General features: G+C 42.6%; 6 protein-coding genes and 1 non-coding gene across 7 annotated transcripts; 3 read left to right on the forward strand and 4 right to left on the reverse strand.

Moving 5' to 3' along the window:
• The first annotated feature begins 5712 nt into the window (after positions 1 to 5712).
• MYCTH_60350 (uncharacterized protein) lies at positions 5713 to 6263 on the forward strand. Its single transcript, XM_003666164.1, has 2 exons — positions 5713 to 5924; positions 5979 to 6263. Exons 1-2 carry the CDS (start codon positions 5797 to 5799, stop codon positions 6034 to 6036), a joined length of 186 nt encoding a protein of 61 aa, XP_003666212.1. The 5' UTR covers positions 5713 to 5796; the 3' UTR covers positions 6037 to 6263.
• A 19804-nt stretch (positions 6264 to 26067) lies between these two features.
• On the forward strand, positions 26068 to 27462 carry MYCTH_109790 (uncharacterized protein). The gene is made up of 2 exons (XM_003666165.1): positions 26068 to 26870; positions 27042 to 27462. Exon 1 carries the CDS (start codon positions 26187 to 26189, stop codon positions 26823 to 26825), a length of 639 nt encoding a protein of 212 aa, XP_003666213.1. The 5' UTR covers positions 26068 to 26186; the 3' UTR covers positions 26826 to 26870; positions 27042 to 27462.
• Positions 27463 to 27854: 392 nt separating this feature from the next.
• MYCTH_105128 (carbohydrate esterase family 3 protein) lies at positions 27855 to 29972 on the reverse strand. Its single transcript, XM_003666166.1, has 2 exons — positions 29386 to 29972; positions 27855 to 29264 (listed from the first exon to the last, which is right to left on the reverse strand). The coding sequence occupies exons 1-2, from the start codon at positions 29417 to 29419 to the stop codon at positions 28396 to 28398; spliced, it is 903 nt and encodes a 300-aa protein (XP_003666214.1). The 5' UTR covers positions 29420 to 29972; the 3' UTR covers positions 27855 to 28395.
• A 1918-nt stretch (positions 29973 to 31890) lies between these two features.
• On the reverse strand, positions 31891 to 31981 carry MYCTH_t175. Its single transcript has one exon. It is a non-coding gene; the product is annotated as a tRNA-Glu (tRNA).
• A 535-nt stretch (positions 31982 to 32516) lies between these two features.
• MYCTH_2083946 (uncharacterized protein) lies at positions 32517 to 37372 on the reverse strand. Its single transcript, XM_003666167.1, has 2 exons — positions 33690 to 37372; positions 32517 to 33196 (listed from the first exon to the last, which is right to left on the reverse strand). The coding sequence occupies exons 1-2, from the start codon at positions 37337 to 37339 to the stop codon at positions 32692 to 32694; spliced, it is 4155 nt and encodes a 1384-aa protein (XP_003666215.1). The 5' UTR covers positions 37340 to 37372; the 3' UTR covers positions 32517 to 32691.
• A 1430-nt stretch (positions 37373 to 38802) lies between these two features.
• On the forward strand, positions 38803 to 42015 carry MYCTH_2310754 (uncharacterized protein). Its single transcript, XM_003666168.1, has 4 exons — positions 38803 to 39114; positions 39257 to 41477; positions 41574 to 41720; positions 41784 to 42015. The coding sequence occupies exons 1-4, from the start codon at positions 38981 to 38983 to the stop codon at positions 41946 to 41948; spliced, it is 2667 nt and encodes an 888-aa protein (XP_003666216.1). The 5' UTR covers positions 38803 to 38980; the 3' UTR covers positions 41949 to 42015.
• Positions 42016 to 42747: 732 nt separating this feature from the next.
• Positions 42748 to 45652, reverse strand: MYCTH_97974 (uncharacterized protein; the record flags this gene model as incomplete). Its single annotated transcript, XM_003666169.1, has 2 exons — positions 42748 to 42930; positions 43067 to 45652. 2 exons carry the CDS (start codon positions 45650 to 45652, stop codon positions 42748 to 42750), a joined length of 2769 nt encoding a protein of 922 aa, XP_003666217.1.
• Positions 45653 to 71434: the final 25782 nt, after the last annotated feature.

Below are 71434 nucleotides of genomic sequence, written 5' to 3' on the forward strand. Positions count from 1 at the left end.
TATAGTTAAGGCTAATAATAAGAAAAAGCAAGTATACGTTAGTACCTTATATAGGACGTACCCCAGAGCTATAGATATAGATATAATATAAAAGCAAGACCGGAAGAAGACAACTAAAGACAAGTCTAATATTACCTACTATAACTATGGAAAGAAAGGGCACTATAAACAAGAATATCAAAGCCTAAAGAAAGAGTAGAAGATAGTCCCTAGAAAGGAAATTACGGTTATCGACAAAACTATTAAGGATATTATTAAAGTAGTAGCTATAAGCTATAAAGATAGGGGTAATGACATAGATAGTCTCGGATACGACAGCAATAGTAAAGACGAACAAGTACCGTATTCTAAACTAGTTACTATAGACCTAGAGACAGGTCTTGCTAAATAGGACACGGTAGGAGAGTACGTACCACTAATTTCGATTCTCCTAGCCTTAAGGTAGTAGGGTTTCATGGTTATATAGAGGTAGGATAGATTATAGATAACCGATACCTAAGGAAATGAAAGACCTAAACCTAATGTTCTATTCCTCTAGGAACAAATCGAATAGTACCGTAATGAAGTTTTCTAACTTAATACGGAGCTACGTAAATGGGATAGACGCTTAACTTGACTTGCCTAGTAAAGCGATAAAATAAGGGACAGGATAAGGGAACTCTAATATATTGTAGAAACCTTTAAAGGAGAATAGCCTGTAATATATAATAGGCCTAATAGCTATACAACTTAGTAACGACGTATAGAACCTGGAATACTAGTTTATATACGCGAGCTATAGAAAAGATAAGTATATATAGGAAAGCTACTAGAAAAAATACTCCTATCTTAGCATTAGAGTACCTATAGTCTATATATAGTAGGAAGGATTTAGGAAAGGATTCTAATACCTCTTAGGCAACGCTATATAACTATACCCTTGATATAAGGTATATATATAAGTGCCCTAGTTTTAGTATATAATATATAAATGCTAATACTACTTCTATAATAAATTTAAAAATAATTACTAGCCGACCCAATAGGAAAACGGGGACAGAAGCTTATACCCTATAGAATAGGTCTATAACGTAGGGAATAGAGCGGCCGAGTTACTCTAGAAAATCAAAGCTCAGAGTCTGGAAGGCATTATAGTAGTTCTAAAACGAGCCTAGCCTAGGTATTATAGAACAGGACGAGATATATAGGACTCGTGTTAGAGTAACAATTACCTCTATCACGTAGACGAAAAAAAGTTACGAATTCAGGAGCTTTAGATGAAGCTATAGCACATACGATAGAAAGCAGAACAGACCTAATAGTAGGAAGCTATAAGCACCTAATAGCTTACAGAAATAAGCACGATCGACGAAGCCGCTATTAGCCAAATAACTAAAGAGGTTAGCACTGACCTAGGAAACGGGTCAGGGCCCTTTGAGGGGCCTAGGAACTATTAACGCCTATATAGCGGCAAGTAGTAACGTAGTATAAGAAGAACTAGTGTAAGAGACTACTATATTAAGACCTCCTAGTAGAAACATAGGAAATCGCTATAATCTTTAGATAACGGCGGCAAGATAAGCGACTATAGATAATAGTACAATGGAAACAGTACGAAATGCTTGTACTAATAGATAATAGAGCAGAGATAAACCTGATTTTGCTAATACTTGTAAATTAGCTACGACTACCCTGGAGAATAAAGCGGAAGCATAGTATAATTAAAGGGCTATTTCTGATATAATAGGTATATAAGGAGACTAAACTAATCGATATTACTATAATAGGGAAGACTATAGTAGTTATATTTAGTATTATAGATATAGATAATGATAAAGATATAATATTAGGGTTACTATAGTATAAAGATTACGACCTAGATATTAGCTAGAAGAATGGTAGCTACCTACGACCCCGAACGGAGTCGTATTCGACTAGCAAGATAGAGAGCGTACAAGGATTACGAGCAGACAATGCTCAAAGGAAGGTATATTCCACAGATCTACCGTAAGAGACGGATAGTGATAGGCAGACCACTATAGACTCTAGAAGAAGCAATATAACGATACTAACGTTACGACAGGAGGAACAAGCTAAACCGCCGATAGCTGTTCTCTCCGTTAACGAATACGGAGCACTATAACTAGAGTAATAGGTTGAGATAGGGGAAATCGCTAGCATTGCTATAGATGGAACCAAGTTTATATACTATTAGAAAACTAAGAGACGAGACAAGACTAGGGAAGTACCGAAGGAATACGAAGGATACCTAGCATTTAAACCGAAATATCTGGAAGGATTGCTAGAATATGGCCTATAGGATTACGAGATCAAGCTTAAGGAAGGAGTATAATTAAAGTTCTTTAAGATTTACTATACGAGCTAGATATAGAACGAAGAACTTAAGTAATATTTAGAGAAAAACCTTTAAAGAAGATATATCTGCCTATTAATATCGCTAGTAGGCTACCTAATTCTATTTATACGTAAGAAAGATGGAAAGCTATAGTTATATATTAACTATTGGTAACTTAACAAATAGACTATGAAAAATTAATACCTATTACTACTAATCTTATAGCTCCGAGATTAGTTAGTAGGAGCCTAATATTTTACACATCTTGACTTGCTATTAGCCTATAACTATATATAGATTAAAGAAGGCGACAAGTGGAAAATGGCCTTTAGGATACCCTATAGCTATTACAAGTACCTCGTTATGCCATTCGGACTTACGAACGCGCTGGTAACGTTATAAGCCCTAATTAATCAAGCTATCTGACCCTTCCTTGACAAATTTATGGTATATTATCTCGATAATATACTTATCTTCTCTAAGACGATAGACAAATACTAGAAGTACGTAAAAGTAGTACTGGACGCGTTATATATATGTAAACTATTAGTTAGTAAGGAAAAGAGCAAATTCTATATTAGGAAAATGGTATTTCTAGGATACGAAATATCCCTAGGATAAATCCGGATAGAACCTTTAAAGGTTAAAGCTATTAAGGAATAGCAATAACTAACGTTAATAATGGAAATACGAAGCTTTATCGGATTTGTAAACTTCTATTAAATGTTTATTAGAAACTTTAGAGCGATCGTACGACCTTTATATAAACTTACTAGGAAGAACGCTAAATTCTAATAGGAAGAATAATACAAGTAAGCATTTACGTAGATCTGCGACGCTATTACTAAAGATCTAGTACTAGTATTACTAGATCCTAAGAAGCCATTTGAGGTAGAAATAGACGCTTTAGACTATACTATTAGAGGATAATTAGAATAACAAGATAAACAAGGAAAGCTATATCCTATAGCCTTCTTTTTAAAGAAGCTTAATAGACTATGTCTTAATTATCTAATCTACAATAAGGAACTACTTGCAATTATCGAAGCTTTTAAGGAATAGCGACTATACCTTAGCGGCACAATTAAACTAATATAAGTATATATAGATTATAAGAATTTACGATACTTTACGACGACGAAGGAGCTTAATAGACAACAAATACGATAGGTAGAATTCCTTGCGAAATTTAACTTTAAGATCCGCTATAAGAAGGGCAAAGAGAACATACAAGCGGATATCTTAAGCCGACGAACGGATTATACGGAAGGACGAACGGAAACAATACTACTATTATTCAAGGAACGAATAGATAGAACACTATATTATAAAACGTAAATACCCGTAAAAGATAATCTACTTGACTCGTTCCTAGAATGCTATATAATCTTTTGAGAAGAAAGGATTAACGAGGTATAATATTAAGCAGCACCTAGACTACTAGTACCTAACAGAGTAGAAGAAAAAGATAGGAAACTCTGGTACCGAGGCAAAGTATATATCTATAACTAGGATTAATAGCTATAGATAATTCGAGAACTCTACGAGTCGAAACTCGAAGGACATAAAGGAGTTACGAAGACTATTATACAAGTCAAGAAATACTACGACTTTCTATAGTTAACGGTACGAGTTAAGGAAGTTGTACGGAACTACGATATTTGCAATCGAAGCAAAACGGCATAATATAAGCTATATAGGCTACTTTAGCTACTACTAATAGCTGACAAACTATAGAGCTCGGTTACGATAGACTTCATTACAAAGCTGCTAAAATCTAAGGATATAGCTATAGGAGTAATCTATAATAGCATTCTTACTATAGTAGATTGCCTAACTAAATAGGTATACTTCTTTCCCTATAAGGAATCCTAGATAGCTAAATAGCTAGTAGACGTAATCTATCGGCAAGTTACATTAGTATATGCTTAGCCATAAGAATAGATTACTAATAGAGATACTAAGTTCGTGTCGAAGTTCTAGTAAGCGTTAATGTAACGATTAGGCGTTAATAGTAAGCTATTAATAGCATATTACCTTTAGACTAACGGACAAACGGAGTAACTAAACCAAGTTATTAAGTAATATCTCCATTCTTATATTAACTACTAGTAAGATAACTAGATTATACTATTACTAATAATATAACTTGCTTATAATATAATACTAACGGAAACGACTAAAGTTATACCGTTTTTTACGAATTATAGATATAAAGTAGACCTTAGGCAAAGACTAGAGGTTATAGTGCTAAGAGTAGTAATTAAAGTAGAACAAATATACGTACTATATAAGAAGCTTAAAAAGGAACTCGAGTTTATTAAGACTAGAATAAAGAACTACTACAATAAATATAGGCTTAAGGGACCTTGCCTAGAGAGGGGAGACAAAGTCTACCTAATTATACGAAACCTACGAACCAAACGACTAAGCACAAAGCTAGACTTTAAAAAGATTAGACCTTTTGTTATCAAAGAACGAATTTCGACATCTAACTACCGACTATCGTTACTGTCATCTATGTGACTACAGATAGATGTTTTTCATATTTCACTTCTTAAACCAGTACTAAAAAACGCTAAAGTTGCTATATATATCGAAGCAAAAGACAAAGAAGAGGAATAGGACGTCGGAGAAATTCTAGATTTACGTATTATCAATAGGGAACTGTAGTATCTAGTCAAATGGCTCGATTTTAGACTAGAAGATAACTTATAGGAACTAGTTAAGAATCTAAACTACCTTAAGAAACTAGAATAGTTCTACCGGTAGAACCCAGATCGACTAAAGGAAAACTGTGACGAACCCAACTCAGACTTCTTCTAAAAGGGTTCAGACGGAGGTAAATTAAGCGGGACAAACGTACAGGTCGTCTAAGGGATTCGGTAAAGCCAAAGGGTTTATAACAACACTAGAGTTGTCTCCCACAATAGTCAGTGATGCTTAGTATAAGTACTTGTGATTGTAGGTTAGGTTGCTATCACTGGTAAACTCTTAGAGTCTACTATAACGAGTGACTGGCTAGCTATATATATATAATTATCTGTCCCTCTTCAATAGTTATCACTAGTACCATTTCTCCTTTTACTCCGTGATTCCGCGTTATCGACGGTAATATGTTATTATCACTAGTAAAGACCTTAGTCTTGGCAGTAATAATCTTCTAATTGGTCTATCAAGTGATTAGCTGTTAGAATATCCTACGTCTTAGCTATAGCCTGCCAGGCTATCTATATACTTATCCGTAATATAATGCCCCTCCTTTAAGGCTTTCGACTCGAAAGCCCTCTTAGGCCGTTTCAAATAGTGCTAACAACCCTTTGCTTGTGAGTACTGCATTCTTCCTATTTCTACGTTATAGTCACTATATTGATAAAATGCCGATAGAGAAGCGGAAGTCGTATTCTATACGTTACTATGCTTCCCTTGCTTAGAATATTGCTAAGAACGGTTTTGTCGTTATGCCTTGCTCTTGGTGCGTGTCGCAAGGCCTTGTCTGCAAAATGATCGCGCGTACAAAGCGTTACGAAGCCTACATTCGTCGAGGTTGTTCTTGCGATAGCTCTAGTATACCGCTTTCTTCCTATAAGCATGTCTCCTTTTTTTTTGAATGTAATTCCTAATGTTCGTTCTAGTAGATCATATTCTCTAGGAGCAGCGTCGTATCAAGGATGCTAAACGTTATACCGAACTTGAGCTAGATAAATCTTAATGCTGTCTAGAAGAAGCCTAGCACAAGTTGTCCGAAAGGCTTATACGGCTCCGGCGTCTTCGTCAGTAGAAGGAGTTTTTAGTAGAGAAAGGTACCGATATAGTAGCACGTAGTCTATTAATCTTAGACGAGTTAGAGGAGGTTAAGTAGCAAGAGCGGTAAGAGGTACCTACTATACCCTCGTCATAGATTAATAATACCGTCGATGCTATCGACTAGGGCACCGTCTTTAGTTCTATCCTAGGTTTTCCTTTAATCGATCTAGGTTCTGCCGGTAGAACTGTTCCAGTTTCTTAGGGCAGTTCAAATTCTTAACTAGTTCCTATAAGTTATCTTCTAGTCTAAAATCAAGCTATTTGACTAGATACTATAGTTCTCTGTTGATAATACGTAAATCTAGAATTTCTTTGACGTCCTATTCTTCTTCTTTGTCCTCTACTTTAATGTACGTAGCAATCTTAGCGTTCTTTGGTACTAGTTCGAGAAATAAAATATAAAAAACATCCATCCGTAGTTATATAGATGACGGTAACGATAGTCGATAGTTAGATATCAAAATTTGTTCTTTGATAACGAAGGGTCTGATCTTCTTAAAGTCTAGCTTCGCGCTTGGTCGTTTGGTTCGCAAGTTTCGTATGATTAGGTAGACTTTGTCTCCCCTCTCTAGGCAAGGTCCCTCGAGCCTATGTTTATTATAGTAGTTCTTTATTCTGGTTCTGACAAACTTAAGTTCCTTTTTGAGCTTCTCGTATAATGTATACATTTGTTCTGCTTTGACTGCTGCTCTTGGCACCGTAACCTCTGGCCCTTGCCTAAGGTCTGCTTTATATTTGTAGTTTGTAAAGAACGGTATAACTTTAGTCGTTTCCGTTAGCGTTATATTATAAGCGAGTTATGCTATTAGCAATAGTATGACTTAGTTGTCTTGCTAGTAGTTGACGTAAAAACGAAGGCATTACTTGATAACTTAGTTTAGTCGCTCCGTTTGTCCATTAGTCTGTAGGTAATATGCCGTTGACAGCTTGCTATTAATGCCTAATCGTTGTATTAACGCTTGCTAGAACTTCGATACGAACTTGGTGTCTCTATTGGTGATCTATTCTTATAGCTAAGTATATACTGATGCGACTTGCCGATAGATCACGTCTACTAACTGTTCAGCTATCTAGGACTCCTTATAGGGAAAGAAGTATACCTATTTAGTTAGGCGGTCTACTATAGTAAGAATACTATCGTAGATTACCCCTATAGCCGTATCTTTAGATTCTAGCAGCTTTATAATAAAGTCTATCGTAACTAAACTCTATAGTTTGTCGGCTATTGGTAGTGGCTAAAGTAGCCTATATAGCTTATATCGTGCCGTTTTGCTTCGGTTGTAGATGTTGTAGTTCCGTATGACTTCCTTAACTCGTGTCGTTAGCTATAGAAAGTTATAATGTTTCTTGACTTATACGACAGTCTTCGTAACTCCTTTATATCCTCCAAGCTTCGACTCGTAGAGCTTTCGAATCATTTGTAGCTATTGGTCTTTATCGTAAATATATACTTTGCCTCAGTACCAGAGTTTCCTATCTTTTTCTTCTACTTCGTTAGGTACCGCTAGTCTAGGTGTTGCTTAATACTATGCTTTGTCGATCCTTTCTTCTCGAAAGATTACGTAACATTCTAGGAACGAGTCGAGTAGGTCATCTTCTACAGGTATCTACATTTCGTAATATAGCGTTCCGTCTATTCGTTCCTTGAATAACGGTGGCGTTGTTTCCGTTTGTCCTTCCGTATAATCCGTTCGTCGGCTTAAGGCGTCTGCTCGTATATTCTCTTTGCCCTTCTTATAGCGGATCTCAAAATTAAATTCCGTAAGGAATTCTACCTATCGTATTTGTCGTCTATTAAGCTCCTTTGTCGTTGTAAAGTATCGCAAGTTCTTATAATCTATATATACTTATACTGGTTCGATCGTGCTACTAAGGTATGGTCGCCATTCCTTAAAAGCTTTAACAATTATAAGTAGTTCCTTATCGTAGATCAGATAATTAAGACATAGTCTATCAAGCTTCTTTAAAAAGAAGGCTATAGGATATAGCTTCCCTTATTTGTCTTATTGTCCTAATTGTCCTCCGATAGCGTAGTCTAAAGCGTCTGTTTCTACTTTAAATAGTTTCTTAGGATCTAGTAGTACTAGTACTAGATCTTTAGTAATGGCGTTGCGGATCTACGTAAATGCTTACTTATATTACTCTTCCTATTAGAATTTAGCGTTCTTCTTTATAAGTTTGTATAAAGGTTATATAATCGCTCTAAAGTTCCTAATGAACATCCGGTAGAAGTTTGTAAACCTAATGAAACTTTGTACTTCTGTGACTAACGTTAGTTATAGCTAATCCTTGATAGCTTTAATCTTTAAAGGTTCTATCCAGATTTGTCCTAGGGATATCTCGTATCCTAAAAACACTGTCTTCCTAACGTGGAATTCGCTCTTTTCCTTGTTAACTAATAGCTTATATATATATAACGCATCTAGTACTGCTCTTACATGCTTCCGGTGTTTGTCTATCGTTTTAGAGAAGATAAGTATATCGTCGAGATAATATACTGTAAATTTGTTAAGAAAGGATTAGATAGCTTGATTAATTAGGGCTTAGAACGTTGCTAGCGTGTTTGTAAGTCTAAATGGCATGACGAGGTACTTATAGTGGCTATAAGGTATCCTAAAGGCCGTTTTCTACTCGTCGCTTTCTTTGATCCGTATATAGTTATAGGCCGATAGCAAGTTAAGACACGTGAAATATTAGGCTCCTGCTAACTAATCTTAGAGCTATAAGATTAGCGGTAACGGGTATCGGTTTTTTATAGTCCATTCGTTAAGTTACCAATAGTTAATGTATAACTATAGCTTTCTATCTTTCTTAGGCATAAATAGGATTAGGTAGCCTGTTAGCGATGTCAATAGGCAGATATATCCTTTTTAAAGATTTTCCTCTAAGTATCGCTTAAGTTCTTCGTTTTATATCTAGCTCGTATAGTAAATCTTAAAGAACTTTAGTTATACTCCTTCCTTAAGCTTAATCTCGTAATCCTATGGGCCGTGTTCTAGTAATCCTTCTAGATGCTTCGGTTCGAATGCTAGGTGTCCTTCGTATTCCTTTAGTACTTCCCTAGTCTTGTCTTGTCTCTCGGCTTTCTAATAGTATACGAACTTAGTTCTGTCTATGGCGATATTAGCGATTTCTCCTATTTTAACCTACTACTCTAGTTATAGTACTCTGTATTCGTTAATGGAGAGAATAGCTATCGGCGGTTTAGCTCGTTTCTCCTATTATAATGTTGGTATCGTTATACCGCTTCTTCTAGAGTCCGTAATGGTCTGCCTGCTACTGTCCGTCTCTTACGGTAGATCCGTAGGATATGCCTTCCCCTAAGCATCGTCCGCTCGCGATCCTTATATACTCCCTATCTCGCTAGTCAAATATAACTCCGTTCGGGGTCGTAGGTAGCTACTATTCTTCTAGCTAATGTCTAGGTCGTAATCTTCATGCTATAGTAACCCTAGTATTATATCTTTGTCGTCGCCTATATCTACGATACTAAATATAACTGCTATAGTCTTTCCTACTATAGTAATGTCGATTAGTTTAGTCTCCCTATATACCTATTATATTAGAAATAGTCCTTTGACTATACTATACTTCTGCTTCATTCTCTAGGGTATCTATAGCTAATTTACAAGCGTCGGCGAAATCAGGTTCATCTCTACTCTACTATCTACTAGTACAAGCATTTCGTGCTATTTCCATTGTGCTATTATCTATAGTCGCTTGTCATACCGTCATCGTCTAAAGATTACAGCGATTTCCTATATTTCTACTAGGAGGTCTCGATATAGTGGTCTCTTACGCCAGTTCCTCCTGTACTACACTACTACTCGCCGCTATACGGGTATTAATGGTTTTCGGGCCCTTTAAAGGGCCCTGACCCGTTTCCCAGGTCAGTGCTAACCTCTTTGGTTGTTCGGCTAGTAGCGGCTTCGTTAATTATGCTCATTTTTGTAAGCCATTAAGTGCTTGCGGCTTCCTACCATTAGGTCCGTTCTGCTTTTTGTCATACATACTATAGCTTTATCTAAAGCTCCTAGATCCGCGATTTCTTTTCGTCCGTGCGGTAGAGGCAGTCGTTACTCTGGCACGAGTCCTATATGTCTCGTCCTGTTCCGTAGTGCCTAGGCTAGGCTCGTTTTGGTACTACTATAATGCCTTTTGGATCACGGGCTTTGATCTTCTAGAGCAATTCGGCCGCTTTGTTTCCTATATTATAGACCCATTCTATAGGGTAGAGGCTTCTGTCCTTATTTCCTTGTCAGGTCGGCTAGTGATTATTTTCGAATTAATCGTGAAAGTGGTATCGGCATTTGTATGCCATATACTAGAACTAGGGCACTTGTATATGTGCCTTGTATCGCGGGTATAGTCGCGTAGCATTGCCTGGAAGGTATTAGAATTCTTTTCTAAATCCTTCCTACTATATATAGACTGTAGATACTCTAATGCTAAGGTAGGAGTATTTCTTCCAATAGCTTTCCTATATATACTCATCTTTTCCACGGTTTATATATATAAACTAGTACTCAGGGTTCCATACATCGTAGCTAAGTTGCTAATCGTCAGAATACTCGGTATAGCTGTCAGGCCCATCGTATATCATAGGCTATTCCCCTTTAATAGTTTCTATAATATATCAGAGTTTCCTTATCTTGTCCCTCATCTTATCGCTTTGCTAGGCAAGTCAAATCAAGCGTCTATCCCGTTTACGTAGTTCTATGTTAAGCCGGAAAACTTCGTTACGATACCATTCGATTCGTTCCTAGAGGAATAGAACATTAGGTCCGGGTCTTTCGATTCCTTAGGTGTCGGTTGTCTACGATCTATCCTACCTCTGTATAACCGTAAAACCTTACTATCTCAAGGCTAGGAGAATCGAAATTAGTAGTATATACTCTCCTACTATGTCCTATTTGGCGAGACCTATCTCTGGGTCCATAGTAACCAGTTTAGAGTACGATGCTTGTTTGTCTTTACTATTGTCATTATATCTGAGACTATCTATATCACTGCCCCTATCTTTATAGCTTGTAGCTACTACTTTAATAATATCCTTGGTGTTTTTGTCGATAGCCGTAATTTCCTTTTTAGGGACTAGTTTCTAGTCTTTCTTTAGGCTTTGACATTCTCGTTTATAGTGTCCTTTCTTTCTATAGTCATAGTAGGTGACGTTAGACTTGTCTTTAGCCGTCTTCTTCTTGTCCTACTTCTATGTTACGTCTATATTTATAGCTCTAGGGTACGTCCCATACAAAGTACTAACGTACGTTTGCTTTTTCTTATTATTAGCCTTAACTATGGTTCTATTCGTTTGACCTCATTTCTGCTACTCTTGTATATAGAGCCAATTATCGATTCTAATAGCCTATACGATATATTTATCTAGGGTCTTAGGCTAATTATACTTATATAGCTTGTCTTTAACCTTTTCCTTTAAGCTATTATAGAATAGTTATATTAATGCCTTATCGTTAAGCTAAGACTTAAATATATCTTATCTAAACTATATGGCATAGGAGGTTACTAACTTAGTCTGTCGGAGATTAGCAAGTCTTTCTTACGTATAAATCTTCTTGTCTTTGTCGCCAAAAACCTTCCAAAGCTCTTCTTCGAAACGGTCATAAGATCGGAAGACTGCCTATGTAAACGCGTCTCGGTCGTCTTTGTCTTCCTTAGTGAGATAGTCGTTCTATATAGGCTCGAACCATCTAAGTGCCTTGCCCTCTAATCTTGTGGCTATATAGAGAACTTTAGCTTTGTCGTCTGGAAACTTGTCGTTATTAAGCCGGAAGTAAGATCAGAGGTTTGTCAGGAATCTTACAAGATCCTCCTTGGTTCCTCCGTATTTACTAGGTAGTTCGATCTTAATACGGCTCGCTTTAGCAGTCTCGAGCGCTTCGATTTTGGCATAGGCCTTGTTAACTAGTTTCTACAAGTACTTTTTGCCGTTCTCGAGTTCCTTAATTCGGGCTTAAGTAACCTTATCTCTCTGGTCTAACTCCTAGATCTACTACTAGAGTTGACTAATCTAGGTAAGCAGCTATTTGGCTATGACATTGGTAGCTATGTCGATGTCGAGGTCAAGGTTACCTCCGTTCTAAACTATAATAGAACAAAGGGAGTGATAGCAACGTATGACGAACCTAACTTAGACTTCTTCTAAAAGGGTTTAGACGGAGGTAAATTAAGCGGGACAAATGTACAGGTCGTCTAAGGGATTTGATAAAGCTAAAGGGTTTATAACAATACTAGAGTTATCTCTTATAATAGTTAGTAATGCTTGGTATAAGTACTTGTAATTGTAGGTTAGGTTGCTATTACTGGTGAACTCCTAGAGTCTACTATAACGAGTGACTAGCTAGCTATATATATATAATTATCTGTCCCTCTTTAATAGTTATCACTAGTACTATTTCTCTTTTTACTCCGTGATTCCGCGTTATCGATGGTAATATGTTATTATCACTAGTGAAGACCTTAGTCTTGGCAGTGATAATCTTCTGATTGGTCTGTCAAGTGATTAGCTGTCGGAATGTCCTACATCCTAGCTGTAGCCTGCCGGGCCGTCTATATGCTTATCCGTGATAAAAACCTAGGATAGAACTAAAGATAACGCCTTAGTTAATAGTATTAATGGCATTATTAATCTCTAATAAGGGTATAGTAGGCGCCTCTTACTGCTCTTACTGCTTAACTGCTTCTAACTTGTCTAAGGTCGACAAACTACGCGTTACTATATTGGCACCTTTCTTTACTAAAAACTCCTTCTGTTAACGAAGACGCTGGAGCTGTGTAAGCTTTTTGGATAACTCGTACTAGGCTTCTTCTAGACGGCATTGAGATTTATCTAGCTTAAGTTTGGTATGATGTTTAGTATCCTTGATATAACGCTACTTCTAAAGAATACGATCTACTAGAACGAATATTAGGAATTATAGTACTAAAAAAAAAAAAAAAAAGGGAGACGAGCTTATAGGAAGAAAGCGGGATGCTAGAGCTATTATAAGAATGACCTCAACAAATATAAGCCTTGTAACACTTTGTACGTGCGATCATTTTGCAGATAAGGCCTTATAATATACACTAAGAGTAAGGCATAACGATAAAACCGTTCTTAGCAATGTTCTAAGCAAGGGAAGTATAGTAACGTGTAGAATATAACTTTCGTTTCTCTATTAGCATTTTGTTAATATAGCGACTATAATATAGAAATAGGAAGAATATAGTACTTATAAGCAAAGGGTATTAGTACTATTTAAAACGGCCTAAGAGGGCTTTTAGGTCGAAAGCCTTAAAGGAGGGGCATTGTGTTACGGATAAGTATATAGACGGCCTAGTAGGCTATAGCTAGGATATAGGACATTCCGACAGCTAATCACTTGACGGACTAATTAGAAGATTATCACCGCCAAGACTAAGGTCTTCACTGGTAATAATAACATGTCACCGTCGATAACGCGGAATCATAGGGTAAAAGGAGAAATAGTACTAGTAATAACTATTAAAGAAGGACAGACAATTGTATATATATAGCTAGCTAGTCACTCGTTAGGTAGACTCCAAGAGTTTACTAGTGGTAATAATTATAATCACAGTACTTATACCAAGCATTGCTAATTACTATAAGAGATAACTCTAGTGTTGTTGTAAACCCTTTGGCTTTACCGAATCCCTTAGACGACCTGCTTGCTTGTCCCGCTTAATCTACCTTCGTCTGAACCCTTTTAGAAGAAGTCTGAGCCGGGTTTGTCACATCTATATGGCTTAAGAGACTTGCTACTCTTATAGTATAAGGAGTTCTATAAAATGCTATTAGATTTAGGTATAGAACTATTAGGCGAAGAGAAGTGCCTCTTCTTAAGCTATGATAAACAAGTTATCCTAATCTTTTATATTGACGACTTCTTGGTCTTCTTCTATAAAAGTAACGTTATAGTGGCTAAGTAGGTAATAGAAGGAATCAAAGCTTAATATAATATCTATAAGTAAGGTAATATTAGTTAGTTTCTTAGTATTAGGGTAATTCGAGACCGACCTATATATAAGATATAGTTAGTCTATAATTAATATATTAGAAAGGTAGTAGGAAGATATAAGCTAGATATACCTAGCGTATATAAGCTAACTCCCTTAAGCTATGAAGAACTTAAGAAGTTCGAAGGAAATGTTACTAATATATAAATTAAAGAGTATTAGGAGCTTATCGGATCGATCCTATATTATATAGTTATATTATATCTAGATATTGTATATACCAATTTAGTACTCTCTTAATACCTAACTAACCTAAGATTAGACTATTTGTTAGAGATATAGCAAATAGTAAGATATCTATTTAGGAGCTCTTACCTATTAATCTAATATAAAGGTAAGCGAGCGCTAGATAGTTCGACGCTTATAATTACTAAGGACGCTTTATATATAGATGATCTAGATATACGGTATTTGTTATAGAGATATATCTTTTTTCTATTTAAAGGTCCTATTATATAGAAGGCGTTATACTAGGATATTATTATAATATTAAGCATTAAAGTAAAACTTCTAACGCTCTCCCTTATAGTAAGAGAGGCTATAGCACTTAAAAGACTATTTATAGATATTAATCTTAAGCTTAGAGAACCTTAGAACATCTATTATAATAATTAGTAAATAATGGGACTAGTAATAGCTAAGAACGAACGTATTAATACTTGCCTATAGTATATAGATATCTATAATATATAGTTATACTGGAAAGTAGTAAAAGGAACGTTTAAAGTAATATATCCACTAACTAGTTAGATACTAGTAGATAAGCTTATTAAATAACTTAGCTAATAAGCCTTTAAGCGCTAGAAGGCTCTCCTTAATCTTTGAGATATTAGTTATAGGCTTATATAACTAAAGGGTAGAAAATAAGTTAAATTCGCCAAAATACCGCCTAATATTCCCTATCTACTATTAGTAACTATCGCTAGGATTAATAGCCTTGCCCTTGTCTTTATCTTAGCTAGGTAACGATATAACGCCATATGTATTATTAGATATACTAGTATAAGCATTATAAGCTTCCTTAATTTTACCTAACTAATAGAAGTGTAACGAACCTAACTTAGACTTCTTCTAAAAGGGTTTAGACGAAGGTAGTTAAAGCGGGACAAGCGTATAGGTCGTCTAAGGGATTCGGTAAAGCCAAAGGGTTCATAACAACACTAGAGTTATCTCTTATAGTAGTTAGCGATACTTAGTATAAGTACTGTGATTATAAGTTGCTATCACTAGTAAACTCTTAAAGTCCACCTAACAAGTGACTATCTATATATATATATAATCTTAGTGATCACTCCTAATCACGGTAATCGTAAGTGATCGTATAGTAGTAATTACCCTGATCGCTAGTAAGTGTAGTAATCATTATGCTTCCTATATTATAATTAGTCCTTTTGTTCCTTTGACTTGATTAGCCCGTTTATACTAGTAGCTTGGGCGACATCTATATATATATTTCCGTGACACGATACCCTCCCTCCGAGGCTTTCGACCTAAAAGCCCTCTTTAGGTCGTTTTAAATAGCGCTAACATCCCTTACGTTCCTTGTATATATTTTTCTCCTTAGCCTCTTATTGCTCTTTATACTGTCAATTATGCCATCTAACGTACGTAGATCCCTAGTGTCTATTTGTCGTAAGCGTTTAGCTTAGTTTATTTCTGATTATAGGTTTATAGTGATAGCGTGTTCCTATTACACAGAGTACAACCGAGTATATAAAATGATTAAAAACTCTTATCGCTACGAGGCTTATATACGTCGGGGTCGTGCTTACGATAGTTCCGGCGTTCTAGTTTCTTTTTGTAAGTTCCTATTTCCTTATGAGGGTACGTCTCTAATCGTAACGTAGTAGATCGTATTATACGCGAGTAACGTCATTTAAAGGCTAAAGAGAAAGAGGCTAAAGCCTTGTTACGGGAATATTAATATAAAGCTTCTAAGGTGTTAGCCTATCTGACTTAGGTTCGTAAATAACGAGAGTTCCTAGTAGAGAAGGGGGTAGATATAGTTATATAGGGTTTGTCGAATCTAGACAAATTAGAGGCGGTAAAATAGTAGGAATCGGGGGCTATTGTGTAACTTAACGGTAGTGTCGACATTATTAACTAGGGCGCTATTTTCGGTTCTGTCCTAGGTTTGCCTTTAGCCAATCTAGGTTCTACTAATAGAACTGTTCTAGTTTCTTAGGGTAGTTTAAGTTCTTGACTAGTTTCTATAAGTTATCTTCTAATCCGAAATCGAGCTATTTAACTAGATACTATAGTTCTCCATTAATAATATACAAATCTAGAATTTCTTCGACGTCCTATTCTTTTTCCTCGTCTTTTGCTTCGATGTGTGTAGCAACCTTAGCATTTTTTGGTGCTGGTTCGAGAAGCGAAATATGAAAAACATCTATCTGTAGTCGTATAGATGACGGTAACGATAGTCGGTAGTTAGATGTCAAAATTCGTTCTTTAATAACGAAAGGTCTAACCTTTTTAAAGTCTAGCTTCGTGCTTGGTCGTTTGGTTTATAGGTTTCGTATAATTAAGTAAACTTTGTCTCCCCTCTCTAAGTAAGGTCCTTTGAGCCTATATTTATTATAGTAGTTCTTTATTCTAGTCTTAATAAACTCGAGTTCCTTTTTAAGCTTTTTATATAGTATGTACATTTATTTCACTTTAACTACTACTCTTGGCACTATAACCTCTAGTCCTTATCTAAGGTCTACTTTATATTTATAGTTCGCGAAGAACAATATAACTTTAGTCGTTTCCATTAGTATTATATTATAAGCAAGTTATACTATTAGCAATAGTATAACCTAGTTATCTTACTAGTAGTTAATGTAAGAATAGAGATACTACTTAATAACTTAGTTTAGTCGCTCCGTTTGTCCGTTAGTCTGCAGGTAATATGCTATTAATAGCTTGCTATTAACGTCTAATCGTTACATTAACGCTTGCTAGAACTTCGACACGAACTTAGTATCTCTATTAGTAATCCATTCTTACGGCCAAGTATATACTAATGTAACTTGCCAATAGATTACGTCTACTAGCTATTTAGCTATCTAGGATTCTTTATAGGGGAAGAAGTATACCTATTTAGTTAGATAATCTACTATAGTAAGAATGCTATCATAGATTACTCCTATAGTTATATCCTTAGATTCTAGTAGCTTTATAATAAAGTCTATCGTAACTAAGCTCTATGGTTTATTAGCTATTAGCAATAGCTAAAGTAGCCTATATAGCTTATATCATGCCGTTTTGCCTCGATTGCAGATATCGTAGTTCCATACGACTTCCTTAACTCATACCGTTAACTATAGAAAGTTATAATGTTTCTTGACTTATACGACAGTCTTTATAACTCCCTTATATCCTCCGAGTTTCGACTTATAGAGTTCTCGAATTATCCGTAGCTATTAATCCTAGTTATAGATATATACTTTACCTCGGTACTAGAGTTTCCTATCTTTTTCTTCTACTCCGTTAGGTACTAGTGGTCTAGGTGCTACTTAATACTATACCTCGTTAATCCTTTCTTCTCGAAAGATTACGTAGTATTCTAGGAACGAGTCAAGTAGATCATCTTCTATAGGTGTCTACGTTTCGTGATGTAGCGTTCTGTCTATTCGTTCCTTAAATAATAGTAATATTATTTCCGTTCGTCCTTCTATATAATCTATTCGTCGGCTTAAGATATCTGCTTATATATTCTCTTTGCCCTTCTTATAGCGGATCTTAAAGTCAAATTCCACGAGGAATTCTACCTATCGTATTTATCGTCCATTAAGCTCCTTTGTTGTCGTGAAGTATCGCAAATTCTTGTAATCTATATATACTTATATTGGTTTAATTGTACTACTAAGGTATAGTTACTATTCCTTAAAAGCTTCGATAATCGTAAGTAGTTCCTTGTTATAAATCGGATAAGTAAGATATAGTCTATCAAGCTTCTTTAAAAAGAAGGCCATGGGATATAGCTTTCCTTATTTGTCTCGTTATCCTAATTATCCTTCAATAGTATAGTCTAAAGCGTCCGTTTCTACCTCGAATAGCTTCTTAGGATCTAATAATACTAGTACTAGATCTTTAATAATAGTATTATAGATCTATATAAATGCTTACTTGTACTATTCTTCTCATTAGAATTTAGCGTTCTTCCTAGTAAGTTCGTATAAAGGTCGTATAATTACTCTAAAGTTCCTAATAAACATTTGGTAGAAGTTTGCAAATCCGATGAAGCGTTATATTTCTGTGACTAACGTCAGTCGTAGCTACTCCTTAATAGCTTTAACCTTTGATAGTTCTATCCGGATTTATCCTAGGGATATTTCGTATCCTAGAAATACCGTTTTCCTAATATAGAATTTGCTCTTTTCCTTATTAACTAATAGTTTATACGTATATAACGCGTCTAATACTACTTTTACGTACTTCCGGTGTTCGTCTATCATCTTAGAGAAGATAAGTATATTATCAAGATAATATACTATAAATTTGTCGAGAAAGGGTCAGATAGCTTAATCAATCAGGGCTTAGAACGTTACTAGCGCGTTCGTAAGTCCAAATAGCATAACAAGGTACTCGTAATAGCTATAGGGTATTCTAAAGGCCGTTTTCTACTTATCGCCTTCTTTAATCTATATATAATTATAGGCCAATGGCAAGTTAAGACGCGTAAAATATTGGGCTCCTGCTAACTAATCTCGGAGCCGTAAGATTAGCGGTAATAGGTATCGATTTTTCACGGTCTATTTATTAAGTTATTAATAGTTAATATATAACTATAGCTTTCTATCTTTCTTAGGTATAAATAGGATTAGGTAGCCTACTAGCGATATTGATAGGTAGATATATCCTCTTTAAAGGTTCTCCTCCAAATATCGCTTAAGTTCTTTATTTTATATCTAGCTCGTATAGTAAATCTTAAAGAACTTTAGTTATACTCCTTCCTTAAGCTTAATCTTATAATCCTATAGGCCGTGTTCTAGCAATCCTTCTAGATGCTTCAATTTAAATGCTAGGTGTCCTTTATATTTTTTTAATACTTCCCTAGTCTTGTCTCGTCTCTCGGTTTTCTAATAGTATATAAACTTAGTTCCGTTTATAGCAATACTAGCGATTTTTCCTATCCTAACCTACTACTCTGGTTATAATGCTCCGCATTCGTTAACGGAGAGAACAGCTATTAGCGGTTTAGCTCGTTCTTCCTATTATAATATCGATGTCGTTATACCGCCTTTTCCAGAGTCTGTAGTGATCTACCTACCACTATCTATCTCTTGCGGTAGATCTATAGGACATGCCTTCCCTTAAGTATTGTCCGCTTATAATCCTTATACGCTCTCTATCTTATTAGTCAAATACGACTCTATTCGGGGTTATAAGTAGTTACCATTCTTCTAACTAATGTCCGGGTCGTAATCTTTATACTATAGTAACCCTAATATTATATCTTTATCGTTACCTATATCTATAATACTAAATATAACTATTATAGTCTTCCTTACTATAGTGATATTGATCGGTTCGGTCTCCTTATATACCTATTACGTTAGAAATAGCCCTTTAACCATATTATACTTCCGCTTTATTCTCTAAGGTATTTATAGCTAATTTATAAGTATCGGCAAAATTAGGTTTATCTCTACTCTACTATCCACTAATACGAGCATTTCGTACTATTTCTATTATACTATTATCTATAGTCGCTTATCTTGCCGCCGTTATCTAAAGATCATAGCGATTTCTTATATTTCTACCGAGAGGTCTCGATATAGTGGTCTCTTACGCTAGTTCCTCCTGTACTACGCTACTACTTACCGCTATATAGGCATTAATAGTTCCTAGGCCCCTTAAAGGGCCCTGACCTATTTCCTAGGTTAGTGCTAACCTCTTCGGTTGTTTGGCTAATAGCGGCTTCGTTAATTATACTTATTTCCGTAAGCTATTAAGTGCTTATAGCTTCCTACTATTAGGTCTGTTCTACTTTCTATCATACGTATTATAGCTTTATCTAAAGCTCCTAAATTCGCGACTTCTTTTCGTCCGTATAATAGAGGTAATTATTGCTCTAGCACGAGTCCTATATATCTCGTCCCATTCCACAGTACCTAAGCTAGGCTCGTTTTAGAACTACTATAATACCTTCCAGACTCCGAGCTTCGATTTTCTAGAGCAATTCGGCTACTCTATTTCTTACATCATAGACCTATTCTATAGGGCGGAGTGTCACAGATGAGCATATAAACGGCCCGGCAGGCTGCAGCCAGGACGCAGGACATTCCGACAGCTAATCACTTGACGGACCAATCAGAAGATTATCACTGCCAAGACTAAGGTCTTCACTGGTGATAATAACATATCACCGTCGACAACGCGGAATCACGGAGTGAAAGGAGAAATGGTACTAGTAATAACTATTAAAGAGGGACAGATAATTGTGTATATATAGCTAGCCAGTCACTCGTTATAGTAGACTCTGGGAGTTTACTAGTAATAGCAACCTAACCCACAATCACCGGTATTTATACCAAGCATCACTGACCATTGTGGGAGATAACTCTAGTGTTGTTGTGAACCTTTTGGCTTCACCGAATCCCTCAGACGACCTGTACGCTTGTCCTGCTTAATTTACCTCCGTCTGAACCCTTTTAGAAGAAGTCTGAGCTGGGTTCGTCATACGGAGGCTTCTATCCTTATTTCCTTGTCAGGTTGGCTAGTAATTATTTTCGAATTTATTATAGAAGTAATATTAGCATTTGTATATTATATACTAGAACTAAGGCACTTGCGTATATACCTTATATCGTAGGTATAATTATATAGCGCTACCTAGAAGGTATTAGAATTCTTTCCTAAATTCTTCCCGTTATATATAGACTATAGGTACTCTAATACTAAAGTAGGAGTATTTTTTCTAGTAGCTTTCCTATATATACTTGTCTTTTCCGCGGTTTATATATATAAACCAGTATTCTAGGTTCTATACGTTATTACTAAGTTACTAATCATTAAGGTACTTAGTATAGCTATCGGGCCTATTATATATCATAGGCTGTTCTCCTTTAATAGTTTCTATAATATATTAGAGTTCTCTTATTTTATCCCTTATCTTATTGCTCTACTAGGCAAGTCAAGTCAAGCGTCTATCGCGTTTATATAGCTCCGTATTAAGTCGGAAAACTTCATTATAGTACTATTCGATTCGTTCCTAAAGGAATAGAATATTAGGTCTAGGTCTTTCGATTCCTTAGGTATCGGTTATCTACGATCCGTCCCGCCTCTATATAACCGTAAAACCCTATTACCTTAAGGCTAAGAGAATCGAAATTAGTGATATATATTCTCCTACCGTATCCTATTCGGCAAGACCTATCTCTAGGTCTATAGTGACTAGTTTAGAGTACGGTGCTTGTTTGTCTTTACCGTTACTATCGTGTCCGAGACTATCTATATCACTACCCTTATCTTTATAGCTTATAGCTATTACTTCGATGACGTCTTTAGTAGTTTCGTTGATAACCGTAATTTCCTTTCTAGGGACTATCTTCTACTCTTTCCTTAGGCTTTAATATTCTCGCTTATAGTACCCTTTCTTTCTATAGTTATAGTAGGTAACATTAGACTTATCTTTAGTTATCTTCTTTCGGTCTTACTTCTATACTATATCTATATCTATAGTTCTAGGGTACATCTTATATAAGGTACTAATATATGCTCGCTTTTTCTTATCGTTAGCCTTAACTATAATTCCGTTTATTTAACCTCATTTTTACTACTCTTATATATAAAGTTAATCATCGATTTTAATAGCCTATATAATATATTTATCTAGGGTCTTAGGCTAATCGTACTTATATAGCTTATCTTTAACCTTTTCCCTTAAGCTGTTATAAAATAATTATATTAATACCTTATCATTAAGCTAAGACTTAAGTATATCCTATCTAAACTATATAATATAGGAGGCTATTAACTTAGTCTATCGGAGATTAGCAAGTCTTTCTTATATATAAATCTTCCCATCTTTATCACTAAAAACCTTCTAAAGCTCTTCTTTAAAATGGTTATAAGATCAAAAGACTACCTATATAAATATATCTTAGTCATCTTTATCTTCCTTAGTAAAATAATTATTCTATATAGGCTTAAACTATCCAAGTACCTTACTCTCTAGTCTTATAGCTATATAGAGGACTTTAGCTTTATTATCTAAAAACTTATTATCATTAAGCCAGAAGTAGGATCAGAAGTTTGTCAAGAATCCTATAAGATCTTCCTTAGTTCCTCTATATTTGCTAGGCAGTTTGATCTTAATACGGCTCGCTTTAGTAGTCTCGAGCGCCTTGATTTTGGCATAGGCCTTGTTAACTAACTTCTACAAGTGCTTTTCGCCATTCTCGAGTTCCTTAATTAGGGCTTAAGTAGCCTTATCTCTCTAGTCTAACTCCTAGATCTACTACTAGAGTTAACCAAGCTAGGCAAGCAGCTATTTAGCCGTGATATTAGTAGCTATATTGATATTGAGGTTAAAGTTACCTCTGTTTTGAACTATGATAGAACAAAGGGAGTGATAGCAACGTGTAACGAACCTAACTTAGACTTCTTCTAAAAGGGTTCAGACGAAGGTAGTTAAAGTAGGACAAGTATATAGGTTGTCTGAGGGATTTGGTGAAGCTAAAGAGTTTATAACAACACTAGAGTTATCTCTTATAGTAGTCGGCGATGCTTAGTATAAGTATTATAATTGTAAGTTGCTATTATTAGTAAACTCTTAGAGTCTACCTAACGAGTAACTATCTATATATATATATAATCTTAGTGATTACTCCTAATTATGGTGATTGTAAGTGATTGTATGGTGGTGATTACCCTAATTGCTGGTAAGTGTAGTGATTACTATGCTTCCTATGTTATAATTGGTCCTTTCGTTCCTTTGACTTAATTGGCCTGTTTGTGCCGGTGGCTTAGGCGGCATCTACATATATATTTCCGTAATAGGAAGATATTATATATAAAGTAGGCGATTTTCGTAAAATGCGCGAGTTTAGCCTTATTAAGCTTATACTCCTCTATATTGTCTATATTAGCACGTTTAAGGTTATTCTAAAGAACTATACGTAACTTCTTAAGATCCTATATATATCTATTAGCAATTCGCCTATACGTTAGGGATAGAGGTTTAAGATCTAGAGACTTATAAAAGCCTTAGCTCTATCTAGTAAAGCCTTTATTAAATCCTTTACTAACCTAATATAAGAAGTAAGATTACCATTATAGTTAGTATAAGTATCGTAAGAGCTATTAAATATATAGGCAATTAGTATATATATCCTTATACTTATAGGAACTATAGGTATAATAGTAGTAACAGGAGCTAGCACTAGAATAATCACGATATTTACCAAAAGAACGTCTTACTAGAGCCGACCGTATATACATTCTATAAGGTACCTTATAAAGCTTACTAGCTATAATATTACTATATTTAGTTAGCTCGAACGATCTTAATATAACTAGCAAAGCGCTAGAAAACTACAAAACCGGTATAAAATCAATCGAATAGAGACAATAGGAACACTTATAGTTTAAAAGCTTTAGCACGTATATACTTTCAAGGCATTATAAGAGCAGGAGTCGACCTACTAGTAGTTATAGTACTTACAATAGGCATACCTAATAAGTCATCCGTTAATTTAAGTATAAGAGGCATTATCCTATTATTATTATTACAATTAAAACTAATAATACTATTACTATTATAGTTATAATAGTTATATTTAATCCATAGCTTCAAAGGAATCGCTTTACTATACTCAACTCTTTTAGACTTCCAAATATAGAAGGTAGGCCCCTAAAGGAGCTATCAAGGTAAGAGCGACAAAGGATATAACACTAAGAATAGTATCACTATAAAGCGTAGTTAAACGACTACCGTGTTCAACTAGGGGGTATGTCGGAAGCTATAGAGCTTCCAAACGTATTAGCCACGCGTTTGCCACAGCTATATAAGGCTGTTTAACGCACTAGGCAGTCCCTTTGTCTATAAATACCACTCTTTTTGTCTCCTTTGTAGATAGTTCAACAAGGCACTCTTTTCCTTCGTATAGCCACCTACTGTAGACTGCTTTCAACGCTCCCGGAAGCTCATCACTACGTTCGGCAGTGCGAGATTCAAATCTACGTTTGAATACCGCCCCAAGTCTGCGATACCCAAGTCTGCGAATGCCATAAGTGGACGAGGCACTGGGATTGTTAATCCACTCAAATACTCAGGGGTGACCAGACCCGGAGAACAGAAGCCTACCTTAACCTAGCGATAGCCCGCTCGAGGTCGAGTCCAGCTCGGTCTGGCGGTGGAAATCTGTGAGGCGAAGAGAAGGAGGAGTGCAATACGTAATATTGTAATTACACTATCTTTCCATGTTGTATGTACGGAGCGGAATGATTCGGTTGTGATAAGCCGGGGAGGCGCTGGTCACAAAGGCTTGAGCAGTTGATGTTTTGACTTATTGATGCACATACGATAGAAGCTGCTGAGAGACACGGGAGGGGACAGGAATGTTTTCATTATATAAACGGCTCTTATCCGTCGGTGGTGTCTCCGCGGTCCGGGGAGACGGGCGTTGCCAGAGACTTTTGCTGCTGCTCCGAAGATGCAAACAATTCTCGACTTCTCGAGCGGTGATTGGAAAGGGGCGCGCGAGATCGGTGCGGCCGGCTTTGGCTGTCATTCGATTTATTCGATGTGTGCGGGCAATGTCTTGGTTGCAGCTGCCCTTGATTTGGCAACGCTCGAACTGCGTGTCTCAGGCTTGTCTCAAGAGAAGCCCAGTGGTTCGTCGCAAATGATGACGAGAAGACCAAACAAAAGGGAGTGCAACTACCAGTGTATGTACGCACTAGATGCGCAGCTCAATGTATTCCGTGACCCGTACCGGACACCACTAGAATCGGTCCGATGTGACCGAAGACCGTGCGGAACTACGGAGGGATGATGCCGAGAAAGTGCCCGATTGCTGTGTCCACTTGCCGGCCCCGTAGGTGGGGGAGCTCGGCGCCATTTCTTCAATGGAAGTGCTAAGAATAGCCCCCGGATCTGGCGGAGCATTTGGGGCCTCGGGGTGCTCGGTGGGGTTGACTGCACTGCAGGGCTGCAGAACGCGGGGTGATATTGCCATTATTGCTGCCATCTTTGGTTCTCTTATCTTATAATCCGTACACTCTTGCCCTGATCCTGGGGACATGTCTTCGAGCCCCGCACAGCGCCAAGGATAGTGTCAAGACAAGTGCTTATCAGCGCAGCAATTGCACGTAGCATCACCGCGCTTGATTCAATTAATTGTTTGCCTTGGTTGCTCCCTACTTCTTCTGAGAAGCAGCAGATAGCTACCCGTAGGTGGTGGTCTTAGCGTAGGCGGTCCAATGCCACGAACAGGCTTCTGCATGGGATGCACCCCAACCTGAAATTGTTGGGGGAAGTTCGCATCCAAACCGAGGTTGCATGCTAAACGCCGAGCATCCGCGTCGCCAATTCCTCGTCTTAGTCAGACCATGGGACAAAGTACCAAGCCTTATGGCCGGACGATTCATTTTGGCAACAAAACATTTCTTTGTGTTCGGTTTAGTGAGTTGAGAGCCTTCCGGGATGGCTTTGTTATGTAGTTAATCGATTGGACTCAGCAGGAGGCGTCAAACTCGCTGCGATTAAGTCGGACTTATTGTTCGGAGTTGTACGGTATAACCTTATTTTTAATACGAGCAGGATGATGTTAGGCCGTTGACTCCGGTTCGGGGTCCGGACAACCTGCAGCCTGACCTGCCGGGCTCTCTTTCCTTATCAGGAGAACCCCCACCATCTCTCCCCTGCTGCTTCTACTGTACATACACTACGTTCCCCGAATCCCGACTCGTGGTCCCCGATCTAGAATTATCCTCTGTGTTACCTTCTTTCGTCCTCGGTAGTTTGGTCATCTCCCGAACCCCCGTCAGTGGTTTTTTTTCTTTCTTTCCTACCATGATGGCGACAATATCGACGAGAACAACAACAGCAACAACAACAACAACGACAACCGAAGCCAAAACCACATTCACAATGACTTCGTATATGCCGGCCGTCACAGCCGACGCGACACCACAGCCCGCTAAATCGACCCTCCTCCCACCGACCTCCATCCCGCCGCCGTCCGAATTCCTCGCCCACCTCCCCCAGGAAGCCGTCTCCTCCCCGACCGCCCTGCGCTTCCCCGCCGCCTGGCGCTGTGGCACCTGCGCCAACCTGCACAGCGTCTTGGCCCTCCTGGCAGGGCCCACGACGACAACGGCGGCGGCGGGGGCGGGTCACTCGGGACGCCGTCGAGGGGAAGAAGAAGACGAAGACGACGACGACGATGATGAAGGAAAGGAGGGCTCCCATCACCGCCACCGTAATGACCACCACCACCACCACCACAACAGGCAGCTCTGCCCCTGCGGCCGCCCCGCGCTGCAGGCCGTCTACGACCAGTTCGGCGAGCTCTACCTCTTCTGGCGCGACGACCCGGCCGTGTCGGACCTGAGCGTGCCGCGGATGGCGGAGGAAGCCCGGTGGCGGGTGCGGACGGCCGGGGCGGACGGGTGGTTCGGCGGCTGGTCGGCTTCGGGCCGGCTGCTCTGATGGAGAAGTCTTGAAAATGTGCGGAGGCTGGGGGCGTGGCATCTCGTAAGGTTTTTTTTCTTTCTGTTTAATTATCGGATCCCCCCCCCCTTTCTTTTCTTTTTTTATGTTCGCTCTGTCTGATGATCACTCCGATGATTTCTTTTTCTTTTTTGTTCAAGTGATGACGAGGGTCGACAGGCGGTGAAGTGCAGTGCGGGCTGACGGGCAGTGTAGAGTCGTTGAATGATAATACCGCAAGTTGATGGGCCCGTGGGCTCAATCGAGTTTGTAACGAGTGTGCCATGAGGGCGCGGGTATGAACGTGGCCGCTTGCTTCGTGGCGTTTTTTTGGGCTCAAGGGGGGTGGCCGGCGTACGGTTGGGATAGGGCTGTGATTCGATACCCGGCGCTCATCAATGCTTAATTATTTGATTTTTCCTGGTTAGCTTGGCTATGTTTGGGCGCAGCTGACTGTACCTGATCATCTCTTGATTTGATTCTTTCAAGATAACCTGAGCCTGATCTTCATAAATGGCGCCGGGAAGCTCTGTAGCACGGGCGTGTGTGCGAAGTCCACATGTTCTTGTCAAATGATCTACCCGGTAATCTAGCTGAATCTCAACCTCTCATAATAATTTCGATACCTGTACGGGTTACAAATTACGAAATACGGTACCCTATTCCGTACCCATGTGTGTATGTATGTACATACTGGACGGTCCATACATCAGTTAAGCCAGCGGCGACTCGTTCAGCATTGAGAAGTGAGGCTTTCATATCGTACGCTGCATGAACAGAGGTTACCTAAAGATGGAAGTTATTCTTGTGTATCCAAGCTATAGATACCTAGGTATATATGATTGAGAATATCTGTTGCCGCTGATCAGCCAGATGACTACCCGGTTGGGAATAAGGTTGTGTATGTACAGTACGCTTACCTGGTACGGATTACAATGGACCGTGAGCGGGCGATCACCTCAGGGTTCTTCGCATGGGATCATCTGATTCGCCGATATTCCTTGTCTGGAACTTCAGATACTCCATGATACTTCATAAAATGATGAGATTCAGAAGCCTAGACACTGGATCTGCCTCGTTTTTCTTTGGCTCGAGCCATCCTGTTGGGTATAATGCCGCGCCTTCTCCACCTCCCGTTCATGAGTAATGTCCCCATGTTCGCCATCTTCCGTCCATGAGTAGTGCCATAACTGCAACACCACCAGGGACCACACGGTGGAATCGAGTCTGATGTCGCCGTGTCCACCGTGTTCTTTCCTCCCTCCCCTATGATGATCCGTCTAATGAATGCTACCCGTGAGAGTCTCGCCCATCTCTCAAAGCATTTAAAGCAAATGCAACAAGCGAATGTGCCACATCGTGTCGTCATGGATCCAAAAACAAGAAAAGATCCAGAACCTGTCCGGCTTCGAGTGATGCCCCCCAAAACGCCCACAACGCCCGCGCCATGCAAGCAAGGAGAAAAAGAACAAAACGAAGGAATAGAACGCGAAAAACGACAAAGAAAACAGAAAAAAGAAAAAAAGGCGCGGCCTTCTCCCTAAGCCACGACACGACACGACAAGGCCCTTTACGCCGCTCCGTCGTCGGGCACGCCCGGGACCGGCTCTGGGGCTTGCAACCAGCCCCGGTCGCTGGCGACGCGCAGGCTGGCGTACCATATGTTAGCCATCTTGCGGTAGCCCTCGTCGGTGGGGTGGGTGCCGTCGGCGAGGTCGGCGAGGCGCGGGCCGCGGCGGCCGTGCATCTCGGCGAGGACGATCTTCTTCTTCTCCTCGTCCCTCAGGCGGGCGACGAGGGCGCGCAGCTGCTTGTTGATGGCGACCACGTTGCGCTCCGTCGCCTCGTCCTGGTTGACGAGCAGGGTGCTCAGCACGACGACGGCGCGCGGCGAGACGGCCCAGAGGTCCCGGAGCATGGCCTCCATGCGCTCGCCCGCGGTGGCGACCTGGAAGTTCTGCGCGGCGTCGTTGGTGCCCGCGTTGACGAGCACCACGTTGGGCTTGTACTTGGGCGCCGACTCGGCCGCCATGGCCTTGTCGTGGACCTGCTCGATGCGGTAGCCTGACCAGCCCTCGACGTCGTTGTCGACCATGGTGCCGGCCTTCCGGGATCCGACCATGTTGACCTTGTTCGGGCCGGACGAGACGCGGGCGGTGCTCTTGCCGCGCACGCTCTTGAACATTTCGTCCCTGCGCGCCGCCCCCTGCCCGGCGCCGCCGCCGCCGCCGCCGTAGCTGTCCGCGGGCGGGTTGACGATCATGTCCCGGAGCGCGGCCCGGTACCCGTTGCCGTCGCTCGACTTGAGGCCGAACGTGATGGACGCGCCCAGTGGCATGATGCGCAGGGGCACGCCGTTGCCCAGCGGGGCGGACGCACGCGCCGCGATGCCGGTGGTGTCAATGGGAACGCCTTGGACGGCGAGAGGCGAGGCCAGCGCTGGGAGGGGAATTGTTAGTCAAAGGTCGTTTAATAAACAGGAACCACCCCCCCCCCCTTTTTCTCCCCCTCGGGCTCAACCTCGTGGAGCCAAGTGAGACTCGAGGGTGAAGTGACATACCCATGATCAAGGTGTTGAGTGTTAGGCCGAACATGGCGGTGGCAGTGGGTTGTGTTGTCGAGATTAAATGTTTCAGTTGGTGAAGAGAAGAAAGAAGAGAAGCATACGGGAGATGGAATAAGAGAATATTAAAGAAGGTTGAGGAGTGAGTAAGATGTTTAACAGGACCTAGGACCGATAGCGCCCAGCGCCCTCAAGTTTACGAGCCAAGGCGGCCCCGGGGAGGTATGATAATTATGCTGCAGATGCTGCAGAGCCGTCGAGGCCCTCGACTCGTGTGTGTTGCGGTCAGTCCCGTCGGGTCGGATGAGGTGGGGAGGGCTGGCCACGGCAGGGAGGTGACCGGGCGACCTAATCACGGCCAATATTGCTGCCACCGTTCTACGGTAGCATGACCCTGCCTGGTTGGGCAGCACGGTCGTGCAGAGAAAAGAGGGTGGTGCGGAAGGGAAGCAAGCAGAAGTAGACGCACGACCGAGACACGGCCGAGTTCAAGGGCGGTGATGGGCTTCAAGTAGTGTAAGTGCTCGCCGAGACCTCCCATGTGAGGGTTACCCGTGACGGCCAAAGGGGCGGGGGAAGGGGGGGTTTTCCTGTGGCCGGGAGTGGTTGATGGTTCAGGGAAGTCTGGGGATGGGATGGTGGCAGGGCTACATAGCCTTGAAGGTATCCCTGACGACCGTCAAGGCAAGGCCGGTACGAGTGTAAAGCCAAGACCGAGGGCCCCCATTCGAACGCCCGAGTTGAGAAAAATGGGCAATTAGAGGCGGCCCTGGCCTGACAAGCATTACGGAGTACTGATCACAGTTGTTGTACTGCGTAGGTCCCAAACAGGAGGAAGTGAGCGACCGGGGGCGACCCGGGGGCGCATGTAGTGTACTGTGTAATTCAGCGTAATTCAGTATGTATCGTACCAGGGGGGTTCTGCTGGGGGTGGGGTTGCTCCGAGGTCGCCTGCCTCATCCGGACGAAGCATTGCTCGCCATGATCCCATCCGCCCAGTAAGAGCGCGCTCGCCCGACCGTCGGGAGCACGACAGAGTGCATTCTTGCTCCCCGAGATGTTGCCGAACTCGATGCAACTGTTTTTTCCCTCTCTGCGCGGTGATGTGCGGATGATTCCAGTGCATGATCATATTGCATCTCGTGATGTCAGAAGTGTGGCCCAGACCCGTGCTCGACCTGCCCTGTTCGAAGTCAGGTCCGGAGTGTGGGTCCAGGCCAAGCTAAGCGGCTGCAACCGGCCTCGGGCCCACTGCAAGCTGAAGCCAGGCACGCGCTGGCGCGCCAATAAACGCCGACCAGCCTTCGAAACTTTCACCATTGTCTCAGTCCTTACCCAGTAGCATTTACAGGGGCTGGGGGCCTGGACCTCGGAAAAAAAAAATATCCTTGCACATCGAGGCTGTCTCTTCTGCTGCATGGATTCCGCACATCGGACCAGAGCAGTGGAGTGTGCTGGCGTTTCTCCGGTTGGCTCAGACGGCTGACTTGCCAAAAGCTTCTCTCTTCATCCCTTGCTCCAATGCCACGTTTTTGTGCGACGGGGGACAGGCGAAGCACGTAATGAACCATGGTAGCTGCTTCATTTGGAGGCGATGCTACACGGAAATCCTGTAACATACATACAGACAGACTCAATACAGCACATACATAGTACATACATACCCGCATACAATACCGCAGTACATACTCTGAGCGCCCTTGCCTCAGGTTTGTTTGCTTAAGTTTTCTTCAGCTATATAGCCCGCTTGTTCGATGATGAAACCGCACGGTACTCTCTCGAACTGCTCTTCGGAACGGAGAGAACAAGACAAATATTTTCCTTTTCCGAGGCTCGACTAAGGGCTAGAATTGTTGGCCATCGGTTGACCAGGCAGGGCGGAAGTTGGACACAAGGGCAGGATTTGGAGGCGGGGATGTGAAACAAAGGTCCCAGCGAGACGACCGGGGCGTGCCAAGCCATCGGCCACCCACCGAGATTCCGGATCGATCTCGGATGACAGGCGGCAAGAACATCCAACCCTCTTCTTATTCTCACGGGATCTGCCCACATGTTTGTTATAGCGATTATGGGCCAGAAGCGTGAGACCGGTCATTCCCAAGAATTCGTGGACCATTTTACAAGCGTCTACGAGGCATCAAAAAAGCACAAAAAAGCAAAGCATTGAAAGAGACAGGGAAGAAGAAATAACGGAAGAAAGGGGAGTGGAAAAAAAGAACAGAAATGGAAAGAGCCAAGATCGGATCAGGGGGTTGGGGGAAGAACAGAGACATTGGACGATGACTGAGCTCCTTTTTCTCCCCCCAGCCATTGTGAAGTCCTTGGGCCTTTTTTTCCTGTTTGCCGGCAATTGATCCCTCTTCCTCCCACCCTCTCCTCGGTTCGGGGCCGCTTGTGACGTCACGACAAAAAGATGGAAAGTCTGGCCGATGTTTGGACGACCATGCTCATGATGGCATGGAACAGTGTTTTTAGGTGTGGAACAGGAAAAAATGAAGGTGACTCGGATGCCGGGAATCGAACCCGGAGCTGTTGAGGGGGTTCATTGCTGAGCAATGAGAGTCAACGATGTTAGCCATTACACCACACCCGATGATGGCGTCTAATTGGTTGGGGGTGAGCAGGACAAAAGAGCTTTATTAATGGAGATCAAGTCAACTGCTCGCCAAACCACAGCTGCTTGTCGGCGCCACTTGTTTCCTCGAGTTCTTTCGCTCGTTGATGTCGACAACTTACTTTGCATATCCGCCCCATAGCTTCGTACATCGAGCAAGGAGCACGGAAATCTGTCCATCATGTTCATTTGAACCGAGGCAGTGTTATCTGTAACGATCGATACGAGTTGTCCATTTTCGCTGCAGGCGTCCCGTCATTTTGTAACGGTCGTGAAACGAGACGGGGGAAGGGGCTGTGTGTATTGAGACTGCACATTTCCGTTTCCGCAGACAGGCGATTGGGTTTCCATCCACGATGGTGACCCTGGTGCACCTCACGAGCAATTGAGGCAGTTTTACACGAACTCGAGACTCGTATCGACCGCCGACGCTAATAAACCAAATTAGATACTCCCGAAGCTCGCCAACACGAGGGTGACACTCCTAAAACAAACCAATCCAGTCTAGCCAGTTCTATATCTAGATCGGTAATATAGACTTGACTCCAAAAGAGTAAGAGAAGGGTATCTCGGGGAGCTAGAAGAAACAGGAAGGAGACAAGAGACAGTGAAGGAAAAAAAAGGAAACAAAAAAAAAAAGGCAGAGACAAATGGAATGACCGTCAGGAGCACAGCGCCCCCCGCCTCCTTTAGACGGGCTCACTGCCGTCTCCTCTCCACGCGCTCTCCGGCCCTTCATTCTCCTCGGCGAATCCCAACCTGCTCATCCTGCGTAGCGTTTCCCTGATTGCCGGATCCTGCTCCATGACCTGCCACAGTTCCACGTCCCACTCCTCCAAGCTTGCGCGAGTGCCTTCCTCCGTCCATGCGGCGGCGCCTCTACTGAACGCCGCCTTCCACGTAGACCACCTCAGCCACTTCCAGCCAAACTTCCAGAGCCCCGCGACGATCAGGTTGCGCTTGACCGACTTGTATGCGAGCTCGATGCAGGCCAGGACGCCGAGGGCGCCAAACAGCGCGGCCCACCAGGCCGGATCCGGCCCAAAGGACGAGAAGAAGCCGTCCTTGACCGCGTACGGCCACACCCCGGGGGCATACACGCCGGCAAGGAATACCTGCCATATCCACCAGCCGCCGACGGTGATGAAGAAGGACCCGATGACGATGCCCGTCTTGTAGTGCGTGTCCAGAATCCTGCAAACAAACAACCCGGTCAACCTGCGTTCCCCTCCCGGTCTCTCTATCCACCAAGCCCCTGACAAGAAGGGATGTGTGGATGGGTAGTTGTAGATAGGTAGGTGGGTAGGAAGGTAGGTAGGTGGGTAGGAAGGTAGGTGGGTAGGAAGGTAGGTAGGTGGGTAGGAAGGTAGGTAGGTGGGTAGGAAGGTAGGTAGGTGAGTAGGAAGGTAGGTAGGTGGGTAGGAAAGTAGGTAGGTAAAAAAAAAAAAAAAAAAAAAAAAAAAAACTAAAAAAAACTCACAGAAGCTTCAGGTTTGTCCAAATGATGTTGACCGAGAACGCCAGATCGCCCAGCGCAAACAAGCCGCCATCCCGGACCGGCCCCATCGCGCCCCCGTACGCGGCCCAGCACAGGACCCAGACCAGCACCCCCTCGACCGCGGCGCCCAACATCCAGCCAAAATACTTTTTCGGATTCAGACCGCGGTCGCGCTGCCCAAACACGTACAGCTCCGGCACGGCCAGCAGCGTCTCGGCCGCCAGGTCCTGCTCCCACACGCCCGGCACGATGACGCAAAGGCTGGTGAAGAGGGTGTTGAGCGCCGTCAGGCTCCAGCTCTCGTACAGGCTGGTGCCCGTGTAGCCGGCGAGGCGCTGGTAGAGCGCCGTGGGCAGGTAGAAGAGCATCTCCTTCCAGAAGGTGGCCAGGACGAAGCGGGCGGTGCGCGCGTAGTTCCACCGCCCGTGCACCAGCAGCAGCCGGCCGAGGAAGCGGAACTGCGCGACCGCGTAGTCGGCCACGCGCGCCGCCTGCAGGCCCTCGCGCCCCGAGATGCCCACCCCGACGTGCGCCTCGCTGAGCATGGCCAGGTCGTTGGCGCCGTCGCCGATGGCGAGCGTCAGCGGGCCCGCGCTCGCGCTGGGGAACGGCAGCAGCCGCCGCCGGAGGCGAGCGACGAGGTCGTGCAGAAGCGGGGTCCCTCCCCTCCCCTTCCCGGCGGCGGCGGCGGGAGGAGCGATGCTGGCGGACGACGAGAAGTTGCGGACCGTCCGGACCAGGAGCGCCTTCTGGGACGGGGACGCGCGGCAGCAGATGACCGAGTCGATGGTGCGGATGAGACGGTAGAATGAGGACTTGGCCGCCGCCGCGGCCGGCTCTTCCAGGGCGGCGAGGGTGTGGCCGTCGATGACGACGACCGTGTGTCCCGGGAGGTTGGACGGGTTGGTCTCGGCTTGGATCTGAAGGTCTTCCATGATGGTCAGAATCTGGCCGTCCAGGTCGCCCTTGGTCGCGTCCAGCACGAAGACGTCGGATCCGGGACGGCAGATCCGGGCCGAATGGGCAATGTTGATTGCCGTTTCTCGCTTATCTCCGGTGAGCATCCAGATCTTGATGTTTGCCCGCCGGAGCCGTTCAATCGTTTCGGGAACCCCGGGCTGCAGCTGGTCCTCGATGCCGGATGCGCCGATGAGATCGAGCGACTGCTCGATCATCTCGCCCACGGCTTCGATGCGGTCTTGGCGGTCGACCAAGCTGGTCTCCGCATCGTGGTACAGCTTCTTCCAGCCGTTGTACTCCTGCTCGGTCAGAAACCGGTGAGCAAACAGGAGCGTCCGAAGACCCTCCGTGGCAAATTCGTCTATCTGCCTGAAACAGCGAGTGAAGATGGTAGCATCGTCGGACAATGACGGGTCCTCGAGGAATGCAAACTTGGTAGGCGTGGCCTGTGGCTCTGAGGCATCCCTCCTCGTTGTGCGGCGGCCGTCGAAGGACACCGTGCGGGCATCGAGCAGGGGGCGAGAGAGGACATTGGTCTGAGGGTCTAGACGGCGAAGGTCAAACGACTTGCTTCTGCTCTTATCCGGTCGCACACTGCTGCTGGCAACCAGGGAGCCGTGCCGTGAGAGGGCGAGACTCCGCCGGATAGTAAGGCTTGGTCGGCCGCCGAAGCTGTTGCGGGGTTCTTGAGCCTCGCTCTTGCGGAGTAGTTGATGTTCGAACTCGAGGCTTTGCCGTACTTCCTTGGCCTTCTGCGTCGCCAGGTTTGCCAGTCTCAAGCGCGGGAGGATGACGGAGTCGGCGCCCTTGGTCAGGAGCCATATCCTCCCGTCGGGGCAGCGTACGATTATTGACATGCGTTTGCGTTTGCTGCTAAACTCGATCACGTCAAGGATGCGGTAGGTGCGTTCTGTGTGGCCGTCGCCGGTGGAGATTCGGAGAGTCACGCTTTGCGTCGTTCTCTGCGTGACCAGGAAACCGAGATCTTGGGCCGCCCTTACCAGAGCAAGCTCGTCGGGTGACGCGGCCTGAAAGTCGACCTTTCCGTCCTTAGACTCGGGGAGACAGGTGTGACAGAGCGCCATCACCAGAATGTATTGAATGGCACGCTGAGAAAAGGGAGAATTCGGCCGTATCCGGATGTATTCTAGTAGATCCGAGGTCGTGAGGTTAGGCTGGATGTGGTCCGGCCTCAAGGTTGACCGCAATTGGGACGAAGACCGGCAAATAGAGGCGTCTTCATTCGGTGTCGGAAGAGACAAGAACCTTGAAACCTCGGCACCGCTGGGAGTGTCATCGCCGTGTTCAAGGGTTACACCCAACATCTCACAGCCGACCTGTTGTGGTTCTCCGAGCTTCTTGGAGCCATCGCCTTGAACAAGATCCATCTGATGCAGCCAAGTCGTCCCGGCCACGCTCATCTTGCGAAATCGCATGACGTTCTCCGTCAAGGTCCCGGTCTTATCGGAAAATAAGTAGCCAACCTGTCCGAGGTTCTCAAGGATAGTGTTGGTGTTGCATCGCGCGGCGGTATCCGACGCCTGGTCGTACATCTCAATGTCTGAGTTCAGCAGCAGCATCTGGCAGATCTTGACAATCTCAAGGCTGACATATAGGGCCAGAGGGATAACGTTGTTGAACTGGATCGCATACCCCATGATAATATGCGAGTAGGGAACCGGAACATCGCGGAGGTACCATGCAACCCGCTCGTAGGTGTGTTGCCAGATGGCGTAACCCCCTGAGAGACCAGCAACGAGGGCAACAAGGTAGACGACGAGCGCGAGGACAATCATGTTGGCCGTGCTCTCTAGGGCGGGTTTCTTGGCACTCGGGTGGCGATTCGCGTTTCTTCGAATTTTTGTCTCCTCCCCCGTGTTGATGACCATCCCGATGACGCTGGCGGTGTTGCGGATGGTGCAACCACGGTAGACAACCTCGGTCAGCGTGAGAGGCAGGGTCTCTTCTCCGACCGTCACCCGCCCGTCGAAGCGATACAGGTCCGGGTTCGGATCCTCGACAACAAACACGGCGTCGCAGTTGCAGATGCCTTCGACAGAATCACACCCCTCCAAGGCGGCGCACACTCGCTTGCTCTTGAGATTCGTCTCCCCGTCGAGCGCCATGGTCTCTACATAAGCCAAGCCTCCCTCGCCCTCGGCATGGAGGAGCACAATGTCGGCGGGCACGTCCTCATCCCTGGACAACTTGACGACGTCTCCGACTCGCAGGTCCTGCCACTTGATGGTTTGCCATTGCAACCCGAGAGGAGAAATCTGGCCCGTTTCGGATTGCTGCTCAAACACGCCTAGCTTGTTGGTTGGCCTTCCGCAAAACCATGGCCTCCACCCCTGGCTGGTTCCGATGCTGCTACCGGCGCGGCGCAGGACGGTTGTCGGCTTGGCATTCTCAATCTTGTCGAGGCGATGCCTCCTCCAGTCGTCGTAGCCCTCCTTGGCAATCGTGAGGAGGACGAAGAACAGGAGCGGGAGGATGGTGGTGAAGTTTCCGGTAGTGCTGATTCCCGGGATCGTCTGAGGAATGCCGACGCATAAAAAGTAAAAGTTGGCTAGCCGGGTGAACTGGAAGAAGAGCTGCTTGGGGAAGAAGTCGTAGACGGTGTAGCGCGAGGTCCGGATGGAGTTGGAAATGTACGGATAGCCCCTCCTCTCATCGATGAGCGGCTCCTCGCGGTCCGGCCGCAAGGGAATGCGCCGCCCGTCCCTGGATGGCGGCAGCGTCTTGCGCCGCAGGATGAGACCGACGACCAGTCGGTGGTACCATTGGCGCGCATTGCCTGCAAAGTTGCCCTTGGTGGTGGTGGTGGCCGCAGGAGGCCCGGCGCCAACCCGGAGGTTCCGGTGCTCGAACTGCTTCATCTCGTGGGCACCACCGCTATTATTGCCGTCGCCTGCGCCATTGTACTGGCCCTCCATTGTGTCTCTGCTGCCGCAGCATCGTCCGGATCTCTACGACGGGCCGTCCGTCTCCGGTCAACTCCCAGCGAGTGTTGATAGCCGGTGAGCAACAGACTTGACGTCAGTAGCCTGGACCCCGGAAAACTCCAGGACTAGAATTGTACTGCATAATAAGCGATACGAGGAGGCACTTGATTCGAGGTCTGAAGTGGAGCTCCGGTTGGCCCGGATATGCGACAAGATTTGGCGCGCAGATCGAGTGTGTTCGATTGATGGACATGATGATACGACTCATACGAGAGGGAAAACACGTGTTCACCTAATGACTGCGCGCCTCCCCAAGTTTTCAGAATCAACGAGTGGTCATGAGGGCTGACTGACGTGCTTCGAAACATTTTCGTTTTCTGCGATACAGAGTAAAGTACGCAGTATTGAGGGGACGGTTTATTGCGTGTGGGGACGTGCATTCCCATAGTTCCAAACATGCGATTTCCACTCCGGTGGGGGCGAGCCATCTGATCGAGCATCGCGCTCTCATTGGCCACCCAGCTTCCAGCGACCGAGGTGTTGTATCAAGTCTTCGGAACTCCGTACTCCGTACTCCGTCCTCCGTACCGGGTATCCCTCCTTCGCCGAGAAGCTTATAAGAGACGCAGAACCTCCAAGTACGGGGAATACTTGGTACGAATATTGGCGGGAGACGGGTTTAGACTGCACACCACTCCTGATAGTTGCAGATTTGTGAACGAAGCTGGACGATGTGCTGTAACGTGACGCAGGTGGTGATCGACTCCAACCACATTCAACCCATTGTGTTCCTTCCCAAAAAATGGTTGGCAAATTCGCCAGCCCCGTGGACAGCAGCAGTAACACTGCGCCTCGCTTCCTATTACGTTCCGAGGAGCGATGGTCTACGTTCATGGTTGTTCAGCGCGTTGAGATTGCTCTTTCGTAGTTTTCATTGCCGTTGGTGTCTCCAAGTCGTTCTGATTGAACTACTTCTCACAGTCGCCATGTGCCACGTTTGACATGAGGGCGCACATATAGGAAGAGAACAAAATGGTAAAAAGGCGACGAAATTTGTCCCTGCCTGCGACTCTCCGATACCCGGAGCCAATTTGGCGGTTTCTAAGTAGAGGAGTTTTGAACTCTTTGCACAGCCCAGAGTACGTCCTTGAACCATCTACGGATCGTTTTCTGCAAGCATCGATGGAAGACGTCGATAGCCAGAAAACCTGCCCAAAGTAAGGAATGAGAAGCGAAGCTGCTCGCGGCATGGTTACGTAAGCAGGCTTGGCTTCTCAATTCACAGCGGGCAGTGGGCGTCTGCCACGCTCCAGCGAGTCTTGGCGCTGGGCATGGTCCCTGTGCCAGGGGAGTCAGCTTAGTGCTTGCGGTGCTGCAGTGCCTGGTGCGGAGCTGTGCCGCTACGCAAGTAAACTGCTGGCGTCGTCATTCCCGCGCCGCTGCAACTTGCATCTTGATCCCGCCACGGCACCATCCTCCATCCAAGATCGTTGCGCATGACGGCCTGTTAATGATTTCCACCTGATTGATTCTCTCAGGCAATCGCGACGACATCGGAAGATCACGAATTGCGCCATGTCGACCCCCGCACCGCCCGAGGACCAGGCTCGGCTCCTCGAGGATGCCCTCATTGCCGTGCGCCAACAGACAACGCTGATGCGCAGATGCTTGGACACGCCCGGGAAGCTGATGGACGCTCTCAAATGCTGGTGCGTTGGATAATAACCCTTCTCCGCCGGCATGGCACGGCCGTGCGAGCTCATCGGGAGTCCGCCTCCCGTGGCTCTTTTTGCCTTTCTTCACATGCTTGCGTAGAGCGTCGCCCTGCTCGCTTGCTGACCCGTTCGATAGCTCTACCCTTGTTTCCGAGCTTCGAACCAGCAGTCTGGGGCCCAAGCAGTACTATGAGCTGTACATGGCCGTCTTCGACGCACTCCGCTACCTCTCGGTCCACCTGCGCGAGAACCATCCCGTCAATCACCTCGCCGACCTGTACGAGCTTGTGCAGTACGCCGGCAACATCATCCCCCGTCTCTACCTCATGATTACCGTCGGCACCGCCTACATGTCCATCGAGGGCGCGCCGGTTAAGGAACTGATGAAGGACATGATGGACATGAGCCGCGGCGTCCAGCACCCGGTCCGAGGCCTGTTCCTGCGCTACTATCTCTCGGGCCAGGCTAGGGACTACCTGCCGACCGGCGACTCAGACGGCCCGGAAGGAAACCTCCAGGACTCCATCAACTTTATACTCACAAACTTTGTCGAGATGAACAAGCTCTGGGTCCGCCTGCAGCACCAAGGGCACTCGAGGGAACGCGAACAGCGGACCCAGGAGAGGAGAGAGCTGCAGTTGCTCGTGGGAAGCAACATCGTGCGCCTCAGTCAGCTGGTCGACCTGCAGACATACAAAGATGGGATCCTCGGGCCATTACTGGAGCAGGTCGTTCAGTGTCGAGACGTCCTGGCACAGGAGTACCTGCTCGAAGTCATCACCCAGGTCTTCCCGGACGAGTACCACCTCCACACTCTGGATCAGTTTCTCGGCGCCGTTTCGCGCCTCAACCCGCACGTCAACGTCAAGGCTATCGTTATCGGCCTCATGGATCGCCTCTCCGACTACGCCGAGCGTGAATCGCAGAACGAATCAGAGGAAGACAGGGAAAAGATGGAACAGGAAGCTTTGGCAAATCTGCTCGAGAAGTTCAGGCTGAGCTCCTCGACTGCGGCCCAAAGTTCAAGCGCTCCTCCGGCCGAAGACTCTGGGGCTGGAGCACCGAAGAACGGAGTCAATGCCGAGAATGAGTCCGTGTCCCCGACGGAGACGCTGAACGCGGATGAGCAGACATCGTCAGTGGCAGAGACCGATGCGACCGCGGTGAACGGAGAGGAGAAACTGCCGGCCGCGAGGCGCAGGGGGATCCCGGAGAACGTACCATTGTACGAGATCTTCTTTGGGCAGGTCAAGAACCTTGTCCAGGCCCAGCACCTGCCGATACAGGACACCATCGCGCTCTGCGTCTCCCTCGCAAACTTGGCGCTCAACATCTATCCCGAGCGGTTGGAATACGTTGATCAGATCCTCGAGTATGCCCACAGCAAGGTCAGGGAGCACGCCAAGAGCGCCGATCTACACTCGCAACCAGCACAGCAAAGCCTTTTGGCACTCCTCCAGAGTCCCCTCCGGCGCTACGTGTCGATATTCACGGCACTATCGCTTCCGACTTACGTCCCCCTATTCCACGCCCAGACCTACCCCACACGAAGAGCAGTCGCAGGGGAAGTTGCGAGGACACTGCTCAAAAACCAGACCCTCATTTCCACACCAGCACACCTCGAGAACGTTCTCGAGGTCCTCAAGGTTCTCATCAAGGAAGGTTCGCAGCCACCAGCCGGGTACCCCGGTGTTGTGCAAACCCGGGCGCGCCCCATCGAGACCGACGAGACCATGGAGGAGCAGGGCTGGCTGGCTCGCCTTGTCCACTTGGTCCACTCAGATAACAACGATACCCAGTTCCGCCTCCTGCAGATGCTGAGGAAGGCGTACAATGAGGGCAACGAGAGGATTCGGACCACGACACCGCCCGTCGTGACCGCTGGCCTTAAGCTCGCCCGCCGCTTCAAGGCCCGCGAACACTACGACGACAACTGGTCCTCCCAGTCCTCGGCGCTCTTCAAGTTCCTGCACTCGGCCGTGTCAACGCTGTACACCCGGGTGAATGGGTCGGGTGCCGCCGAGCTGTCCCTCCGTCTGTTCTGCTCCTGCGGGCAGGTCGCCGACATGACGGGGTTCGAAGAGGTTGCCTACGAGTTCTTCGCGCAGGCATTCACCGTCTACGAGGAGGCCATCAGCGACTCGAGGGCGCAGTTCCAGGCCGTCTGCGTCATCGCCAGTGCGCTGCACCGGACCAGGAATTTCGGCAAGGAGAACTACGACACTCTGATCACCAAGTGCGCCCAGCACGCGAGCAAGCTGCTTCGCAAGCCGGACCAGTGCCGCGCGGTCTACCTCGCGAGCCACTTGTGGTGGGCAACCCCGATCGCGGCGAACGGCGAGACAGAGGAGACGGAGGTGAGCAAGAATAAACCTGAACTGATTCCTTTTATTTTTATTTTTTAACCTGTACCACATTTCGGGATCGCGCTAACGGTACTCTCTTCCAACCAGCTCTACCGCGACGGCAAGCGCGTCCTCGAATGCCTTCAGCGCGCCCTCCGCGTGGCAGACTCGTGCATGGAAACGGCCACCTCCATCGAGCTGTTTGTCGAGATCCTGGACAGATATGTTTATTACTTTGATCAGAAGAACGAATCCGTGAGTCCAAGCCTGCCCCTGGAGGGAAGAGTCCTACTTGCCTAACCCGGTCGATCCGCGCAGGTCACAACCAAATATCTCAACGGCCTCATCGAGCTCATTCACTCAAACCTGGCCGGCAACCAGCAGGACTCGATATCCATTGAGGCAAGCAGGAAGCATTTCATGCAGACGCTCGACATGATCAGGAGTAAGGAGTATGAGGGCGTCGTACTTACGCCAAAGTAGAGGATTTGGAACGAGGGAGAAAAGGAGTACTGGGTATGCCTAGAAGTCGAAGTGGGTGGACCTAGGCGAAGGCCACACACAGCACAACACACATTCTCACACACACACCCACAACAACACGCCGCATGAAGGGTCATCCTGCATGTAGAGTTATTGTATATATGTACACCCTTTCCTTTACGTCCGTCTCTTCAAGCTGTTTTGAGAGGGAGCCCCCTGTCGAGCGTCTAATGATACGCATATACCATCGCCGTTGTCCGTGTCTGAACAAGAAGCAAGTCTGTTCAAGGGAATAACGACAAAGTGGAAAGTCCTTGCCCGGATCGAGTGGAATTCCGCCGTTGTTGGATAGCCCCTCATATCTAGGCACCACAACAACGTATGGAGAATAAACGTGCATCCACACGCGGCAGCAGCCAGGTAAGAAACGTTTCGAGTAAGGTAACTGTACAATTGGTGGCGATACCCTCTCACCGCTGAGAAGAGAAAGAGGGAAGGAAGATAGGAAATTATATAAGTCAGCTAGACTTTGTACACCAGCAAGTAAGCAGGCGAATCGCAAGCTTGGTGTGGTTCGAGCCAGGAAACCCAAAACGCCGATGCGATGCAACATATATAGCAAGGAGATCCTCCAACCGCTGGGCCCCTACTTTTCGGGAGCCAATTACAGTGTTACCAACCAGATAAACAAACAGCCAGGAAAAAAAAACCGCCAACAAGGGTGAATGTGGATGGGGTGAAGTGACGCAAGGCACCCTGCGTAGTCGGTACCGTACCTATCTAACTAACCCAGTTTGGTTTATTTCAGCAGATTGTCCCCGGCCTGCTTCAAGATGCCCGCGACCCTATCGACGGTCAACTGCGCCAGCGTCGCGTTGCCCGACTTGATAGCGTCCCTGATGCTGGGAAAGTAGGCTTCGGGATCGCCGGGCCAGACCTGCGGGCCGAACACGACGTGTTTGAACTGCGTGCGATGAGGCATCTAAAACAGGCATACCACCGGATTGGTTAGCAAAAAAAAAAAAAAAAAAATCATGAGCGGAGATTTCCTTCCCACCCGGGAGCGTGGTGCGCAATGTTAAAACGGGGGACCCGTGATCAAGTACTAAGTGACTTACCCCGGCAAGATCCAACAGGTCCGATTCGAACTGGGCCATGCGGGCGTTATAATCGCACCGCTCCCTCCCCAGATTCGACGGCTCCCACCCGCTGGCCGAGAGCACTCTGGTCTCCCAACTGCTCTCCCACTTGACAAACTCCCCGACCGACTTGGCGACGTCCTTGGCCGCCAGTTCGAGGGCCCAAAATGATATTTGTTTGTCTGCTGCGCCCGGCTGCTTCTCGGCCCACGACTTGAGCCCGTTGACCCAGCGGAGGAGGTTGTCGGCATAGGCGGGCATGTCGAAGGGCATGACGGGGCGGTCTGCGAGTTCGAGGATCAGGAGCCCCAGCACTTGGCCGAGGAGTGTGTGGTAGATGAAGCCCGGGTCGCCGACGTTGTCCATCCACTCAAAGTTCTCGTAGCTCGAGTGGTGGGGGAACCTGTCGCCGTCAAAGTGGAGATCTAGGGAGGACGTGCCGACGATGTCCTGAAAGGCGACATAGTCGGAGTCGACGCCGAGGCCTTCGATCTTCCCCTTGCGCTCGTCCCAGCGCTCGCGCAAGGTGGCGTTATAGTGCGGGTCGCCGACACGGTTCAGGACCTGGAGCAGGAGCTTGCGGAAGACGGGCGATCCGGCGGCGCGAAAGGTGCGGCCGGATACCGCCTTGCCGAGATTGATGTAGGCGAGGGCATCCCGGCGCAGGGCTTCTTCGTTGTGTTCGACGTACTCTGTGGATCCAATCAAGTTATACTCTGAACCGTCCCAAGACGCAAACTCGATGGTGCGCAAGGGCCGCCAGCCGCGGGCGACAACGTCGCCGAGGACGCGGATAATCTCCATCATGATGGCGGTTCCCGAATGGGGATCCGCCGCTCCAAATGCCCACGAGTCGCGATGGTTTCCGACGATGACCTTCTTCTCTCCCTGCTCGATGCCGACGATCCTGCCGTACACATTCCAGATCGGTTGCCTCTCAACCTCGTCCTGCTCGTTCCTAAGGCGCACAATTGGCGACGAGCCGTTTCCGGTCCACCACTCGCCCACATCCGGGACGCCCCCGACCCATGGTTTGGGGACGAGGTGACCGCATCCCTGCAGACGCTGGAGCAGGCCCTGCGCGTCGCGCCATGCCAGAGGGATGCTAGGGATCTTGGCAAGGCCCTGTGTTTGGTCCACCTTCATGCGCGGCATGTTCTCCTTGCTCTCCCAGCTGGGCGTCAGGGGGTCGCCGACCACCCAGTTGGTCAAGCTGACGCTTCCTCTCTGCACGCCGTCGGCGGGCATGAACCGACCCTTAGGCGCCTCCGTCCCCTTCACGAAGCCGTTGTCGCTGGGGTCGGTGAACGTGATGCAACCGGCGGCTCCGGCTTCCTCGGCAGCCTTGACCTTGAATGCGAGGTCTTCCTGCGGCCCGTAGTGCCTTACCAACACAATCGTGCCTGTCGTATTGATGCCACGGTCACTCAACGCCTGGAAGTCCTCCTTCGAGCCGTAGTTGGCGTAAATCAGCCTCCCCTGGACATCCCCGGACCTCGAATGTCCGTGAAATGCAAACGTCTGGCGCCCGGCGCTCCTGCCTCCAACTTCCTCCTCTTCCAGCTTGGCCGCCCACACCATCTTGCCACCCTCTTCCCAGATCTCCACGGCCCGGCCTTGGGCCGTGGGGTAGTTTAGGTACACCTGGTACACGTCCCGCTTGACGTCTTCCAGCCCGTACTTGGTGAACAGCATCTCGGTATCCTCCATCAGCGCAAAGTCACCGGCGGTGCCGGCAAGATGCGCATAGCTCGTGAAATGCTGCAGGTGTTCTCGGATCTTTCGAGGGTCCACGTTGCTCTGGACGTATATCCGTATACTCTCCGGGTCAAACATCTGGCTGCCCATCCTCCGGGCCATGTCACTCCACAGATCGCTCGCAAAGAGGAGGTAGAGGAAGCCCATCACGATCAAGATGGCCAGTGTCCGGCCAACAAGGAGGAAGAGGGCGGTGCTGCCGAACTTGGGGAACGATAATGGGCGTGCGCGCGCGAACCAGGAGGAGCCCGAAGTTTGTTCGGCTTCGGGTGCTCGACCTGTGTCGTCGCTCCCGCTCCCGCTCCCGTTCCCGTTCCCGCTCCCACCGGCGGCAGCCGGGCGCCGAAGGGTCGGTAATCGCCACCTCCATTTCCAGCGCCATGGAGGGAGAGACAAGCCTATGCGCTTGCCCCATGACGACTGGTTTCGGCCGTGTACGTCGGAGTCGTCAATCTCCAATTCTTGCATCTCCCGGCGCACCTGGTCCGCCTCTCGCTCATCGTCCGAGTCCGAATCGGAGCTCGAACTGAACAGGCTGCTCTCGTCGTCCGTCTCGACGGTCGGGGGCCGATAGCCTCGGGGTCGCCGGCCGTGCGCGGGCGGTTGATTCGGAGTTGTGGATTCGAACGCATGTCGGGAGTTTGTTAGAAGCGATTGGCCTTCTGCCTCTGCTTCGGTCGTATGACGGGCGTGGTCGACGGGCGATTCTGCGACGTCGCGATGCCATGCGCTGCCGCTAGCGATCGCTTCTTCGTAGGTCGGTATTGGCGGCACGGGGTCATACCGCTGGTCATGGTTCGGGGCCATGGTGGCCGATTGCTATTGTAAGTTCGTACGCAGCGCAGTCTCGGTTGTCGCGGGCATTCAGAAAGGGGTGTGGTGGGGGAAGGGAATTCCGGGGACTCGGGGTTTCTGAGACAGATTGCGAACTCGGCGATATTGCTAGGGGCAAAGGAGCGTAGTGCTTGAAGTAAGGAGAAGATAACAATAAAAAAAAGAAAAGAAGAATGTCTAGCGAACGGCAGAGGTAGGAAGCAAGGCAGCGTTCATCGGGCCAGCTGCTCGGCGAGCCAATATTGATGATGGGAACGGCGCTGAGACCTGCTGATGGATCAAGTCGAAATTGCCGATCTGAAGCACATCCCCAGGTTTGGGGAGCATCGCCCCTTGTCGCAGGAACAGTGCTTGGCACCACTGCACCAGCGGCCGATTGTGCCAACAATCGGTGGGACCCCATCCCCACTGTTTCTGGCCATTCAAACTCTGTAATCTCATACTCGGGTTACGGTTCCATGTCAAGCACGCGACACCAAAGATTAAAATCTGGGTAGCTCTGGATAAGCAAACCGCGAATAAAAGAGTACGTTGATTTCAAAAGTTCCGTTTTGAAATTTGCCCTTCTGTTAGTCGTTTCTGATATCTATAGGCATATCTGAAGACGGAGTACCTGCATACCTTCAATTGCAGTCGTACTGTAATAACATACCGTGACATAACACCATACAGAGCAGGGGGATGTAGAGTTAGAGCAAGACCAAGGCAAACGAGAATAGGCAAGCTGCCACTAGTGTAGTTAGATGGATGGGTAATTATGGATAGATAAATTGCGACTGGAAAGCAGGGAGAGGAGAGAGTAAATATTAAGAACACTAGGAACATGATTATTGTATTCATCTGCAAGGAAGAACAAATAGATGGTAATTAAACCATCAAAAAAAGAAAAGAAAAGAAAGAAAAAAAAGGAGAGAAAAGAAAGAAAAAAAAGAGAAGAGAAGAGAAGACGAAACAATTGGCAGAACAACATTGCCCCCCTTTTCGTCTTGACCAATCTTGTCAGGCACAGGTTGCCAGCCGTAAATACAACCGTACAGTATGATTCCGTCGAGTGCTGACGGTCCATTTGCTTCGATGTCAACCGGTGCCTTGGGCTTTTTGAGCTCATATTCTAGCTAACTGATTTGCACCGTCACGCAACGACGATAATGAGTGCCGAACGCAGTTACGAGCTCGAATAAGCATTTAGGAGGCGTTAAGAGTAGTGGCAAGGAAGGAACAGAAAGAGTACCTTGTTAAACTATCTACAAAGGAGAGAAAGAGCGATATAAATAGACAAAAGAAAGATGATCCGTACGTCTACGAGCTTATAAGGTGGCTTACATTACTTGTAGCTAGAGCTATAGAAGCTCTCTAGCTTCTGATATACCCCCTAGTTAAGCGTGGTAGTCGCTTTAACTGCTTGTCGTGATATTGTTTCTAGTGTTATATCCTATATTATGCCTTCCTTGACTAATTATTCTAGGTACCTATCTTTTTAATTTGGTAGTTTTAAAAGAATTAAGGGTATTTAAGTAATTCTTTTAAAATAGTAATTTAAATACTATTATTATTATAATAATAATAATACTAATAATAATAGTAATAATAACTATAATAATAATAATAGTAATAATAATAGTAATAATAGTAAAATAGTACCCCTTATACTTAAATTAGAGAACGGCTTGCTAGTTATATTTATTATATCTATTATAGCCTTAGTTAAGCTTAGTAAGTTTGCTATTACTTCTAGCTTAGCTAGGGCTATTACGGCCGGTAGGCTAGTACCTACTCTTATAATATCTTAGAAGTATAAGTATACTAATAGTAAGTCGCTATAAGTACTTTTATTTTGCTTTATTTATTTGATTTTCTTTAATTCTATCATTAGTTTTATAATTTTCTATCGAATCTATCGATTTTAAGCAATTCTAGTAATTTTTTGCTATTTCTTTATTATATAGTTTTACTTTATAGTTTCTTAGTTAAAAAGTCGACTTTAATTATAGTTTCTAAGTATTATACTAATTGCTTCTAAGTCTTATAAGCTAACAGATTATAGTATAGTTAATACTCTCGAGCTTTATAAAGTCCCTTATAATATATATATATACTTAGTATTAGCTAGTCGTTCTCTTAGCAAATATTATAATCATTTTAGCCCTAGCTCTTATTACTATTATTACTACTATAGTGGTTATAAGTATTTTGAGATATATATTCCTTACTCGTTAGTAACTAATCGCTCTTACTATACTCTTACTAATTAGAATATTAATCCTTCTTCTTACGTTAAAGTAACTTTAGCTTTGACTAAGGCACTACTAAAAGATACTAAGGCCTCTATAAGTATCCTAACCCTACCCCCTATATACAAGTATATTATATATACCAACTTATATATAAAAGACCTCAAGAAGTTATATATAGTCCTCTATAGCGACTTTAAGCGTGCTAGGGTTTCCCTAGACAAGGATAATAAGCTCGAAGGAGATAGTTCGGAGCTCGTACACTTTATAAAGATCGGACGGTCCGTCTTCGAGATTTTTAACTAGGTTAATAAAATCAAGGAAGAGCGTACGGCTCGCGCCTATGCTAATAAGGATACGTCGGCTACTGCCGAGTAGCTAGCTAATAGTAAAGATAAAGGCAAGGGTAAGGTAGTTAATAATAATGGTAATGCTTAGATAGAGTAGGACGTTTACTTTAGTGTCTTTAGGAGCTTAGGATAGCGTTTCAGGTGCTAGCAAGCGCCCTAGTTTATCTTATGTTTTCTTAATTTAACTAGTTTTCTTTACTCCTCTGCTTATATAAGCCTATAACTAATATTTTAGAGATTAAAGAGCGCTCTCTATCGCTTAAATGTTTATTAGCTAAGTCATTTTATAAGCCCATCTACTAGTATTTAACTAGTTAGTAGGTATATTACTTCGAATGCTCCTTTTACCACTTCCTAGTATAGCTATAGGTTATAAATATCTATATATTATAGGTAAGTATTAATACGTTCGTTCTCTATAACTACTAGTTAAATAGTTTGCTAATTATTATAATATATTTTCTAGAGCTTGCCGAGATCGAGAGTAATATCTTTAAATAGCCTCTTAAGTGCTATAGTCTCTCTTGCCGTAAGAGAGAGCGTTAGAAGTTTAGCTTTAGTACTAGACGTTATAACGGTATTCTAGCGTAACGCTTTCTATATAATAGGTCCTCTAAATAAGAAGATAATATATCCCTATAACAAATACTACGTATCTAGATTATCTATATACGATATATCTCTAGCTATTAGGAGCATTAGATTATCTAGCACTTACTCTTTACTATATTAAATTAATAGATAGGAAATCCTATATAGATATCTTATAATTCGCTTTACTTCTAATAACTAGTCTAGACTTAGGTTAGTTGGGTATTAAGATGGTATTATATAAATGTGCGTTACGTTAGGTTATAATATTACTATATAATATAGGATTAAGCCTATAAGCTCCTAGTATTCTTTAATTTATATATTAGTAGCTATCCCTTCGAACTTCTTAAGTTCTTTATAGCTTAAGGGAATAGGCTTAAAAGCGCTAGGTATATCTAACCTAAACTACTTTACTACCTTCTTAATATACTAATCGTAGACAAGCTAGACTTTATATATAGATCTATCTCGAATTACCCTAATCCTGAGAAACTAGCTAATATCCCCCTACTTATAGACGTTATAACAAGCTTTAATTCCTTCTATTATACGCTTAGCCACTATAGCGTTCTTTCGATAGTGTCACAGATAAGCACATGGGCGGCCCGGCAGGCTGCAGCTAGGACACGGGACATTCCGACAGCCAATCACTCGACGGACTAATCAGAAGATTATTACCACCAAGACTAAGGTCTTCACTAGTAATAATAGCATATCACCGTCAACAACGCAGAATCACGAAGTGAAAGGAGAAGTAGTACTGGTGATAACTATTAAAGAGGGACAGACCATTATATATATATAGCTAGCTAGTCACTCGTTATAATAGACTCTAGAAGTTTGCCAGTAGTAACAATCACAATCACAGTACTTATACCAAGCATTGCTAATTACTATAAGAGATAACTCTAGTATTGTTATAAACCCTTTAGCTTCACCAAATCCCTTAGACAACCCGCCTACTCGTCACGCTTAATCCACCTCCGTCTAGACCCTTTTAGAAGAAGTCTAAGTTAGGTTTATCACACGTTATTACCACTCCCTTTGTTCTATTATAGTTTAGAACGGAGGTGACTTCGACCTCGACATCGACATAGCTACCGACGTCACGGCCGAACAGCTGCTCGCTTAGCTTAGTTAACTCTAGCAGCAGATCTAGGAGTTAGACTAGAGAGACAAGGCTGCTTAAGCTCGAATCAAGGAACTCGAGAACCGCGAAAAGTACTTATAGAAGTTAGTTAACGAGGCCTACGCCAAAATCGAGGTACTTAAGGGCGCTAAAGTAAAGCGTATTAAGATTAAACTACCTAGTAAATATAGAAGAACCAAGGAGGATCTCGTAGGATTCCTGACAAACCTCTAATCCTACTTCCGGCTTAATGACGATAAGTTTCCGGATAATAAAGCCAAAGTCCTCTACGTAGCTATGAGACTAGAGGGCAAGGTACTTAGATAGTTCGAGCCTATATAGAATAACTATCTTACTAAGGAAGACAAAGATAACTAAGACGCGTTTATATAGGCAGTCTTCTGATCTTATGACTGTTTCAAAGAAGAGCTTTAGAAAGTTTTTAGTGACAAAGACGAGAAGATTTATACGTAAGAAAGACTTGCTAATCTCCGACAGACTAAATTAGTAGCCTCTTACGTTATATAGTTTAAATAGGATATACTTAAGTCTTAGCTTAATAATAAAGCATTAATATAATTGTTTTATAATAGTTTAAAGGAAAAGGTTAAGGATAAGCTATATAAGTATAATTAGCCTAAGACTCTAGATAAATATATCGTATAGGCTATTAGGATTGATAATTGACTCTATATACGAGAGTAGTAGAAACGAGGTCAAATGAACAGAACTACAGTTAAGGCTAACGACAAGAAAAAGCGAGTGTACGTTAGTACCTTATATAGGACGTACCCTAGAGCTATAGATATAGATGTAGCGTAGAAGCAGGACCAGAAGAAGATAACTAAAGACAAGTCTAATGTTACTTACTATAACTATAAAAAGAAAGGGCACTATAAGCAAGAATGCCAGAGCCCGAAAAAAAAAAAGAAACTAGCCCCTAGAAAGGAAATTATAGCTATTAACGAAACTACTAAGGATATTATCAAAGTAGTAGCTACGAGCTATAAAGATAAGGGTAGTAATATAGATAGTCTCGGACATGATAACAATGGTAAAGACGAACAAGCACTGTACTCCGAACTAGTCACTATAGACCCAGAGACAGGTCTTGCCAAATGGGATATAGCAGGAGAATATGTACCGCCAGTTTCAATTCTCCTAGCCTTGAGGTAGTAGGGCTTTATAGTTACGTAGAGGCGGGATAGATTATAGACAACCGATACCTAAGGAATCGAAAGACCTAGACCTAATATTTTATTTTTCTAGGAACGAATCGAATAGTACTATAACGAAGTTTTTTAGCTTAATACGGAACTACGTGAATGGGATAGATGCTTGATTTAACTTGTCTAGTAGAGTGATAAGATAAGGGACGAGATAAGGGAACTCTAACGTATCGTGGAAACCATTAAAGGAGAACAGCCTATGACATATAATAGGCCTAATAGCTATGCCAAGTACCTTGACAATTAGTAACTTAGTAACAATATATAGAACCTAGAATACTAGTTTATATATACGAACTGCGGAAAAGATAAGCATATATAGGAAAGCTACTAGAAGAAATACTCCTATGTTAGTACTAGAGTACCTACAATCTACGTATAATGGGAAGGATTCGGGAAAGAATTCCAATACCTCCTAGGCGACGCTACGTGACTGCACCCTTAACACGAGGCATATGTACAAGTGCCCTGGTTCCAGTGTATGGCACATAAATGCCGATACCACTTCTATAACAAATTCGAAAATAATTACTAGCCGACCTAACAAGGAAATGAGGACAGAAGCTTATACCCTGTGGAATAGGTCTACAATATAGGAAATAGAGTAGCCGAATTGCTCTAGAAGATCAAAGCCCGCGATCTAGAAAGCATTACGATAGTTCTAAGACGAGCCTGGCCTAGGTACTACGGAACCGGACGAGACATATAGGACTTGTGCTAGAGTAACGATTACCTCTATTACACGGAAGAAAAGAAATTACGAATTCGGGAGCTTTAGACAAAGCTATGGCATGTATGACGGAAAGCGGAACGGACCTAATAGTAGGAAGCCGTAAGCACTTAATAGCTTACGGAAATGAGCATAATTGACGAAGCCGCTATTAGCCAAATAACTAAAGAGGTTAGCACTAACCTAGGAAACAAGTCAAGGCCTTTCGAGGGGCCTAGAAACTATTAATGCCTGTATAGCGGCGAGTGATAGCATAGTATAGGAGGGACTAGCGTAAGAGACCACTATATCGAGACCTCCTAGTAGAAACATAGGAAATCGCTATAATCTTTGGACAACGGCGGCAAGACAAGCAATTATAGATAATAGCATAGTAGAAATAGTATAAAATGCTTATACTAGTAGATAGTAGAGCAGAGATAAACCTGATTTCGCCAACGCTTGTAAATTAGCTACGGATACCCTAGAGAATGAAGCAGAAGCATAGTATAGTTAAAAGGCCATTTCTAACGTAATAGGTATATAGGGAGACTAAACCGATCGATATCACTATGGTAGGGAAGACTATAGCAATTATATTTAGTATTATAGACATAGGTAACAACAAAGACATAATATTAGGGTTACTATAGTATAAAGACTATAATCTGGACATTAGCTAGAAGAATAATAGCTACCTGTAACCCCAAACGGAGTTGTATTCGACTAGCAAGATAGGGAGTACGCAAGGATCGCAAGTAGACGATGCTCAAGGAAAGGCATGTCCTACGGATCCACCGCAAGAGACGGACAGTAGCAGGCAGACCACTACGGACTCTAGAAGAGGCGGCATAACGACATCAATATTACGATAGGAGGAACAAGCTGAATCGCCGATAGCTGTTCTCTCCGTTAACGAATGCGGAGTACTGTAATAGGAGCAGTAGGTTAAGATAGGAGAAATCGCTAGCATCGCTATAGACAGAACCAAGTTCGTATACTACTAGAAAACCGAGAAACGAGATAAGACTAGGGAAGTACCGAAGGAATATAAAGGATATCTAGCATTTGAACCAAAATATCTAGAAGGACTACTAGAATACGGCCTATAGGATTACGAGATCAAGCTTAAGGAAGGAGCATGACTAAAGTTCTTTAAGATCTACTATATAAGCTAGATATAGAATAAAGAACTTAAGCGATATTTAGAAGAAAACCTTTGAAGAGGATATATCTGCCTGTCGACATCGCTAGTAGGCTACCTAATCCTATTTGTGCCTAAGAAAGACGGAAAGCTACGGTTATACGTTGACTATTAGTAACTTAACAAATAGACTATAAAAAACCGATACCTGTTACTACTAATCTTATAGCTCCGAGATCAGTTAGCAAGAGCTTAATATTTTACGTGTCTTGACTTGCCATCGGCTTATAACTATATATAGATCAAAGAAGGCAATAAGTAGAAAACGGCCTTTAGGATACCCTATGGCCACTACAAGTACCTCGTCATGCCATTCGGACTTACGAACGCGCTGGCAATGTTCTAAGCCCTGATTAATCAAGCTATCTGACCCTTTCTCGACAAATTTACGGTATGTTATCTCGACGATATACTCATCTTCTCTAAGACAATAGATAAATACCAGAAGCACGTAAAAGTAGTGCTAAACGTGCTATATACGTATAAGCTATTAGTTAACAAAGAAAAGAGCAAATTCTACATTAGAAAAACGGTGTTTTTAGGATACGAAATATCCCTAGGACAAATCTAGATAGAACCTTTAAAGATTAAAGCTATTAAGAATTAGCTATGACTGACGTTAGTCACGGAAGTATGAAGCTTCATCAGATTTATAAACTTCTACCGGATGTTCATTAGGAACTTTGGAGCGATTGTACGACCTTTATACGAGCTTACCAAGAAGAATACTAAATTCTAATAGGAAGAGCAATACGAGTAAACATTTACGTAGATCCGGAATACCATTACCAAAGATCCGGTACTAGTACTACTAGACCCTAAGAAGCCATTCGAGGTAGAAACAGACGCTTTAGACTACGCCATCAGAGGACAATTAGGATAACGAGACAGACAAGGGAAGCTATATCCTATAGCCTTCTTTTCAAAGAAACTCAATAGACTATATCTTAATTATCCGATCTATGATAAGGAACTACTTGCGATTGTTGAAGCTTTCAAGGAATAGTGACTATACCTTAGCAATACGATTAAACTGGTATAAGTATATATGGATTACAAGAACCTACGATACTTTATAATGACGAAGGAGCTTAATAAACGACAAATATAATAGGTAGAATTCCTTGTAGAATTCAACTTTGAGATTTGCTATAAGAAGGGCAAAGAGAACGTACAAGCGGACATCTTAAGCCGACGAACGGATCACACAGAAGGACGAACGGGAATAACATTACCGTTGTTCAAGGAACGAACAGACGGAACGCTATATCACGAAACGCAGACACCTATAGAAGACGATCTACTTAACTTGTTCCTAGAATACTACGTAATCTTTCGAGAAGAAAGAATTAACGAGGTATAGTATTAAGCAGCACCCGGACCACTAGTACCTGACGGAGTGGAAGAAAGAGATAGGAAACTTTGGTACTAAGGCAAAGTATATATCTATGACTAGGATCAATAGCTGCGAATGATTTAAGAACTCTATAAGTTAAAACTTGGAGGATATAAAGGAGTTACGAAGACTATCGTACAAGTCAAGAAATACTATGACTTTCTATAGTTAACGGCACGAGTTAAGGAAGTCGTACGGAGCTATGACATCTATAATCGAAGCAAAACGGTATGACACAAGCTATATAGGCTACTTTAGCTACTACTAACAGCTAACAAACTATAGAGCTTAGTTACAATAGACTTTATTATAAAGCTGCTAGAATCTAAGGATATAACTATAGGAGTAACCTACGATAGTATTCTTACTATAGTAGATTGCCTGACTAAGTAGGCATACTTCTTTCCCTACAAGGAGTCCTAGACAGTGGAACAGTTAGCAAACGTGATCTATCGGCAAGTTACATCAGTGTATGCTTGGCCGCAAGAATGGATTACCGACAGAGATACCAAGTTCGTGTCGAAGTTCTGGCAAGCGTTAATACAACGATTAGGCATTAATAGTAAGCTGTCAATAGCATATTACCCACAGATCAACAGACAAACAGAGCGACTAAACCAAGTTGTTAAGCAATACCTCTACTCTTACATTAATTATTAGCAAGATAACTAGGTCATGCTATTACTAATAGTATAACTTGCCTATAACACGATGCCGACAGAAACGACTAAAGTTATACTATTCTTTACAAACTACGGATATGAAGCAGACCTTAGGCAAAGACTAGAGGTCACAGTACCGAGAGCAGCAGTCAAAGCAGAACAGATGTACGCACTATATAAGAAGCTTAAAAAGGAACTCGAGTTTGTCAAAACCAGAATAAAGAACTACTACGACAAACATAGGCTCGAGGGACCTCGCTTAGAGAGGGGAGACAAAGTCTACCTGATTATACAAAACCTGCGAACCAAATGACTAAGCACGAAGCTAGACTTTAAGAAGGTTAGACCCTTTGTTATTAAAGAACGAATCTCGACATCTAACTACCGATTATCATTACCATCATCTATATAACTATAGATAGATGTTTTTTATATTTCACTTCTCGAACCAGTACCAAAGAATACCAAGGTTACTATATATATCAAAGCAAAGGACAAAGAGGAAGAATAGGACGTTAAAGAAATTCTAGATTCATATATTATCAACAGAGAACTATAATATCTAGTTAAATAGCTTGATTTTAGACTAGAAGATAACTTATAGGAACTAGTCAAGAATTTAAACTGCCTTAAGAAACTAGAACAGTTCTACTAGTAAAACCCGGATCGACCAAAGGGAAACCCGGGACAGAACCAAAGACGGCGCCCTAGTCGACAGCATCGACGGCATCATTAATCTGCGACGAGGGCATAGCAGGCGTCTCTTGCTGCTTAACCTCCTCTAACTTGTCTAAGGTCGACAGACTACGCGCTACCATATCGGCACCTTTCTCTACTAAAAACTCCTTTTGCTAACGAAGACGCCAGAGCTGTATAAGCTTTTCGGATAACTTACGCTAGGCCTCTTCCGGACAGTGTTAGGATTTATCTAGCTTAAGTTTGGCACGACATTTAGCATCTTTGATATGATGCTACTCCTAAAGAATACGATCTACTAGAACAAATATTAGGAATCATAGTAAAAAAAAAAAAAAAAAAAAAAGGAGACAAGCTTATAGGAAGAAAGTAGGATGCTAAAGCTATTATAAGAATGACCTTGACAAATATAGGCCTTATAACGCTTTATACGCGCGATTATTTTACAGACAAGGCCTTACGACGCGCACCAAGAGCAAGGCATAATAACAAAACCGTTCTTAGCGATGTTCTAAGCAAGGGAAGTACGGTAACGTATAGAATACGACTTCCGTTTCTCTATCGGCATTTTGTCAATATGGTAACCACGATGTAGAAATAGGGAGAATGTAGTACTTATAAGCGAAGGGTTGTTAGCGCTATTTAAAACGGCCTAAGAGGGCTTTCGGGTCGAAAGCCTTGAAGGAGGGGCATCGTATCACGGATAAGCATATAGGCGGCCCGGCAGGCTATAGCTAGGACACGGGACATTCCGACAGCCAATCACTCGACGGACCAATCAGAAGATTATCACCGCCAAGACTAAGGTCTTCACTGGTGATAATAGCATGTCACCGTTAATAACGTAGAATTACGAAGTGAAAGGAGAAGTGGTACTGGTAATAACTATTAAAGAGGGATAGACCATTGTGTATATATAGCTAGTTAGTCACTCGTTATAGTGGACTCTGGGAGTTTGCTAGTGGTAATAATTACAATCATAGTACTTATACCAAGCATTGCTAATTACTGTGAGAGATAACTCTAGTGTTATTGTGAACCCTTTGGCTTTACCGAATCCCTTAGACGACCCGCCTGCTCGTCACGCTCAATCTACCTCCGTCTAGACCCTTTTAGAAGAAGTCTAAGTTAGGTTCGTCACAGATAGAAAAAGACAAAGAAGTCGTTAATATAGAAGACGAGTATAACGCGTTTATCTTGGCTTAGAAATAGACACTTCTCTTCCCTTAAAGGCTGTAGGCTAAGCTTAGAAAGCGTTTTATAGAACTCCTTATACTATAGAAGTAGTAAGTCCCTTAAGCCGTATAGGGCTTATAGGAGTTCTATGTACTTTCCTAGCTATTTAAAGCCTTCTAGAAGTTTATAGATAATAGGGTCGTTTTCTAGCCTCTCTACGTTAAGGAACGCTTACACTATATCGAACTATTTGACTTTAAGATCGAAATACACTATAAGCGCTATTATCATTTGGAACGTTTATACCGCTAGCGTAGTAGCGTACGTATTCTCTAGACCACTTATATCTTATAGATCACTATATATATATATCTATGACTTATACTTCTCGAGGAATCTGTCCTTGTTAAACTTATATATAAATACCTACTTTAACGGTATAGGTCGTACTTTCGCCTACTTATAGGGGATGACTTTTTACGTTCCCTTACTTTCTAAGTTATATATCTTATCTCTAATAGCTTCTTTAAACTATTCTCCCAATAGGTGGTTATATAGGTTCTTCTAGTTACTAGGCAATTAGATAAGTTTATTAATATACTAACGTGGCTTATTTAGAGATACTCCTGGATATATAGCGTCTTTCTGCTATATTATGGCTATAAATACTATATATAGCGTTCTTATGCTCTAGCTATCTAGGCAAGCTTCCTATTAATTAGGTAGGTAAGTTATATAAAACTGCTAGAATTCTGGAGTAATAGTTCGAAAGGAGTATTTATAGTTAACTCTCTTATAATAGTGTAGTCTTTCGCTTGACTATATAGGAGCCTATAGCTATAAAGCCCTCCTCTTACCTCTGCCTCTCTATATAGGAGGTTACTAAGTTGTTTCTCCTTTGTCTACTTGCTCTAGAGAATACGCTAGCGAATTCGGACTTTGCTTAGCACTCTGTTCCTCCTAATCTTATGCCTAGGAAGATATATCGGTAGTATTATCCCTAGCTTCTAGCTCTTCCGCTAACTCGTTATACGTATTAGATATATCTATAGAAGGTACTTCTCCTTCCTATAGGGGGTCTTCCCTGCTCTCCTAAGCTACTAGTTAGCTAGCTAGAGTCTTAAGAAGCCCTAAGTCTAAATCTTTGTCTTAATAGTAAGCTCCTTCTTCTGCTGGTATAGAGTGTACTAATGTAGGCTTAGGTATATATTTAGGGGTTAAGAGTCTTCTAAAGCTCTCTATCTACTTGGCAAGTTTTTTTGCTGCTCTCTCTTGAACTATAGGCGACTAAGAAGCTATTGGTTTGCCTATAGGCTACATTTCTAAGAGTTTCTCCCTTACCCTTAAGTCTTAACCTTATTATTAGAGAGGTTTTTCTATCGCTAGACTTGTCTACGATAGGGGCTAAGTTATAATAATAGAGCCCTATATAGGTTAACAGGTCTACTCTAACGCTTGCTAGAGAAACTGATTATCTTAGGAATCCTTGCCTAGGTTAAAAAGATCGACTTTGTAGCTCGAGATAGTAACAGGTTAGTCTTTTGGTTATACTTTCTCTAGGTTAAAGAACATCTTTTTATCAAAGTAAACGTTATAAGTTATAATAACCCTATTAAGCTTAGGTATCTAGATATAGTAAATATTAGATACGCGATATTCTATAAGATACCCTATTAGCCTATATAATAGCACCTTAAAGTCCTTTATACGTCTATTCGCTTCCCTATCCTTATAGGGGATATACGCCCTATATCTATATACGAAGATGCCGCTTTAATCTAGGCGTAAGTCGCTAGTTATTATAATAACAAATCTAGGTTTATACTAGTAAAAATACCATTTAAACTAGGAGTAGAGCATCTCGTTAGGGCTTTTAAACTTATAAGCTTTGCTTAAGCTAATTAAATATAGGTATACTATAACTTATATACTTTCTAACTAGAGCTTCTTAGGTAAATTCGCTCTATTTAGTATCTTAATCAAGCGTAAGATTAGTTCCTACCCTACTTGCTTAGCTAGTCTATTTAGTTCGTAAGTATATAGCGGTAATAGTTTAAGATTAATACTACTTTCTATTAGCTACGTTTAGTACTGTAAAGGCGTTCGCCCTACGAGACTAATCGTTATAATGTCATTATCCTACTTGATCTTATAGATAGCAAGCCTATATTAACGTCTTACCTAGCTTTTAAAGTTCTAAATAACTCCTAGGATCTCCTCTAACGTTTTCATCGTTAATAGGAAAGGGAATAGCTTACTACTATACTTATTAATAATTACAAGTAACTAGCGTAATCTATTAATCGCTTCTAGGAAGTCAAAAAGATCCTATACAACGCGTTAGAACGGATAGGCTGACTTTTGCTTAGGTAGTCTCCTTAAGATGACCTTCCCGGTATAAGTATAAGTGTAGCTCTTGCACTTAATACGCGCCGTCCCTTTGATCTTGACGTTTCTAGCGTTATTAACGAGTGCTCTTAATGCTTCTAGACTAAAGTATCCTACTTTTAAGTGCTAGAGTTTCTCTATATCCTCTCTTATAGTAGATGAAGCTCGTATACGTAACCTCCTTCCCTATATAATAAATATACTCTAGAAAGACATTTAGGTATTAACTAAACCTGCTTTACTAATTATTATATAACTTAGAAAGCTTAGGTAGTAGGAAAGCGGCTTATATTCGAGGAAAGTAAGGTTATACTTACGTTCTAACTTTCTAAGGATAACGTTCTTCTCTAGTATTCTATACTATAATAAGTAATCTAGACCGTAGTACTATACTCCTACCTTAAATAGTAAAGTCTCTAAGATAATATTTATATAGAATCCTTTGACGATAGCGATATCCTTAAGTATTAGACTCTCTATATATAGATTATATAATCTATTTAGAGCGTTCTTGATGATCCGAGTTCCCTTTCTACTTATAGGAAACGTTATCGTACCTACTTCTATAAACTCTAGCTTATTAAGCTTGACAAAGGACCTAAGAATAAGGAACTTCTTGTTATTAACTAGGTAGGTAGACTTATAAATATTAACTATGGTACTTTCTAATAGTAGATAGCGCTATATACTAATAGTACTAAACGTACAATAGTAGCTTATAAGCTCTCTAAGTAGCTAAAGGCTAATTACTAAAGCGTTAAGAGAACTAGGGTATCTTACCCTTAATTACCTAGAATAGAATAGCTCCCCCTACTTAGTAATAAGCTAACCCTTTAATTTAGCCTATCTTAGCTATTTAAGCTACTTGTAAATTCTTTTATATTCCTTCTTAGAGAGATATATATATTACTTATTATCATATAAGGCTTACCTAAGTATATTATAGTCTACTAGATCCTATTTATATCTAGGTCGCTTATAAAGACACTTATAATCTTTCTAGAGGGAGTACTACCACTATAGCCCCGTCGAAGTCGGCTAGATTCCTCGGGGTCTAGCTAGACTAGAGGCTATAGTGGGGCCCCCATTGCGTAAAGGTAGCTAAGAAGCTAGAAACCTAGGAGTTTGCCCTAACCAGGCTCGCTGCGAAGACCTAGGGCCCCGGCCTCTTACAGGCCTGCAAGGTCTATACCAAGTGTATCCACAGCGCCCTAGCTTACAGGGCCTCGAACTTTCACAAGCCTACAAAGCCAGGGGGTAAGCCGGAAGGCCCTGCTAAGGAACTATCAAAGTGTCACGAGCCAACCATATACCGCGACCCAGTAGGGCGCAGCAGGCTAAATAAGCCACCAATCAAGAAGGGCACGGAGCGAGGCTAACACGGGATCGCTAGGGAGCGCGGGCTACCATGGGCGAACAATTGCCAAAAAGGGAAAGATAGCAAAGGATAGCCAGCTACTAAAGGCAATCTAGGGGCAGGCTAGAAAGGGACCTTAAGCGACCAACAAAAGTATATATATATGTAAATAATTACTCGTCATAGTAGACTCTAGGAGTTTACTAGTAATAGCAACCTATAATTACAGTACTTATACTAAGCATCACTAACTACTATAAGAGATAACTCTAGTATTATTATAAACCCTTTAGCTTTACTAAATCCCTTAGACGACCTGTACGCTTGTCCCGTTTAATCTACCTTCGTCTAAACCCTTTTAGAAGAAGTCTAAGTTAGGTTCGTTATACGTTACTATTACTCCCTTTATTTTATCATGGTTTAGGATAAAGGTGATTTCGACCTCGATATCGACATAGCTACTAACATTATAGCCGAATAGCTGCTTGCCTAGCTTAGTTAACTTTAGTAGTAGATTTAGGAGTTAGACTAGAGAGATAAAGTTACTTAAGCTCAGATCAAGGAACTCGAGAACGGTAAAAAGCACTTGTAGAAGCTAGTTAGCAAGGCCTATACTAAAATCAAGGCACTCGAGGGCGCTAAAGCGAGCTATATTAAAATCGAACTACCTGGCAAATATAGAGGAACTAAGGAAGATCTTGTAGGATTCCTAACAAACCTCTAATCCTACTTCTGGCTTAATGACGACAAGTTTCCGGATAATAAGGCCAAAGTCCTCTATATAGCTATAAGACTAGAGGGCAAGGTGCTTAGATGGTTCGAGCCTATATAGAATGACTATCTTATTAAAGAAGACGAAGATGACCGAGACGTGTTTATATAAGTAGTCTTTTGATCTTATGACCATTTTAAAGAAGAGCTTCGGAAGGTTTTTAGTGATAAAGATAAGAAGATTTATATATAAGAAAGACTTGCTAATCTTTAATAGACTAAGTTAGTAGCTTCCTATACTATATAGTTTAGATAGGATATACTTAAGTCTTAGCTTAACGATAAGACGTTAATGTAACTATTCTATAACGGCTTAAAGAAAAAGGTTAAAGACGAGCTATATAAGTATGACTGGCCTAAGACCCTAGACGAATATATTATATAGGCTATTAGAATCGATAATCGACTTTATATATAAGAGTAGTAGAAACGAGGTTAGATAAACGGAACCGTGGTTAAGGCTAATGATAAGAAAAAACGAGCATACATTAGCACCTCGTATAAGATACATCCTAAAGCTATAGATATAGATATAGCGTAAAAGCAGGATAAGAAGAAGATAACTAAAGACAAGTCTAACGTTACCTGCTATAACTATAGAAAGAAAGGACATTATAAACGAGAATGTTAAAGCCTAAAGAAAGACTAGAAACTAGTCCCTAAAAAGGAAATTACAGCCATTAACGAAACCGCCAAAGATATTATCAAAGTAGCGGCCACAAGCTACAAAAACAGGGATAGCGACACGGATAGTCTTAGACACAACAGCGATAGTAAAGACAAATAAGCACCGTTATCACGAGCCAACTATATACCGCGACCCGGTGGGGCACAGGAGGCTAAATGAGCCACTAATCAAGAAGGGCACGAAGCGAGGCTGACACAGGATTGCTAGGGAGCGTAGGCTACCACAGGCGAACGATTGCCAAAAGGGAAAGATAGCGGAGGATAGCTAGCTACTAAAGGCAATCTAAGAACAGGATAGAAGGGGACTATAAGCAATCGGCAGAAGTATATATATATATAAATAGCCACTTGTTATGGTAGACTCTAGGAGTTTACCAGTGATAGTAACCTAACCTACAATTACAAGTACTTATACTAAGCATTATTGACTATTGTAGGAGACAACTCTAGTGTTGTTATAAACCCTTTGGCTTTACCGAATCCCTTAGACGACCTATACGCTTGTCCCGCTTAATTTACCTCTGTCTAAACCCTTTTAGAAGAAGTCTAAGTTAGGTTTGTTATAACTGTACTCTAAACTAGTTTCTATAGACCTAGAAATAGGTCTTGTTAAATAGGATATAGCAAGAGAGTATATATTACTAATTTCAATTCTCCTAGCCTTAAGGCAATAGGGTTTCATAGTTATATAGAGGTAGGATAGATTGTAGACAACCGACACCTAAGGAATCGAGAGACCTGGACCTAATGTTCTATTCCTCTAGGAACGAATTAAATAGTATCGTAACGAAGTTTTCCGGCTTAATACGGAACTATACGAATAGGATGAACGCCTGATTTGACTTACCTAGTAGAGCAATAAGATAAGGGACAAGATAAGGGAACTCCGACGTATTATAGAAACTATCAAAAGGGAACAGCCTATAATATATAATAGGCCCGATAGCTACGCTAAGTATTTTGACGACTAGTAACTTAGCTATAACGTATAGAACCCCGAGTACCAGTTTATACGTACAAATCGTGGAAAAGATAAGCGTATATAGGAAAGCTATTAGAAGAAACACTCCTACCTTAGCATTAGAGTATCTATAATCTACGTACAGTAGGAAGGATTTAGGAAAGAGTTCTAATACCTCCTAGGCGACGCTATACGACTATACCCTCGATACAAGGCATACATACAAGTGCCCTAGTTCTAGTATATAGTATATAAATGCCAATACTACTTTTACGACAAATTCGAAAATAATTACTAGCTAACCTAACAAGGAAATGAGAATAGAAGCCTCTGCCCTATAGAATAGGTCTATAATGCAGGAAACAAAGCAGCCAAATTGCTCTAGAAGATCGAAGCCCGTAATCTAGAAGGCATTACGGTAGTTCTAAAACGAGCCTAGCCTAGGCACTACGGAACAGGACAAGACATATAGGACTCGTGCTAGAGCAATGATTACCTCTACCACATAGACAAAAAGAAATCGCGAATTCGGGAACTTTAGATAAGGCTATAGTATATACGACGAAAAGCAGAACAGACCTAATAGTAGGAAGCTATAAGCACTCGATAGCTTACAGAAATAAGTACGATTGACGAAGCTGCTATTAGCCGAATAACTAAAGAGGTTAGTACTAACTTAGGAAATGGGTTAGGGCCCTTTGAAGGGCCCGAAGACTATTAATACCTATATAGTGGCAAGTGATAGCGTAATATAGGAGGAACTAGCATAAGAGACCACTATATCGAGACCTCCTAGTAGAAATATAGGAAATTGCTATAATCTTTAGATGACGGCGGCAAGATAAGCAATTATAGATAATAGCACAATAGAAGTAGCACGAAATGTTTGTACTAGTGGATAGTAGAGCAAAGATGAACCTGATTTTGCCGACACTTGTAAATTAGCTACAGATACCCTAGAGAATGAAGCAGAAATATAGTATAGTCAAGGGGCCATTCCTAACGTAATAGGTATATAAGGAGACTAAACCGATCGATATTACTATAGCAAGGAAGACTATAGTAGTTATATTTAGCATTATAGATATAGATAATAATAAAGATATGATATTAGGGTTACTATAGTATAAAGATTACGACCTAGACATTAGCTAGAAAAATAGTAGCTACCTATAACCCTAAACGGAGTTATATTTAACTAGTAAGATAGGGAGTATACAAAGATTATAAGCAGACGATGCTTAGGGGAAGGCATATCCTATAGATTTACTATAAGAGACAGATAGTAGTAAGCAGACTACTATAGACTCTAGAAGAAGCGGTATAACGATACCGACGTTACGATAGGAAGAACGAGCTAAACCGCCGATAGCTGTTCTCTCTATTAACAAATGTAGAACACTATAACTAGAGTAGTAGGTTAAGACAGGAGAAATTGCTAGTATTGCCATAGACAGAACTAAGTTCGTATACTATTAGAAAGCCAAGAGACGAGACAAGACCAGGGAAGTACCAAAGGAATACGAAGGACACCTAGCATTCGAACCAAAGCATCTAAAAGGATTACCAGAGCACGGCCTATAGGATTACGAGATCAAGCTCAAGGAAGGAGCACGACTAAAGTTCTTTAAGATTTACTATACGAGCTAGACATAGAACGAAGAACTTAAGTGATATTTAGAGAAGAACCTTTGAAAAGGATATATCTGCCTATTGACATTGCTAGCAGGCTACCTAATCCTATTTATGCCTAAGAAAGATAGAAAGCTATAGTTATATATTGACTATTGGCAACTTAATAAACAGACTATGAAAAACCGATACCTGTTACTGTTAATCTTATAGCTCTAAGATTAGTTAGTAAGAGCCTAATATTTCATACGTCTTGACTTGCTATTGGCCTATAACTATATATAGATTAAAGAAGGCAATAAGTGGAAAACGGCCTTTAGGATACCCTATAGCCATTACAAGTACCTTGTCATGCTATTTAGACTTATAGACGCGTTGGTAACGTTTTAAGCCCTAATTAATCAAGCTATCTGACCCTTTCTCGACAAATTTATAGTATATTATCTCGACGATATACTTATCTTCTCTAAGACGATAGACGAACACCGGAAGTATATAAGAGTAGTGCTAGACACGTTACATACGTATAAACTATTAGTTAATAAGGAAAAGAGCGAATTTTACGTTAGGAAAACAGTGTTTTTAGGATATAAAATATCCCTAGGACAAATTTGGATAAAACCTTTAAAGGTTAAAGCTATTAAGGATTAGCTACGACCGACGTTAGTTATAGAAGTACAAAGTTTCATTAGGTTTACAAACTTCTACCGGATGTTCATTAGGAACTTCGGAGCGATCGTACGACCTTTATATAAACTTACCAAGAAGAATACTAAATTCTAATAGGAAGAGCAATATAAATAAGTATTTATATAGATTCGTGATGCTATTACTAAAGATCTAGTACTAGTGCTACTAGACCCTAAGAAGCTATTTAAGGTAGAAACGGACGCTTTAGACTACGCCATCAGAGGACAATTAGGATAACAAGACAAACAAGGGAAGCTATATCCTATAGCCTTCTTTTCAAAGAAGCTCGATAGACTACATCTCAATTATCCGATCTATAATAAGGAATTACTTACGATTGTCGAAGCTTTTAAGGAATAGTAACTATACCTTAGCGGTATAATTAAACTAGTATAAGTGTATACAGATTATAAGAATTTACAATACTTTATAACGACAAAGGAGCTTAACAGACGACAAATATAATAGGTAGAATTCCTTACGAAATTCAATTTTGAGATCTGCTATAAGAAGGGTAAAGAGAACGTATAAGCGGACGCCTTAAGCTAACGAACGGATTATACAGAAAGACGAATAGAAATAACGCTACTATTATTTAAGGAACGAATAGACAGAACACTATATTACGAAACGTAGATATCTATAGAAGACGATCTACTCGACTCGTTCCTAGAATGTTATATAATCTTTCGAGAAGAAAGGATTAACAAGGTATAGTATTAAGCAATACCTAGACTAGTAGTACCTAACGAAGTAGAAGAAAAAGATAGGAAACTCTAGTACTAAGGCAAAGTATATATCTATGATAAAGATTAATAGCTGTAAATGATTTAAGAACTCTATAAGTCGAAACTCGGAGGATATAAAGGAGTTACAAAGACTATTGCATAAGTCAAGAAACACTATGACTTTCTACAGTTAATAGCATACGTTAAGAAAGTTATATAGAACTACGATATCTATAGTCAAAGCAAAACGGCACGGTATAAGCTATATAGGCTACTCTAGCCACTGCCAATAGCTGACAAACTATAGAGTTTAGTTATAATAGACTTTATTACAAAACTGCTAGAATCTAAGGACACGGCTATAGGAGTAATCTATAATAGTATTCTCATTATAGTAGATTGCCTAACTAAATAGGCATACTTCTTTCCCTACAAGGAGTCCTAGACAGCTAAACAGTTAGTAGACGTGATCTATCGGCAAGTTATATTAATATATACTTGGCCGTAAGAATAGATCACTGATAGAGACACCAAGTTTATATCGAAGTTCTGGCAAGCGTTAATATAACAATTGGGCGTTAATAGCAAACTGTCAACGGCATATTACCTATAAACCGACGGATAAACGGAGCAACTAAACCAAGTTATCAAGCAATACCTCCGTTCTTATATTAAGTACTAGCAAGATAACTAGGTCATGGTATTGCTAACAGCATAACTCGCCTACAATATAACGCTAACAGAAACGACTAAAGTCATACCGTTCTTCGCAAACTACGGATATAAAGCAGACCTTAGGCAAGGACTAGAGGTTACGGTGCCAAGAGCAGCGGTCAAAGTAAAACAAATGTATATACTATATAAGAAGCTTAAAAAGGAACTCAAGTTTGTTAGAACTAGAATGAAGAACTACTATAATAAACACAGGCTCGAGGGACCTTGCCTAGAGAGGGGAGACAAGTCTACCTAATTATACAAAATTTACAAACCAAATAACTAAGTATAAAGCAAGACTTTAAGAAGGTTAGACCCTTCATTATCAAAGAACGAATCTCGACATCTAACTATTGACTATCATTACCGTTATCTATACGATTACAGACAGACGTTTTTCATATTTTACTTCCCGAACTAGCGCCAAAGAACACCAAAATTGCTATAAATATTAAAGCAAAGGATAAAGAGGAAGAATAGGATATTAAAGAAATTCTAGATTTATATATTATTAATAGAGAACTATAGTACCTAGTTAAATAGCTTGATTTTAGACTAGAAAATAACTTATAGAAACTAATTAAGAACCTAAGTTACCCTAAGAAACTAGAGTAGTTTTACTAGTAGAATCCTAACTAGCTATAAGAATTAGCTCTAAAGCCTATTCTCTAATAGGAAAAGAGGGGAACCTGCTAGAATTAGAACTAGGATCTAACCCGATCGATTCCTAATTTAGCACGTCAAAAGCACCTGACACCTAAGCCTAACCTACAAGGGTCTACGTCTCCGATATCAGCGGAGGAGTATTTGGTTCTTCCTCCTCCTCTAGACGAGCTACACTACGACGAAAAACTTCGGTACCATGATCGCGTAGGGATTGCTATAAACGACGTAATCGACTTAAATGGCTTAGTGTCTAAGCAAGAAGTACCTCGGTCTTAGTAATCTCTTTCGAAACCTTCTCCTACTCTGACAAATTCAAAAGGACTAAGATAGTTAGTAACCTAGGATTATAAAGGAAAATAACAAGGAACCTATAGGCATCTATAATATTTAGGCTACTATACTTCTTGCCTATATAAATATAGTTCTAATACTTGTTTAAACCTTCTATTATTATATAACGCTTTTACGGCTTCGTATTTTAATAACGCTTGCAAGGTATAGCGACCTTGTAACCCTCTTGCTCAATCTTGATCGTAATAGTATATCGTTTACGCTTAAGATCGCGACGGTTCCTAGGAATATAATTAGCTATAGCGGAAGGAAGCTAGCGGAAGAAGGACGTTACCTACAGGAAAAGAAGGGGTATTAATAGTATTTAAAACAAGTTATAAGAAGCTTTCAGGTCGAAAGCCCTAAAGAGGGGGCATTATGTTACAAGCTAACCATATACCGCGACCCGGTAGGGCGTAGCAGGCTAAACGAGCTACTAATCAAGAAGGGCACGGAGCAAGGCTAACATAGGATTGCTAGGGAGTGTAGGCTACCATAGGCAAACAATTGCCAAAAAGGGAAAGATAGCAAAGGATAGCTAGCTACTAAAGGCAATCTAGGGGCAGGCTAGAAGGGGACCTTAAGCGACCAACAAAAGTATATATATATATAAATAATCACTCGTTATAGTAGACTCTAGCAGTTTACTAGTAATAGCAACCTACAATTACAGTACTTATACCAAGCATCGCTAACTACTATAAGAGACAACTCTAGTGTTGTTGTAAACCCTTTGGCTTTACCGAATCCCTTAGATGACCTATACGCTTGTCTTGCTTAATCTACCTTCGTCTGAACCCTTTTAGAAGAAGTCTGAGTTGGGTTCGTTATACGAAGGCCTAATATAGGGCCCTTCGGGTAGTTACTAGGGCCTATAAGGCTACTCCTATCTAGTGCCTCGAAATGGAAGCCTAGGTACTGCCCCTTGACCTCTATCTTAACAGGAGACTAGCTAACTTCGAAGCTAGACTCGACTAGCTACTCCTATAGACCAGGGTAGGCCTAGGGGCCCCCTAGGTCCCTACAAGAGCCCTTATCTAGCAGGTCTGTAATAGGCTAAGCCAGAGGTTCCGGAAGAGGAGGGCAAGGGCAAGGGGCTAGGAGCCGAGGCCTATAGCCCTAGAGGCAGCGAGGTCGATAGTCTAGTAGTAGGTTTAGGAGGGCTATAGAGAGGGTCAACCCCCCTTATAGATCCTATAAAGGAGGCTATAGGCTACGGAACTAGCTATAGTAGCTAGCTAGAGTAACCGCTAGAAGGCCGACCAAGCCGGTAGGAGGATATAGCGCGTATTAGACAAAGACCCCCCGTGCCTAGTTTTTATAAGGGAAGGCCTATAAAGGTACTAAGGCATAACGAAGGCCTAGAGCTCCCTACTAGTACAGGCCTATACAAGGGCTATCGGCCTCTATAACTTCCTATTTAAGGTTTAAGTCCCGGGAGTCAGTACCCCTTACTATGCCTATATATAACGAACCCAACTTAGACTTCTTCTAAAAGGGTTTAGACGAAGGTAGATTAAGCGGGACAAGTAGGCAGGTCGTCTAAGGGATTTAGTGAAGCCAAAAGGTTTATGATAACACTAGAGTTGTCTCTTACAGTAATTAGCAATGCTTGGTATAAGTACTGTGATTATAAGTTACTATCACTGGTGAACTCTTAGAGTCTACCGTAACAAGTGACTATCTATATATATATATAATCTTAGGATTACTAATAGTCGTAGTGATCCTCTATACTGGCTTACCTGACTTATATCGTAAGCTAGTAATCCTCTGCTAGGATTATTTCTTACTAAGTGTAATCCTGTTTTAATTAGTTTATTATTCCTTTGGCTTAATTAGCCTGTTTGTACCAGTGGCTTAGGCGGCATCTATATATATATTTCCGTAATATAATGCCCTCCCTCCAAGGCTTTTGACCTAAAAGCCCTCTTTAGGTTATTTTAAATAGCGCTAATATTCTTTTCTATATATACCTCGTAGTTTTTCCCTTTTTTCGTACTACTAGTGGCTGATAAGATGGTAGATCGTATCTCTAAGCGCCAATCTTTAAAATCCTAATAGCACGCCGCGCTTACTTCTTTTATTGATTCTTCTAGTGTAGACGTTATACCGTATTTGTGGTATTTTAAGCGGAACTTAGCTTATTATATAGCGTTAGGCTCTTCTTACTATAGCGAGTACGTACGTTAGGGTCGTTCTTATGCTAGTTCCGACGTAACGTCTACTTATTTGTAACCTAGTTTATTGCCTTAATGTTTATAGCTAATCTTTTATAGTAATAAAGATTATATCTAAATAAAAACGTATAAAACAAGAAGAGGCTAATGCTAAAGAGGCTCTTTTCGTTCTTTAGACTTAACTTTAGATAGCTATCGGTCGATTAGCTCGTCTTTGTCGCTAGAAACGTTTCTTAAAGGAGCAGGGTTCCAAGCTATTTCGTCAAGGTATATAGTCTCTAAAGGAAATAGAAGCGGAAGAACAGAGGGTATAGGATTCCGAGGTACGTGTTATTAGTGACGTACGGTCTTAAGGTGCTAACGTCCCGTTTGACTGGTCTTCTTTAGGCCTAGATTTATTAGAGGCCGACTTGGCTATTTTATCTAAGCTAGTGCCTATGGTTAATCCGGGTTCTACTAGTAGAACTATTTTAGTTTCTTAGGGCAGTTTAAGTTCTTAACTAGTTCCTATAAGTTATCTTCTAATCTAAAATTAAGCTATTTAACTAGATATTATGGTTCCCTATTGATAATATATAAATCTAGAATTTCTTTGACGTCCTATTCTTCTTCTTTATCTTTTACTTCGATATGTATAGTAACCTTAGCGTTTTTCGGTGCTAGTTCGAGAAGCGAAATATAAAAAACATCTGTCTATAGTCGTATAGATAATAGTAATAATAGTTAGTAGTTAGATGTCAAAATTCGTTCTTTAATAATAAAAGGTCTAACCTTTTTAAAGTCTAGCTTTGTACTTAGTTGTTTAGTTCGTAGGTTTCGTATAATTAAGTAGACTTTGTCTTCTCTCTCTAGGTAAGGTCCCTTGAGCCTATGTTTATTATAGTAGTTCTTTATTCTAGTCTTAATAAACTCGAGTTCCTTTTTAAGCTTCTTATATAATACGTATATTTGTTCTACTTTGACCGTTGCTCTTAGCACTATAACCTCTGGTCCTTGCCTAAGGTCTGCTTTATATCTATAGTTTACAAAGAACGGTGTAACTTTGGTCGTTTCTATTAGCATTATATTATAAGCAAGTTATATTGTTAGTAATAGTATAACCTAGTCGTCTTGCTAGTAGTTAATGTAAGAGCGGAGGTACTACTTAATAACTTGGTTTAGTCGCTCCGTTTGTCTATTAGTCTATAGGTAATATGTTATTAATAGCTTGCTATTGACGCCTAATCGTTATATTAACGCTTGCTAGAACTTCGATACAAACTTAGTATCTCTGTC

This window comes from Thermothelomyces thermophilus, chromosome 6, assembly GCF_000226095.1.
Source record: "Thermothelomyces thermophilus ATCC 42464 chromosome 6, complete sequence".
In the NCBI taxonomy this organism is placed as follows: Eukaryota; Fungi; Ascomycota; class Sordariomycetes; order Sordariales; family Chaetomiaceae; genus Thermothelomyces; species Thermothelomyces thermophilus.

Coding starts and splice junctions, on each gene's coding strand:
- MYCTH_2310754 (XM_003666168.1), top strand. CDS start 38,981: ATGTCGACCCCCGCACCGCCCGAGGACCAGGCTCGGCTCCTCGAGGAT. Junction 41,478..41,573: donor GCGAGACAGAGGAGACGGAG/GTGAGCAAGAAT, acceptor TCTTCCAACCAG/CTCTACCGCGACGGCAAGCG. Junction 41,721..41,783: donor TTGATCAGAAGAACGAATCC/GTGAGTCCAAGC, acceptor CGATCCGCGCAG/GTCACAACCAAATATCTCAA.
- MYCTH_2083946 (XM_003666167.1), bottom strand. CDS start 37,339: ATGAAGCAGTTCGAGCACCGGAACCTCCGGGTTGGCGCCGGGCCTCCT. Junction 33,197..33,689: donor CTGCTGGCCGTGCCGGAGCT/GTACGTGTTTGG, acceptor GTTTGTTTGCAG/GATTCTGGACACGCACTACA.
- MYCTH_109790 (XM_003666165.1), top strand. CDS start 26,187: ATGATGGCGACAATATCGACGAGAACAACAACAGCAACAACAACAACA.
- MYCTH_60350 (XM_003666164.1), top strand. CDS start 5,797: ATGCCTTGCTCTTGGTGCGTGTCGCAAGGCCTTGTCTGCAAAATGATC. Junction 5,925..5,978: donor ATACCGCTTTCTTCCTATAA/GCATGTCTCCTT, acceptor CTAGTAGATCAT/ATTCTCTAGGAGCAGCGTCG.
- MYCTH_105128 (XM_003666166.1), bottom strand. CDS start 29,419: ATGTTCGGCCTAACACTCAACACCTTGATCATGG. Junction 29,265..29,385: donor ACTCAACACCTTGATCATGG/GTATGTCACTTC, acceptor TTCCCCTCCCAG/CGCTGGCCTCGCCTCTCGCC.